This window comes from Monodon monoceros, unplaced genomic scaffold (assembly GCF_005190385.1).
Source record: "Monodon monoceros isolate NGI ecotype Baffin Bay Population unplaced genomic scaffold, NGI_Narwhal_1 Super_Scaffold_14, whole genome shotgun sequence".
Lineage (NCBI taxonomy): Eukaryota > Metazoa > Chordata > Mammalia > Artiodactyla > Monodontidae > Monodon > Monodon monoceros.
The window spans coordinates 59,976,337-60,048,425 of NW_021703770.1; the positions used below are offsets into that span (position 1 = coordinate 59,976,337).

Consider the following 72,089-nt stretch of genomic DNA (forward strand, 5'->3'; position numbering starts at 1 on the left):
TGGGCTCTGCTCTCTTCGTAGGGCATAAGAGCTCCCCCTTCTGCTCTCCTAACTCTATTTAATTGAGGTTTCTGTTATTAATTTTGCATATGAATACTTAAACAGTGTATTTATTTATAAAGCAACAGCCAAACACATCAAAAGAAAACAGAGTAACTACCAAGTAAGAAAGGTGACTAACATCACTTTTTGATTAACATAAAAAGACCACAAATTACTTGATTTTAAAAATGTGCAGAAGACCTGAATAGACATTTTTCTAAACAAGACATACAGATGGCCAACAGGCACATGAAAAGATGCTCAACATCACTAATCATCAGGAAAATGCAAATCAAAACCACAATGAGACACCACCTCACACGTGTCAGAATGGCTATTATCAAAAAGGCAAGAAATAAGTGTTAATGAGAGTGTGGAGAAAAGGGAACCCTCATGTACTATTGGTGGGAATGTAAATTGGTGCAGCCACTATGAAAAACAGTAAGGAATTTCCTCAAAAAAATTAAAAATAGAACTACCATATGATCCAGCAATTCCACTTGTGGATAGCCATCTTGGAGGCAAGCTACCACACACCTGCATAAGGTTCACCTGCTATCAGTATTCCCTGGGTCAGGTCAGGAACTCTACATTTTGAACAAGTACCCCTAAAAATTCTTAAGTGCACTACCTTTTGAGACTCAATCTAGTTAATGTTTGGTAGTGGTTGGATCTCTCCTCTTAAATTTTTGACCATAAATTTAAAGAAAAGAAGAAGAGATTCCACTTATGTGTTTGGATCCAAAAGACTGGTTCAACAAGTCGTATAGATGAACATTACTGAAGAGAAAGCGTAACCACTCTCTATTAAAATGATTGACTTCTGGGGCCGTTTACCATAAACTCACACTGACTAGAGATCTGAAAGAGGCCTCAAATTCTCTGTTAGCAAAGTTTAGAAAGTATAAGAGAGAAAGGGGCATATTTTCAGGAAATAGCAGAGTCTCACAGGAGCTTGTTCTCAGATGTGGGGATAGAAGACATTGTGAGGTGGGGAGTCCATTTGTGGCTCCAAGGTTGGGACAGGCTGGTCTTGCACCTCCAGTCAGATTGCTTCCAGAAGAGGTCCTGAGTCCTCACGGACGACCAAACTTGCTCTTCTCCTACAGGGAGGGGCCAAAGCACACAGCTCGTGTAGAACTTAACAAACTATACTCTCTAAGGGGCAACCCATAAAAAAGCACAGGAATCTAGAGACAGCCTTTAAATTAAGCCAATAGGAAGTACAGAAGCTCAATCAAAGGAGTAACCAGGCATCAGGGTTCCAGAGATTTATTCCATGCCCATGATTGAACTAGGTTCTGCTCTGTTCTTCCTTAACCCTGCAAAGAGTATTACAGCCATCTCTCCTTGATGACTGGGAGAATGGAATGCCAGCTAGATTTACCATTCCTCAGTGTCCTGGGCCCCAGGTCCTTGAAAGAGAAATCTGACAATAATACATTTGTATAAATTAGCCAATAAAATAAGTTAACACATAAAATTAATCTCAGAGTTTCAATACAATAAAGCAACTGTGTTCAGCCAACCAGGGCACAGAATGGAGGAGCAGAGAAGAAACCACTCATATAACGAAATAACAAAATAACTTGGCTTATAGCTTCCATTATCTGGGCAGGATCTTGATAGCCCGATCTATATACTCTTGAACGTAAACAATTTAAAGACATTTAAATGAGAATGTCAAATGAATTGTAACGACCCACCCTCCTCTCCAAATGATTTAATATCCACAAAATTCAACCATAGGAGATACCTCGGCTACTATAAACATAGAGTCTGTCTATGACTTTAGGAGCTGTAATATATTATGACAAGATCATGATAAATTCTGGTGGTTCTTCCTCTAAGAAATACTGTGGAAGTAAGTAGTGTGAATATGCAACGCATGAAAGCAGGAACGTTGTTCTACCCTGCTATTATCGTTAATACAGTGACTGAAATGTGAATAACTTGAAATCAGCAAAAGATATATCAATCCTACCTTGCAAGGTGACTTTCTATTGCTCCAAATATAATGAGCAGTCTGGTTTCTTTTGTAAGAAGAATCCCTTGAGAATGGTGTGTGGCTGGAGAGTAAAGTAAATTAATCAAGACCTGAACTTTCCTCTCTGGTCAAGAAGGGTCATTCTTTTTTAACCTTTACATTTATCCTTATAATTCTCAACAGTTTTTCAGTGCAACCTTACTTAATCTTCAGGAAATCCCTGTAAGGTAAGTCAACATTATTAAACTGAGATACTGAAACATTAAATGATTTGCCCCACTTTTTGACACAGAAAACCACTGTCAAAGGGCAGAATTTAAAAAAACCACTGTCAAAGGGCAGAATTAAAATGTAAAAGGTTCATCTAATGGACTATTTTCTCTCTTTGGACACAGGTGTCTTTGTTTTTTGTAATAGACCACCAAGAATTTTGGAAGTTGATAATGACATTTTGAAAGTCTCCTTGCCATCTAAAAGGGTAAAGTAATGAAAGATTGATATAAGACTTCATGTGGAAGCCATTCTTTTTTCAAAGAAGGGAAATGACCAGAAAGGGTTGTGTTATGGCCTAGAATAAATGTAATGCAGTCAGAGACAAGGGCACACGATGGCATCCTCCTCCCTTGGTGATGATCTGAAGTGATCCAGGGAAGAACTGAGTAAACAGCAAGGGGATGAACTGCAGCATAGTCAGAAAGGTGTGTTGCTGTCATCTGAGCCCCGTGAGATCTGAAGATGAGGGGAAAATGGAATGCACAACGAAGTGATTTCTAAGGCTGTGTTAGTTTCCTAGGGCTGCTGTAACAAAGTACCATAAACCAGGTGGCTTAAAAACAACAGAAATTCATTATTTCACAGTTCTACAGGCTAGAAATCCCAAATCAAGGTGTCAGCAGGGTCGGTTCCTTCCAAGTACCCTGAGGGAGAATCTGTTCCACACCTCCTCATGGCTTCTGGTGGTTGCCTGCAATCTCTGGTGTTCCTTGGCTTGCAGATGCATCACTCCAATCTCTGACTCCATCTTCACATAGCATCTTCCCTCTCTGTATCTTTTCACATAGCCCTCTTTTTATAAGAACACCAGTTATATTGGATTAAGCCCCACCCTAATGACCTCATCTTAATTAACTATGCAAAGGCAGTATTTCAAAATAATGTCACATTCACAGGTACTATGGTTTTAGGACTTCAACATACCTTCTTGAGGGACACAATACAATTGAAAACAAAAATAAAGGGAGTGGAAAAGAGTCCCTGGTGAACCTTTCATTGAAAGCCTACAATTTAAACTGGTCTCATCATAACTGTCGATTTTAGATGTAATAAGATAAAGAAAACAAAGTCATGGGCTATAGGTTAGTCCTTTTTTAAAATAAATTTATTTACTTATTTTTGGCTGCATTGGGTCTTCGTTGCTACGCTCGGGCTTCCTCTAGTTGTGGCGAGCGGGGGCTACTCTTCCATGTGGTGCGTTGGCTTCTCATTGCGGTGGCTTCTCTTGTTGTGGAGCACGGGCTCTAGGCGCGTGGGCTTCAGTAGTTGTAGCACGTGGGCTTCAGTGGTTGTAGCACACGGGCTTCAGTAGTTGTGGCTCACAGGCTCTAGAGCGCAGGCTCAGTAGTTGTGGTGCAGGGGCTTAGTTGTTCTGCAGCATGTGGGATCTTCCTGGACCAGGGCTCGAACCCGTGTCCCCTGCCTTGGCAGGTGGATTCTTAACCACTGTGCCACCAGGGAAGGCCCCATATATACTTTTTAATGAGCCAAAAAAATGTGAGGACAACTTATTTCCAAAGGCTGGAAACCCCTATCTGTGAAAAAGCATTGTTTTTACACAAATTATGCAGCATTTCTCATGCAAATCCCATTATTAGCTTCATACTGCTCTTTCCATTTAGGCAATGAATTCCTGATAGAAAAATTGTAATTGTGATCATAGACTTTCCAGGGTTTTTGACTTTTCAAGAATAGGGGATCATTGATTTAACATATAAGTTTATTTTAAAATATAAACATCAACTCTTTCTTTTTTCAGTCCACTGTGAAAAATATTCTATGCCTTCCCTAGGCACTTGCATGCTTCTGACTGTCAATGGAAGAGGTACCTTTTAAGGAAGTACAGAAAAAGAAAAAAGATTAGTATTTCAAGGTATTATCTTGCAATGTTTATAAACAAATGGGAATACATTGCGATATATTTTATAGTTCACATTTTAAGAAGGACATCACTTTTATTTCCTATCTTTTCTTTTGCATTAGCTACGCAATATATGCCAGATTCATATATGTTGCACTAAAACCATTGAAATAATCTCATGCTACCCATGGTCTACCTTGCTTGTCGATATTTTGATCATTTAATCGTCACTTTCAGATACCTAGACATATAAAAGCAAATGGAAAACAAAAGACTTTCTGGGGTTGCTCGTTTTCTATCCCATGGCTTTGCACAATAAAGTCAAAATAATCGTCTATGTATGTTTTTCTTCATTATCCAGAAGGATAACACCACAACTTTAATACCGAAAAACATTAGTATAGACCAGTAAACAGTTAACTTACTTCTAGGAAGTATACCTTTTAAAATGAACATAAATTTTTGTGTCTTATGAAGATGATTATTGGTTAGAGGAAAATCCTTATCATTGGGTCTAGTTTGGGTATAAATAAAGAGGAGAAAGATGGTTGGAATTATTGGATGTAGAAAGGATTTAAGAAGAAGAACTGAGTAGGTTTGCAATAGTGTTTTTCTCTTTAATCTTGATATATAACATGACTTACAATAGAAGTGAAAATTATATTATTCTTGAATTAAGAGAATTGCTTACTTCAGATATATGCTCTGCTTTTTGCCTGGATGTGTCAGGGTTATAGCAAAAAGGATTCACATCATTAAAAGCTTTTTTTGGGGGGGGGTGGATAGGAGTGAGGGTAGGAACAGGACTAACTACCCAGATGAAGAAATAATAACATTAATGTCAAGGAAAATCATTACTTGGGATTTCTTTGGCTGGTCTCTTGCTGGGAACTTATTCTATTGCTGAAAAAAGATTAGACATGTTTAATTTGCTGTAGGTCAAAATCTTCATTAAAATGAGAATTTATTGTTTACTTGCCTTGAGAATTGTGAAATTTTCTATTCAATAAGAAATAGTGATGGTGATGATCTTACTTAAAATACACTGTGATCCGTCCTAGAAAGCATAAATAAGATTTTTAAAAGAGTAAACAAGCAATTTGGGAAAAGAACAAAATGTAACAGAACCAGGAACAGTACTAATGGTGCTATTCTCACAGTTTTACAGTCTTTCATTTAAGCATCTAACAAATCAGTTACAAGACACAACTTGTTCTGGGGAATCAGCACTATGTAGTGGAGATATTACAGAGCTGCATTTAGCATCCGGCAACTTTTGGCTTAAGCTTTGGCCACCTCATTTGTCTCCCTCCCTATTGTCATCATGTCATTACCATCTCCACCATCATCCTTATCATCACCTCTGTAGAGAACTCTTCTCTGAACTAACTCTCTTTCTTTGTCATTAGAGTTTATCTTCCCATATTTTTTTAACGCCTTTACCCTATCTTAAGTTTTTTCAGGATATATTTAAAGATCAAAAATTATATTTTCTGTTCATTTGTTCAGTCTAGCTACATGAGAAGAGGATGGGTGAAACTGGATGTTCATAGAGCAAACTAGATGTCTGAAAAAGAAATGTATTGTAATTCAAATATATGAAGACTAGAAGCCCATAATCAGTAGGACATATGGATTGACTAGATTTTCTAGGGGCATCTATGCCAATGTATGGAGTCAGCCATATTTTTTGTCTCCTCCTAAAAGTCGTCTCTTGGCTGGGATAGGAGAATAGGAGTTGGCTTTCCTCTATGAGCCTATATACCTTCTATTTGGAACACTTATGACAGGACATTGCAGTTGCCTGTTTCATTCTCTGACTGATCTGTGAGGTTTTTAAGGTCAGCAACTATTTCTTGTTTAATACTGTGTCTATTAAAACAAAGGTCAATGCCTGACACCAAGATGTGGAGCTCAATTTTGTTCTCTCATTGAATTAATGAGTGAGTATTACCTTAAACATGTATGTACCATAGTCAAGGTGTTTGTATGTGGGGTGTGTGTGTGTGTGTGTGTGTGTGTGTGTGTGTGTGTGATCTTGAGTTCGGTGTTGGTCTTTGTAGTTCCATGTTATATCGGATGGCTCTAATTCATCCAAATAAATTAATTGTGAGAATTATATTACAGCAAATGTTGCTTCCTGAGAAAAGTAGAATCAAGCTGTCAAAACTGATTGGAAATTTCAAATAATCACTCCAGCCTTTAATTCTGTATATGTACCATTAAAGTAGTTTGAATGAGGCTTATGATATAAAATGTAAATTTGGCTTGTGGTATAAAAATAGCACATGTATCCATAACATATTTCATGATTATCAGTGATGGTTTAATTTCAAAAGAGCAGATATTAAATTAAAATACACTTCACTGCCCAATTTCAGTTAAATTGAATTGCAAAGTTCAAGTTTTATGTGAACAGAAAAGACCACAGGAAAGGCCAATATAATTAAAATTCAATTAATATCGTACATTTTTTTTGCGCCTACAACAAACCATCCATTGTATTTTGGCAATGAGTAATTCCCATTTGTCATGAAATTAGCCGTTTAGTCTCTTCTCCAATTTCAAAATCGACTGGCAGTCTGATTACATTCATTTCTTTCTTGAACTCATACACATGTTTTTCATTCATAGTTCTTGTGAGATTCTCTGATTAATATTTATTTACTAAGCCTTTTGAAATATGAACATTTATAGGTCAATTCCATTAGAGAATTAATTCGGTTCTTTGCCAACATCAGAATGTAATAAGTGATGGTAAATCAGCCTTTTGAACAAGTAGAAAATTAAGATAAAGTGTCTATTATGGAAAAGGGGGTTGCATTTGTTTTCATTTTTCCCTCCCAGCAAGAAAAAAATTTCCAAGATTTGCTTTCAGTTCCTTTTGGGTCTTGAAATGGCCTTGGGCATCGATTTGGTTTTACAATGATTTAGGTTAGCATGACAACATTTGGATTAATAATTCTTTTCTGAGTAAATTGAGCAATAAAACACATTTATAATAAGTAAATGCAATATATATATTGTTTACTCTGTTCTAATTACATATGTGGTCTCATTTAGTACTTATAATTCATCCGTGAGAGATATATTATTGTTCCAGTTTTTCAGATAAAGAAACTAAGGCTCAGAAAAGTTAAGTAACTTGTCTAAGTTCAGAAGAGTATTCTGCTGCCCAGCAATATACATAAGAGCTATTGAATGCTATTTTCATTCAATAGCTTTGTTCTATGCACAGTTGTTCAAGTTGTGCAAGACTGGAGAATCCTAACAAAACTTTGAAATCTAATAACGCAGTTGCTAACTCAATGTTGTCAGCTCAATTGTTTTAACACTAAAAATTTATCCAATTATGCCTTGCGTTTCTTAGTAGTAATTTCAAATTTTAATTGTACTATGATATTGACTAAAATTTTGGTTATTTTCCCCTAAAATAAACAGTGTAAATCTGTGGACTTTGGGTGGAATATCTCCTTGGGGCCATGGCTGTCCATCAGATGGTCTTGCAAAGAATGGCCTGTTTGCTATAACTGAATTAATCAAAGCCTCTCAGATCATTCAGAAATCTATAAATGCCATCTTGTATCTATGCTACATAAATTAGACTGAGATTTTTGAAAACTGGAAGCATAAGTGAAATTCCTAACCTCCAACTTCAAGGCATCATCAGGAACTGTCCAGCAATCCTTCTGCGCTTCCCTAGTCTGTGGGCTTCATTGTTCTCCACTGTGACTATTTGAAAATTTCCCCTCTCTTCCTAAACTTCTGGTCATAGCGACTCCTGCTTACTCTCAGCCTCCTACTTTGCAGAGAAAATAAGAACATTAGATGGTGTGGCTGGCAGACCATGGTATGATAGGCCCCAATGATCACCACCTCCTGCTGTTCACACACCATTGTGACTTGCATCTTTCTGGCAGTTTGTATTGCTTTCTTGGCTCCCACACTTTAATGAATCAAACTGCCTGTGGTGGCAGAGTTTCTAAACTGGGCCCCCAAATATGTTGAGTTCTAATCCCCAGAACCTATGAATATAATATGATATGACTCTCATGATTATGTTATGTTACATGGCACACTTGACCTCAAGATATGGTGATGATCTGGGTGGGTCTAATCACATCAGTCCTTAAAAACAACGAGCTTTCTCTGGCTAATGGTAAAAGAGGAAGTAAGAGAGACCTGAAACATGAGAAGGATTCACCATGCCATTGCTGGCTCTGTAGATGGAGGGGACCACATGATGAAGAATCCAGGCAGCTTCTAGGAATGAAGACCAGCCTCCAAGTGATGGCCAGCAAGGGAACACAGACCTCAGTCCTGCAACCACGAAGTCCTTCCAACAACCTGAAAAATCTTGGAAGTGAATTTTCCCCCAGATCTGCCCCTGTGGCAAGAAGCTGATGGCATCCTCTTGTCAACAGCCAACTAGGAACTGGGCCCTTTTGTCCAACAGTTCTGGGGGAACTAAATCCTACCAATGACTACATGTACCTGGGAAGAGTTTCTTCCCAGTCAAGCATTCAGATGAGATTCCACTCTTGGCTGACACCTTGATTACTGCCTTCTAAGACCCCCTAAAGCAGAGGACCAATCCCTGACTATGGATACTGTCAAATAATTAATGTGCACCGTTTTAAGTGGCTAAGTTTTGGCGTAATTTGCTATGTAGCAATAAATAAAATAAATAACACATACAGATTTAAAATGTCCTCCCTTGCTCTCCATCAGACCTATAATTGATCACCATGAAAATGCAACCTGCTATAGCCTGGCTTGTTCCCTCACCAGCAAAGGTGCCAATGAGCTTTATACTAAATCCAACGGGGCTTCCCTGGCGGTGCAGTGGTTAAGAATACACTTGCCAATGTAGGGGACAGGGGTTTGAGCCCCGGTCTGGGAAGATCCCACATACCGCGGAGCAACTGAGCCCATGCGCCACAACTACTGAGCCTGCACTCTAAAGCTACTGAGCCCGCGTGCCACAGTTACTGAAGCCTGTGCGCCTAGAGCCCGTGCTCTGCAACAAGAGAAGCCACAGCAATGAGAAGCCCATGCACCACAACAAAGAGTAGCCTCCGCTCGCCGCAACTAGAGAAAGCCCGTGCGCAGCAACGAAGACCCAATGCAGCCAAAAATAAATAAATAAAATTTAAAAAATAAATAAATCCAATGGTCACTCAATATCTTAGAAATGTTTGCTGTTGCTGCCCACTCTCTTCCTTTGGCTTCCACCACATCCCACTCGCCTTGTTTCTTCATAGCTCTATGGTTTAAGACTACCCAATCACCTTTGAGAGGTCTCAAGCCTGCCATCCTCCTGTGAGTTTTGATCATTGTGGGAAACGCACATCTCATCCTTGCTCTTAGTGGAGAAGTCGCTCCCTCTTATTGTTTTAATCTCCCCTTGCTCTGCCTTCAGAATGGTTGGCCAGTAGCTTCCTCTTAAACCTTTTCAGGTGTCCATCTTGGCACCAGTCTCCATCTCCTCCAAATACTGATAAGCATATGCCAAGCTCCCTGAGTCGTACTCCTGCAGCTCCTCTCACATAGCATAAGCTCCCCTCTCCACTCACTCATAGCAAGGGAAGGGAACACACACGCACTGATAAACCTCATCAAAGATATCTACTGTTGCCTTCAATTTCTTTCTTAATGTTATGGAGGTGGATGATCTACTAATGCTGGTAAAATCAGTATCACAATCTCTTAGCATGTCTGCAGAACCAGACTGATCCCTGTGAATTTTTTTCAGCCCCTGGACCTCCGCTACAACTAGGCAACAGTAAAAAGCATCACTTATCCTCCTACATTTTTAAGGCTGCATGTTTGTCCTAAAAGGATGAAGTAGATAATACAATTCATTCACATTTTAGTCTTGGATACATTTCTTGGCATTATATGAGAGAGCTCCAGCATGTGGTAGGACCTATAAATACAACAGGAACATTGCATTAAACATATTTTACAGTTTTGCAACCAATAGTAACATTAGACTATATAAAATATTTCTCTGTTTTCAATAGACTCTAGTGTCAAGACACTAAGCCCACAACCAAATAGTACAGTAACATCACCATTATCTATAATGTTTGGAAAAAATTCTCTACACACGAATATTGTAGTTGATTCTCCAACATTCATTCTACCCATGTAACTGGCCTAAGCCAATCATGGCAGGTCCATACCTCTTGCCAGTGAGTGGATCCAGAATGGGCAAACGACCAATGAGACATGAGGAGAGGTCTGCAGGGGCTTCCAGGGAATATTTTCCTGGCTCCAAAGAGAGAGCTTCAAGGAAAGGATAGTCTCCTCTTTTCTAGATATTGTACCAGAATGAGAAAACTAGAATCGCTGTAGCTATATTGCTACCAGCCTAAAGATGGAACCAAACCAGAGAATGGCAGAGAAGAGATGGATAGCGCTTGGATCCTTGATGATATCACCATTGGAATCCAGGTGTTTATTACTTGCAGCAAAAACTATTTTACTGATAGCATATTTTGAGCACCAATGACATATAGAGGTCAAAAGGGACTTTTGTAGTTAAATTTATGCAGGCTTCCCTAGGAAGAAAATCAGAGGAGTTTAACACAAATATAAGAGCAAATTTAAAATGAAGAACAGTGCCTGCTTTTAGGCTGGGTCTTATGAAAGGACTAATCTGGTACCAAAATTAAGATATCAGACGAGCCATGACAGGAGCAGAGAGTTGAGAAATACAAATGGAGTCAGAACTTGGAGGTGAGGGTTACTTTCTTGCATCCCAAAGAGTCACCTTAAGCCACAACAACGTCCTCACCAAGTGAGACAGAGATGCTAAAGCCCCAAGACCAACTCAGAGAAGTTGTTGAGCCAGGAAAGGCCTGGAATGTCCTGCCCTCCTATATGAAAAACAAAGGCCATTGTCCATCTTCTTGATTGGCAGGTAACTTAAAAGATAAGAGAAGGCAATAATATCAACCTATAGGGTCTTGGGAAGGAGCTCTAATCTCCTGACCAAGAATATAGTTGGAACACCAGGAAGACCCAAACACACACCAAAAACCAAGGACATTCTATTACTTCACTGTTAAGCCATTTTACATTAAAGTGGTTTTGTTTCAATATATTCAAAGAGAGTAAAGAAGATATGGTGTACAGGCTAGATATTATAATCTAAATACCAAGTCATTCTCTTTGTTGCTATTGAATTGTGAGTCTCACCTGCACCCAAACATAACCACATGTACGATTAAACCATATTTAATTATTAATGTGATGTTGGATGTACATGATCTTGTACGTTGTAGAAAATTATCTCATTACTCCAATCCTTTCCTCCAAAACCAGGGCTAGAGGAAGAGAGTCTACTCTTCCATACATGTGTCAAGAACAGATTAAATCTCACAAATCTGGAAGTAGTCATTTAAAATAAGATCAACCATGGCTCAAATCCCAGCATTGACACTTTTCTGGCTAAGTGATCTTTGAAATGTTATTTAATCCCTTGAATCTATTTTCTCCTAGGGGAAATAGAGATAATAATGTCTCACTAAGAGGACCGTTAATTGGGCCTGAAGGAGGGAATGTGTAGCAATTGCTTATCAGACAACCATAACCTAACAGAGACCAAACTAGGTCAGTTCTCTTCTTACTTTTCCTAATAAGGACTTACATTGGAGAGGGGAAAATCACTGAGGGGCTGAGAGATTTTATTGGATCAATCTCCCTAAGGGATGTTTATCATCCCATGTTTATGGAGCCCCAAGGAGTCAGAATATTTTTGCTTGGATGAGAATTCTAACTTACAGATATTAAAACACAGCATTATTTTTAGCTGAAGTGTACTTAAGTATGTGAAAAATAATTGCCTGGGCCTTATTTTTGGATTCTTAGAATAAAGGAAGACAGATTCTGTGTCAATGTCAGTATTTGTTGAAATGCCTCTGAGTCCCTCTTACTTTTAGCTCCTAGTAGCGGACAGTTCTAGTTCTGGGGGATGACTATGAGAGTGTTTCCTGTATTTACTAAATAGAACTAAACAAACAAAATAAATGTCTGACAGGAAATTGTATTCACAAAAGTCAAGCCACTGAAATCTGCTGTGTGAGAGAATGGAAATGAATTTGAGGAGAAGTAAAGACCACAGAACTCTCCCTACCATTCAATTCTACGTAAACCACGTCAAAGGGAGTTTAGAGGCATCTCCTGGCTGCTGGCGCAAGTCATGAGGGGATGCTGATCTGCTAGGGCTCTTCAGTAGAAGCCTGGATGCAGGAGGGGAACGGAGGAGGGCTTAGAAGCAGAGGGACCCCAAGAAGGAGCACCTTCCACAAGAGTTCTGTGGGGCTCTTCCTAATGACCCGTTGCGGATGGGGAGCCCCCTATTCCTGCAGCTTTTGACCAAGATTCAGAGGGACATGGAGAGGCAAAATCACATTCTGCATCTGGCCCAAACCTGTCCTATTTTCTAAATAAGTTGATAGATAATGTCTTTCATACACTTAGAATCTCTGCTTTGTTTTTCTTTTGTCTTTTAATTGAAGTAGAGTTGTTTTACAATGCTGTGTTAATTTCTGCTTTACAGCAAAGTGACTCAGTTATATATATATATATATATATATATATATATATATATATAATATATATATATTCTTTTCCATTATGGTTTATCTTAGGACACTGAGTACAGTTTCCTGTGCTATACAGTAGGACCTTGTGGCTTATCCATTCTATATATAATAGTTTGCATCTGCTAACCTCAACCTGCTACTCCATCCCCCCCCACCCCCTCTCCCTTGGCAACCACAAGTCTGCTCTCCAGGTCTGTGAGACTGTGTTTTACAGATAGGTTGATTGGTGTCATATTTTAGATTCCACATATAAGTGATATCATATGGTATTTGTTTTTCTCTTTCTGACTTACCTTCACTTAGTATGCTCATCTCTAGTTGCATCCATGTTGCTGCAAATGGCATTATTTCATTCTTTTTTATGGCTGAGTAGTATTTCATTGCATATATATATATACATGTACCACATTTTCTTTATCTATAGAATCTCTGCTTTGAATCTCCCTTATATTAGCCTGAATTTTAACAGGAGCTACAAGACTTACAATTCTACATTTTCTCTGGAAGGTACCATGGTTCTGATATTTCACGCTGCTGACCTGTGACAGATTTATATATTTTGATGGTTAGGTGAACAGCTTGCAAAAAACCTCAATGTTTCTTCTTTTTGAAGACTTTTAAGACCCATCTGTTATTAGAAATTATTGCTCCTTTCTCTCTTCTCTCACAGCAGTTTGTATATGTGTGTATCTATAAGTGTTTCCAGAGGCTTCTAAAATTATTTGTTTACAAGTATCTACTCCATAAGAGTATTAATTTCCTGAGGGCAAGAACCTGGTGTTATTTATATTTAAATGCTCAGCACATACGATATATGGTAAGTCCTCAATACTTCTGTAGAGTGAATAAATAAACGCTGACATTCCTTTACAACATTTGCAAAGATGGAAAGCCAGGGATGGTTGGAAGGGAATTTTACATCATTTGCATATCCATATAAAATTGGATATATCTTCAGTTTGTTTCTGTTCAATAAATTTTTTTTGAATCTCTATTGGTACCAGCCGATGTTTTGGGTGTAGGGGACACTGAGATAGTTATGACATTATTCCTACTTGAAAATAGTTCAAAATAAATTATTAATTTTAAAATTTGTTCTGGATAAGAGAAGTGCCTTGACATTTCTTTGGAGCTTACTTGTGTGTCTGATGGAAGTTAATCTATTTGTAAGTATGATGCCATTTGAACTGGTTTTTTTATTCTAACGTAAGAAACCATAATCAGTATTGCCAATAAAACGTTAGACAAAAGCCCATACCGTTTTTTAAAAATTGCTCATTTCTCTGCACTATAGTTTCATGAAATTATATTCTTTGTGTCATGAGTAACTTAACTAGATTATTGCAGTTTAGTAGTTATCTGTTCTTATGTTTGGTTTGTACTTATCCTTTAAGTGGGACTTTCAACACTGCAAGGTGCTCGTCTCAAAACTTCTCTGGTTTTTGAGCCATTGCTGCCATCCAGTGGGAGAATATCATATTTCATTAAATAAAAGGAAGACCATTCCCCCAAATAACTAATATTATAATCATAATCAAATTTTTATAATCCAACACCAAAAATTAAATCCTCTATGATACTGAATTATAATAAAAACTACTAAGTCCTTTAGAACATTAACCATTCCAACAAATCTTGATCAATATATACAGATATTGTAATCGTTTGGCATGTTTTATCCTTGCATTGCTGTGCTCATGGTTATACAAGATATCTCTTTTCTATCCTTCCACATTTATTACAGTTAGATGATTACTCTTACCTGGCAATTCTAGATGATTAGTTTCACTCTTCCTATTTCCAATTTTTCTTGTTTTTCAGGGTTCTCTAGGGAAGATGCAGAGAAGTTCATGCAGGTTCATTTTGGTCTTGCTGCTCATTGGATAGCTCTTTTAATACATCATTAGTCTTTCTTCTATGTTTTCCCATAATTCTAACCCGAGGTTCAACCATTTTTATGGTTCTTAAAACTGTTTAGATATATAAATGCTTGGATGCATATGCAATTCTTGCTAATATCTTTATTTATTTATTTATCTTTTCTGCACTGCTTTAGTTTGAACTAGTGGATGTACTATAGAAATACGAGCTTGATTTTTAAAAGATTAGGTCAATAAGCACTCATAAATGCATATGATTTCTATACACAGTCTCCAACTACCTGGCACCTGACAGGGTCAAGAATTATAAATGAGCAAAAATAATGTTTATCTAATCATTGCATGCTTGAGAGTGTGTTGACCGGCATAATTAGGAACATACCTTTGAGTTTTACAGAGAGAGTCTTTGCTCTAATCTCTTGTCAGAGGGATGGTGTCAGCATCCCTTCTATCTTCAAAGTCCTTTTCACTTTAGATGGTTCTTGCCAGCAGATCACACATCCAACTCTACTTCCAAATCTCTGCCTTCCTTGTGGATGAGATGGGAGAGAGAACCCTTCACATGACTGGACCAGAGGAAGTAAAATTTTCTAAACGGTCTGTATCGCCACTCCTTTCGGGGTGAGTTTATTTTTCTTGTGATATGCTTGACTTGTTTTGAAAGAACATCTTTAACTGCCTTTTGGGGGAAATTTTGAAATGCCATTAAAACCTGTCTCATAGAAAGCACTTTGTGGTTTCAGGAATTCTTTTTGTATTGCATACCATCTGATCACTTTCCTGTCCATATTAAAATTGTTAGCAATGAAATTTCTGGTGCTGTCCTTGGGAGACTAGAGCCTGAAATTTAAAATACTAAAGTGAATATTTCGTCTGAATGATTTAACATCTGACTCGTCTAAGTTAGCCAGGTGACTTTTAAATATTTTGGCATTGTCCTCAGCATGACTTTCCTGCAACTGGTAACAATTGTGTTAGTATCTTCTTTACATTGGCTCTCTCTGTGATTTTTTTTTTCTGTGAGTTTCATATCTTTCTTTAATCAATAGCTTCCTGGTCTCAAATATTTTTGTTCCTTGATCTTTAATTGGTTACAGTACCTAGCAAAAGACACGCTTGACATTAATCAGAAATTTTACAATGATAAATGTTATCTTTCACATTTAATTATTCAAGCTAATAGATCTTTCTATTCCTTTATAATATGTTTCCTCTCTAAATTGTAAAAGCAGAAGACACCCACCTGCTTGAACTGATGGTTCCACTGAATCAACTTTAGGGAGGAGCCCTGCCTGCCACTGGTGCCCACACTCACGTAATGAAGCTTAGACAGAAACAGGACACGTGACAGGCCTGTCTTTGAGAGCCTGGAGATTGTATGTTATATGGAATACCAACTCAAGCCTAATGGAAGTAGTTAAGAAAATTTTAAAAAGAGGAGATAAAGATAAGTTTGTCTCAAAAACCTTTAGAAAACAATCTACCATATCTTTTTCTGCAGGGGAGTCACATGGATGAGCCCACACACTGACAAATAAACTCCCAATGAGATAAAAATATTAGTGTAAAAATACAAGTATCTAAGAGAGGGAGGACAGTGTGCCTTTTTGGCAAACACACAAACAAAAGCCACCAAAATCTCCAGGCACAAAGCGAGGAGAATTACTCAAAAGAGTATAAATTTTGGCAGGTAAGTCAAACCCATACCAGTGTTTGATTGATTACCTTTGTATAAGGCATTGACAGGTAATTCTACTATCACTTAAGTAAAAAGTAATTGCGATCATCAAAAATCATTATTTAGCACTTATTTTGTGCCAGCAGACACTGACGATATAAAAAGGGCTGAGATTAGTCTCTGTTATCCAAAGAAAATAGGTACAGAGTGATGCCAAAGAAGAGTGGCAAAGGCAGAACAAAAAGAACTTTTAATTGACGTACAACTTTGTTGGGTTTCTCTCTTTCTGTCTCTGAAATTCTGACTTACAATCAATAAAACTGTATAAATAAAATACAGTGCAGCTGGAGGAGACTGAGTTATAATTTATTCTCTTATATTCTAATAAACATCTAATTAGCACAGAGAAAAAGATACATATTTTAGACTCCTCTTAGGTATAAGAAAACAAAACAAAACAAAATCCCACAAAATTGATTCCTGTATTTCAAGTGTCACTTTCTCAATATCCTACAAATGAAATTCCTTTAAATATCATCAAAAATGTTTTGGAATTTAAAATGTACGCACTGCCTGGAAATCTCTGAGTGGGAAAAAAAAAAAACTTGATTTAAGTAATTTCAAACGTTAGAGACATTTATTCATTATTGAAACCAACTCATCAAAGCAAATGAACGCATTTTTAGAAAACACAGTTCAAAGATGGGGTGACACACACACTGTAACCGCAACAGGAAGGTGTGTGAGAAAAGGGACCCTTAGTGTTGACAGGCTTTGCACTGAGACAGTCTCTATCAAATGGGGATGCAGGTCAGAAGGTACTTGGTTTGCAAAGTACTACTGAAATGCTATTCCATTTAACTTGAGGGTGTTGATCTCTGTTTGTACCTTTGAATGAACTTAGTGAGCCAAGATCTGTAGGATCCTTGAGGTCTGTCTGTGTCTAACAGCAGTGGTAACTAGAATGAAACCATCTGCAATCATCCTCCTGAGGAAACTGACCAATGGAATTTGCTTGTGAGATAGTCTGACACGCATAATGTTTATCTCTGCGTCATTTACAGGAAAAACTGACAACCTCTGTGTATTAGTCAGGGTTTTCCAGAGAAACAGAATCAGTAGAATATGTCTGGGGTTTTGTTTGCTTATATATATGTGTATATATACATATAATACATGCATATATGTATTGTAAGAATTGCCTCACACGATGATCATGGGTCTGCAGTTAGCAAGCTGGGGACCCAGGTGAGCCAAAATTGAAGTTCCAGTCAAAGGCTGGCAGGCTTAGGACCCAAGAAGAGCTGATGTTTAAGTGCAAGTCCGAAGGCAGGAAGAAAAATGTCTCCAGCTGAAAGGCGGTCAGGCAGGAAGAACTCTCTTGTTTGGGAGAGGGTCAGCCGTTTTGTTCTATGTTAAACCTAAAAACTGCAGAGATTAAAATATGGAAGACATAAAAAGGAAAAGATATGAACCAGTGCATTGATTTAAGAAATGTTTTCTGAGACTCACTAAGTGTTGAGCACTCACTGTTCTTGGCATAAGATAGAAGGCAGTAAACAAAGACAGATACCTTGGCCTCGTGGACTTTACACTCAGTGACACAAAGATGGTAAAAAAAATAAGAGTATATAGACAGAATATGATTTCAGGGAGAGATAAGGGCTAGGAGGAAAAGTAAAGCAGGCCCAGTGGCTGAAGAGCGATGAGGTGGGTAGATAACCTGAGACAGAGTGGATGAGCAAAGTCTGAAAAGTTACATTTATAACTTCAGTTTACATTTATAATTTCCTTTTCCCATTATCTTTGCATCCAGTTAGCACTTTAGCTGGTTAGGATATTTTACCTAAATACCCCAAACTTTCATTCCTAAAGGATCTAAGTTCTCAGCAATGCTACCTTAATTGAGTTGCCACTGTCTTCTTTAATTGACATGGAAATATCAGGGGGTATCCCATAGAATCCTCTAGGCTCCAGGCACACCCCTCCCCTTCTGTCCCTACATAGTGGCAACCAAATTTCATCTTGCTATTTGGGATCAACAACATTAGCTAGCACTGTGATCTCCTTCTTTGTCTATTTGTTCTATAAAATGATGACACTCAAATGACCAAGTGGCCATCCTAGTTTCCAGTTGGGAAATAATTGTTACTTCCTGTGGGAATGTACCAGAGTTCAAAGGTATGATGATGGGAAGTAAAAATTTTGTGAATAAGCTATTAGGTATAATAGATAAGCCCTTCCTATTTTCGTGCTTGATCCTGGACTCACATATTCTGACTGTGGGAGAAACAGAATCAAATGGTTGTTGCTGATTTTATGCACACACCACATCCTGTTGGACATTGCAGAGAAACTTTACAGAGAATTAGCTCTATAGCTGAGGTTTCAATAGGCCAATTCTATCTAGGTAGATGGTAAGAACAATAAACTACTTGGCTGTGGTATGATCGCTTCTCTTCTCTTTCCATAAAATGAGTTTCTTTGTTCGAAGCCACGCTATATGGGAGAACGGGAAGGTAAATAAGGTACCACACGTGAAGGTGTTAGGACAAGTATAGTAGGCAAAAAGGCAAACCTATATCCGGAATAAGCATCTACTCTAGTGAGGGCATGTAATTTTTCCCTGTAAGGTAGAAGGGGTCTATGGTAATCAGCCTTCAGGTGACATTGGTATTGGTCTCTGCTACTAGCAAGCTGGGCAGTCAACAGTGGTGGGGGAACCAGCTCTGGTGCGGGGGACCCCTGTTCTCGAGCCTCTGCATATCCTCCATCTCTGCCCCATAAGTGTTTGTAAGTGGGACCATTAAGCAAACACCGGGGTGGCTTGGGAAGAGTTTAGCTGACATCCAAAGAATGAATAAGTTTGCTCAGTTGCTTATTGATAGCCTTTCTTAAAGCTAGTGCCTTTGCTGACTGTTCCTATGGGACCTTAATATCCTCATACAGTGGTCTCAGTTCAAGAGACTATTTGCCCGTCCTATTGTTTTTATTCATCTCTAGGTTCTGTTACCTAAAAGGATATAATTTTGTTCCAATTTTATCCTACATCTACACATACATATCCTTCCTACCATGATGTATAAAAAGAACTCAATTTTAGGTTTGAAGGTTTGATCATTAAAAGTATGTATGTGAAATCTTAGTTTCTACTCAAGTAGGGTTAAAAATGTAAACTGACCTTTTCGATGGCTTCCCTGGTGGCGCAGTGGTTGAGAGCCCGCCTGCCGATGCAGGGGACACAGGTTTGTGCCGCGGAGCGGCTGGGCCCGTGAGCCATGGCCACTGAGCCTGTGCGTCCGGAGCCTATGCTCCGCAACGGGAGAGGCCACAACAGTGAGGGGCCCGCGTACCGGGAAAAAAAAAAAAACAAAAAAACCTCACCCTCCACTTCCTACACACTTCCTATGATGAGAGAACCAGTTCTTACAATGGGATCATGAGTTTCATTTAAAAGTTGGATAAAAATTTTGACCATCTACTGGGTACAATCATTGGATAAGATAAAATCCTTGCTTTCAAGTAGCTGAGTGAGAAAACCAACCACTATAATTGCAAAAATAAGACATGCAAAAAGCCTGAGTAGGGTGATGTTGTCTAGCCTGGGGATTGAAAGAAGGCTTCTTAGAGGAAAGGCTGTCTGAGTTGCGCCTGAATAGGGAGAAAATAGCCAGGAAATGGGGCATGTGTCTTGGGATGGGGACGGCAGACAAAAGTTCCAAGGGTGGGAGCCGAATGAATAAACCCTTAGAGGTTCGAAAAGAAAGAAAAGAAATGCACTGAGGTTTCCAGGGAGTTACAAGCAGTTGCAATCATGGCAGGACAAAGCATGAGGCCAGACGGCTAAGGGTCAGGGCTGGTTAGTTGGTGGAGCAGGTCATGGAAACACTGCAAGACACAGTGCAAGAGGCTTGGACTTGATCCTTAGGCGACTCAGGAGCCATCGGAGGGTGTTAAATGGAGAAGCTGTCTTTAAAAAGACATGGCTGTGTGGAGAAAGGATTTGAGGCAGACAAAGTAAGGAAACCATTGAGAAGGCTGCTGCCCTGGGAGAGAGATGATGAAAGATTGAACAGGGCAGTAATCACAAAGATGGAGAAAAAGGAGATGGATTTGAGAATTATCAGGAGCTAAAATTAATAGAATGTGGTGATGGATTACATGGGAGACAGTGAAGGAGCTCCGTACCTGCCGTGGAAACTAATTGGCTGTAATATTGCCTATTCAAAGAGCCCACCTAGAAGAACACAAATTCAGTTTTGAGTATTTTGTTGGAGGCCCCCAAGTGGAGATATCCACTAGGCAGCTGGATATGTGCTGAGGGCCATAGACAGGTCAGGGCTGCTGCTACAGATTAAAAAATCAACAGCAGAGAAATGGGAATTAAAGCCATGAGGTGAATGGGATAATTCGGGGAGAATGTGTAGAACACAGAGGTCAATGGGCAAAAGCAGCAAATGGATGGGATGACCAAAGAGCAACAAAAGCAACAAAGAATCATCAGTATAAAGAGGTAGGAAGGCATGGGTTGGGGGTGCCGGTGGTGAGCTTTAGAAAGACCCAGAGGGATTCCTGGGCATATATCTGGAGACAACTCTAATTTGAAAAGGTACATGCACCCCAGTGTTCGTTGCAGCACTATTTACAATAGCCAGGACGTGGAAGCAACCTAAATGCCCACAGGTGAATGGATAAAGAAGATGTGGTGTATTTATACAATGAAATATTACTCAGACATAAAAAAGAATGAAATAATGCCATTTGCAGTAACACGGATGGACCTAGAGATGATCATACTAAGTGAAGTGAGTCAGACAGAGAAAGACAAATACCATATGATAACGCTTATATGTGGAGTCTAAAAAAATGTTACAAAGGAATTATTTACAAAACAGAAATAGACTCGCAGACATAGAAAACAAACTTATGGTTACCAAAGGGGAAGCAGGGGGGAGGGATAAATTAGGAATTTGGGATTAATATATATACACTGCTATGTATAGAATAGATAACTAACAAGGACCTACTGTATAGCACAGGGAACTATACTCAATATTTTGTAATAACCTATAGAATTTGTAATAACCTAAAGAATCTGAAAAAGAATATCTCTGTATAACTGAATCACTGTGCTGTACCCCTGAAACTAACACAACATTGTAAATCAACTATACTTGGATTAAAAAAAAATATGGCAACAAAAAAGGTTTAATTCTGAGACAACATTTTCTGAGTAAATGCACTTAAAATAGCTGAGCAAGCTTTAACCTACAAAGTAACATTGATCAGTTGGATGTCAGGAGAAAAATTTTGACCCATTGACCAAGTTATTTGTATCATCTAGAACTAGAACTGTATTCTCCAGTATGGTAACTACTACCACAACTGGCTCTCTATGTTTAAATTAATTCAAAGTCAATCAAATTAAAAATGGAGTCCCTGGGCTTCCCTGGTGGCGCAGTGGTTGAGAGTCCGCCTGCCGATGCAGGGGACACGGGTTCGTGCCCCGGTCCGGGAAGATCCCACATGCTGCGGAGCGGCTGGGCCCGTGAGCCATGGCCGCTGAGCCTGCGCGTCCGGAGCCTGTGCTCCGCAACGGGAGAGGCCACAACAGTGAGAGGCCTGCGTACCGCAAAAAAAAAAAAAAAAGAAAAGGAATCCCTCAGCAGCACTACCACACTTAGTAGTAGTGCTACATGCTAGTAGCTCTAATTGCACTAGGACATTGAGGTGCTCATTAACCACATGTGGCTAGTGGCTACTGTTTTGGACAGCATAGGTATAACATTACCGCCATGGTAGAAAGTTCTACTGGATGGTACTGATCTAGAAATGACTACTTGGTCTCTTAACGCCCAAGGAAGGAGCCATGTGCTAATCAAAATGCCATTTACTAGTAGGAAAATTGCAGATGTGGTTACGGTGATTATGTAGTCCTTTGTTCACAATATAAAACATTTTAGTATTAGGATTACAAACCTTTCAAGACTGAAATTACATGGAGCTAAGTTTAGGAAAGTAGTATTTAGCAGTACTGAATAAGTGGAGGTGAATTCTTTTCCCTTTTGTGTTCCAATTCAATAAAATTTGGATATGCTGCCATCATTTGGGTGATTAGGAAAACTGAACCAAGTCTAAGCAGTTGAAGTTGGCATTTCCATTCTCAAAATCTGCCAACTGACATAAAACAGTAGATGCCTTTTGTGTATCAAGGCTACTTTGCTTTTAGAAAAAAAAAAATCTTTCACTATCTCTAATTCAAACCAATGACCTAAACTGTTTAAATTGTTCAAAATTATAAAGTGAGAGGTCAGAGAGCCCCCAGATACTATTCCACTGGGGGTGGGGGAAGTAGGTTAAAAATTAAAAATATCTTCTTCAATTTGTGTTTGTTTATAAATTACCCTCTGTATTGGAGAGTAGTAATGCTAGCTTCTGAGAAGCAAACATTAGTAATAACAGTTCAAATGAAATTAATATCTATTATGGTAATGGCTTAGAGGATGAAGTTAGGAATTCACTAAATAGCTTTTGCTATGGCATTGATATTTCTTTTAATAATCAAACCATTACCCAGGTGATGCTGCCCGAGTTGAGGATGCTGGCTGGTCTGGATGACCCAAGCATGCGGCTGTGTGGTGCACTGCCCATAGATAGTTACTGCCTGATTAACAAACAGGGAACTATAAATGTCTAATTGTATTTTTGTGAGTGTGCCCGTGTGACTTTAAATAATGGGTCTTGCTGCTCAAGAAGTACAGAAGGAAAACAAGCGGAAGAGCGCTGAAAAGCTGTTGTTCTGAAGGCGTCCAGCAGGTGACAGCAGTGCTGCAGCTAAAGCGAGCATGCTCTTTAGGACTCCAATTGAAACAGACTCATTTGTGATCAGCCTTAACTAACCATTTCTCTTTATGACACCAAGCCAGAAGCACACTCTAAATATCTATAGCTTCAGAAGAAATCTGCTTTCATCCTGGGAGTGACTGATTTTAAACATAACATACAGAAAGCTTACATACAGCACCAGCTTCAAAGGCTTGAGCACAGGGTAGGGGCACGGATGAATAAGCACCGTAGAAACAGGAGATAAGTGGATGGACCACTTTCCACTCCAGGAGAGGCCATCTGGGAAGAACAACTCTTTCTTTTCTAACTCCCCTTTTCCATCAGTTCCTTCTCCTCACCATGTAAGAAGAGAAATATATTTCCATTCCTAAAAAACAAAATCCTCCAAACCTTTTTTGACCTTTGCTCCCACCAGCCACCATCCAATTTGCTTCTCTCCTTATAATCCCAAAACTTCTTGAAGCCACGATCAATACTTTCTAATCTCTAGAACCTGCTGTGTAGCACAGGGAACTCTACTCAGTACTCTGTAATGGCCTATATGGGAAAAGAACCTAATAAAAATAAAAGAGTAGATATATGTATAACTGATTCACTTTGCTGTACACAACATTGTAAATCAACTATACCCCAATACAAATTTTTTAAAACTTTCTAATCTCTACTTTCTCGTCTCTCAATCACTCTTCCACTCTACCTCATCTGTTTCCCATTCTCTTGTCTGTCAAATACATCCTCCATACAGCCCGAAGGGAAATTTGCCCAACTTCAAATCTCCTTTGTGGTTAAACCTTTGTCACTTAGGATAGAGTTCAACTCCTGAGCAGGGCATCGGAGGGCTTCCTCTCTGCCTGACCTTATCTCTCACTAGCAGGCCCCAATGGCAGGCAATGGTTCCCAGCACACACAATGCCTTTTCTCATTTCTATGCTTTTGTTCCTTTTCTCTTCTCTCCCTCGAATGCCTTAACCCTTCCCCTTTCCCAGCTTTGCTTGAATTTCCTACGCATTCTTTAGCACCAAGCTCAAATATCACTTTCCTCCAAGAGTGTTTCCCTGACTCCCCCAGTCCTAGATGGATAACTGAACTCAGATCTGAGTTTCTGTAATCCCCTCTGTATCTCTCTGGAACATACTGATTAGCGAATATGCTAATTATCTGTTATCTGTGTCTGTGTTATAGTTTTTTGTTTGTATGTCTCTCTTCCCTTTCAGGCTGAGAATTGCTTTATAGTAAAGAGGAGGTTTGAGAGTTTAATGATTCATTAGAGACTCCAAACAGAAACAGTATTACATAAAATACTTTGTCTTACACACATTATAGAAAACTTTCTTTAAACACCTGCTACTTATATAAATACAGACATTTATAGTTATTTCAGAAGAAGTGCTGTAATGGAAAATTATGGGATTAATTAATCTAGGGGCCGAATATTTAGAAAATAGTGAAATATGGTTCTTTGGGAGAAAGAGTAAACAAACTTTGGAAAATCTAACTACAGGCGAAACAAATGGTAAAACAAAGAGAACATGATAAATACATAAAGAAAGTTACTACTATTACAAAGTACCAGGCCCAATGGTATGCAATACCAAACTGCTTCAGTATGAAGCATTTAATATGAGTGGAGTAATCACCAAGGATCAAATTTAAACACTTATCAAATAGTCTACATACAATACGTTAGATTTTTACAAGTGAATTATTTAAATATTTCAAAGAAAATTTATGTACCATTAAATTGTTTCAGAACATAGCAAGTGGTATGATTCACAATTCAGCTTAACAAAGCAAACATAATACTTGAACCAAAAACCTATTCTTAGCCCCCACACTAAAACCAAAACGAAAGACATATTTCAATTAAGAACGTACATATGGAAATCCCACATAGAATATTGGCTAATAAATGCAACCATATATTTTAAGTAATATGCCTTGATCATAAATGACTTATTTGAGGAAAACAGGGAAGATTCAATATCTGAAAAGTCATTAATATGCAGTATCTCAAACTTGAAGGAAAAAATTATACACATTTTTCAATTTTATAATAATGACATTTGATTAAATGACCATTTGTAAGAAATTTTCTTTTAATAGAATAATGGCCCTTAAATATAATAAAAAGCTTCAAGTATGGACTTTGACAAATTTATCATTTTTTTCCATTTTTAGTGAAAGAGCCAATGGTTTCAACTTTGTATCCTGAAAAGAGAATGTGGTAAAATGTTTTGAAATCCAAGTTGTCTACAGTTATGTAGTAAAGACCCCGTATTGTGGCTTGCAGGATATTTATGCAAACAATTATTTTGCCAGGTTGTGGTTCTTCCACAATAGGGTCTAGATGAGTTCAAACTTTGTAATTCTTTTCCTGTAACCTATGTCTGTATGATTCTGGAACTAAGCAATATTTCTATAAAGGCATCCTTCTAAAATCTGGCAAATATTTTCCAGAACAGAAAAAAAAAGAAATTATATAAACACTGATGGAACAGAGTTTACTTAAAAATGAAGAAAGAATTTCAAATACGAATTTTCTTTTTGTCAGTTATCTCCCAGAAGTAATCCAAGAGCAGTTATGTTATCTTTGCTGCATGATATCATTCATAAAAGTTGAACTACTAAAATATCTTAGCAAAACCTGATGGGCAAGTCCTCATCCTCCTACTGACCTTTATTCTTGGGGTTTGAGGGAGATAAATAAGCATTCCTGTACATGTGCCAGCCCCCCGCCCCAAATCAAAGCCAACTAAGAAAAAAAACAAAATAGTGGAGATGAAAAACAGCAGTTTACATATTGATAAAGCTAGATGGGAGACACAAAGCTGTATTAGGCCACTGAATAATTTCCTCACAAGGTTGACTTTCCCTCAGTGACTATAATGTTCTGCTGCTATGGGCGGAGCCAACCACTGACCACTGGAGGAGCTGGGAGCAGCCTCTCCTGAAAAAGAGACCAGTGAATGCTGTGTTCTTTCCCTAAACTCACCAGTAAGATCAGCTGTTTTCTTACCAAGGGAAAGAGTGCGTGAGGTAGACCTCTCAATACTAGAGAAAAAAGGTATAAATTCCCAATTTGTAGAGTACAGTTGCTTTTACCAAATACGTACGTTCTTTTTTTTTTTTTTTTTTTTGCGGTACGCGGGCCTCTCACTGTTGTGGCCTCTCCCGTTGCGGAGCACAGGCTCCGGACGCACAGGCCCAGCGGCCATGGTTCACGGGTCCAGCCGCTCTGCGGCATGTGGGATCTTCCCGGACCGGGGCACGAACCCGTGTTCCCTGCATCGGCAGGCGGACTCTCAACCACTGCGCCACCAGGGAAGCCCTCAGTAAGTTCTTTTTTAAAAAATATTTTAATTTTACTGGATTACAGTTGAGTTACAATGTTGAGTTAGTTTCAAGTGTACAGCAAAGTGCTTCAGTTATACATATACATATATTCACTCTTTTTTAGATTCTTTTTTCATAGAGGTTATCACAGAATATTAGGTGGAGTTTCCTGTGCTATACAGTAGGTCCTTGTGGATTATCTATCTTATATATAGTAGTGTGTGTATGTTCATCCCAAGCTCCTGATTTATCCCTCCCCCCTACGATTCCCCTTTGGTGACCATAAGTTTGTTTCCTAAGTCTCTGAGTCTGTTTCTGTTTCGTAAATAAGTTCATTTGTATCATATTTTAAATTCCACATTTAAGTGATATAGTATGATATTTGTCTTTCTCTTTCTGACTTACTTTATTTAGCATGATAATCTCTAGGTCCATCCATGTGGCTGCAAATGGCATTATTTCATTTTTTTATGGCTGAGTAATATTCCATTGTATATATGTAGCACATCTTTTTTATCCATTCACATCTCAATGGACATTTAGGTGGCTTCCATGTCTTGGCTATTGTAAATAGTGCTGCAAGGAACATTGGGGTTCCCGTATCCTTTCAGATTATGGTTGGCTCTGGATATATGCCCAGGAGTGGGAGTGCTGGATCATATGGTAGTTCTATTTTTAGTTTTTTAAGGAACCTCCATACTGTTCTGTATAGTGGCTGCACCAGTTAACATTCCCACCAACAGTGCAGGAGGGTTCCCTTTTCTCCACACCCTCCCCAGCATTTATTGTTTCTAGACTCTTTGACAATGGCCATTCTGACCAGTGTGATGATACCTCATTGCAGTTTTGATTTGCATTTCTCTGATAATTAGTGATATTGAGCATCTTTTCATGTGCTTTTTGGCCATTGCTATATCTTCTTTGGAGAAATGTCTATTTAGATCTTCTGCCCATTTTATGATTGGCTTGTTTGGTTTTTTGACATAGAGCTGCATGGGCTGTTTGTATATTTTGGAGATTAATCCCTCGTCGGCCGCATTGTTTGCAAATATTTTCTCCCATTCTGAGGGTTGTCTTTTCATTTTGTTGATGGCTTCCTTTGCTGTACAGAGTAAGCTCTTAAAGATACCATTGATTATTAAATTATTGCATGATTTAGGATTACATTTAATCCATATGATTAAACAAACGAACAATGGCTTGAGCAAGAAGAAAGTTAATTTTCCTTTTATGAAAAAGAAATTCAGACATCTGTAGCACAGCTGCTTTAGCAGCTACATAACCATCCAAGGTCCAGCCTTGTTTCTGTTATTTGCTCTACCAATCCTCATCCTCATGGCACACGATGGATTCTCGAGCTCTGGCCATCATATAAAATCCACATTCAATACAGAAGGAAGGAAGAAGCGAAGTGAAGAAGAGTATGTCCTGTCTTATTAAAGAAATTTCCTCAAAATGGCACATGACAATTCTGTATTTGATTCCTTTGCCAAAACTTAGTAACATGGCCGTCCCTTGCTGCCAGGGAGGCATGGAATGTGTCATTTATCTGTGCCAAGTTAATACTGGGGTCTAATTACAAAGCAAGAGGGGGAGGATGTATTTGAGAGGCAACTAGCAGAATCTGTCACACTGATCAAGCAACGTGTGAAAGAATAATGGCAGCTAATCCCCTCCACTGAAAAGTTTTTAAACTATCAAATCCTTTTAAACTAAGTGCTTACTCTTACCTCTTTTCAATAGCATATAGTTATGTGATGGTTTCAAGTTGAAATCAAGCTCTTCGTAGGACCAAAAGTAATCATTGTATTCGCATGATATTTGTGTCAATTTCTCAAGTCCAAGAGAAAGGGAACATGAAAGAACAGTTTATATTTCAGTAATGAAAAAGCAACCAGAATTGCATAAGTGTGGTAGCGTTTTCTTTTATACTTAGAGAAAAGTGTCTCTTTTTAGGACTACTATGCATTTCAACTGTATATGTCAGGTCAAGATCAAACCCTTGAGCCTGTGCCAGTCCAGGCTCCCATAGGGTTAAAATTTAGATTCTGTCTAGCCCTAGGAACCCAGTTCTAGTTAACCACCCTATGGACTGAAAGAGAAGGATCTTGGAGGTTGATATGACAAAATCCCTGAGTTCCTCCTACTTCCAGGGTGACTTAGAGCTTCATATTCTTATTTAGATTGGACACACGCTGAGCTCGGCAGACATCTCATACAGTGTTGACGGGCATGTAAAATGGTGCAACCACTTTTGAAAACAGTTTGGAGGTTTCATACAAAGCTAAATACATGCTCATCATATGACTCAGCAACTAAGTATTTAACCAAGAGAAATGAAAATATGTGTCCACAAGAAGATGTGTATGAAAAAGTTCATAGCTGCATTATTTACGATAGGGAAAAACTAGAAATCTGGGATTGGTTGGATCCAGGGATGCTGAATGCGTGGATATGGAGGGCTGTGAATTCATACAACAGCAACAAAAAGGAAGAAACTATTAATACACACTCCAACATGGATTATTCTCAAAGTGTATTATGCTAAGCAAAGGAAGCCAGATACCAAAGACTATACAGTGTATGACTCCATGTATCTTAAATTTCTAGAAAAGGCCAAACAATAAAGACAGAAAACAGATCAAAGGTTGTTTAGGGCGGAGGGTGGGAGAGAAGACAGACTGCTTTTAGGGCACATGGAAATTTTTTGAATTGATGGAAGTAGTATAAAACTGGATTGTGGAAATAGTTGTAAAAGTGTATAAATGTACTAAAAATCATCAAGCTGTATGTACACTTAGCATGAGTGAATTTTATGAAAAGTTTTTAAAAAGATGCAAGACAACTTTTCTGTTCCTTAGTGGGTTTGTTGGACCCCTTTTCATTATATTATTGAGTTAAGGCACTTAAGGTAAGGTAACCAAACAGTTTTACCTTCAGTTATAGGTTCTACTAATAATATATTTGGATTAATGATGTTTTTTAAAAAATAAATATTTTTGTAATTAATTTGTGAACAAATAAACAGAAACAATTTTTAAATGTAAGAAAAAATGACTAAAGATAATTTTTGATAATCGAGATTGTTTTGTAAAAAGTTACTGAGATGATATATGTATACAACTATATTTTCCCTGAGAAGTTAAATAAAATCCTCTTTATTATCATTTTTCATTTTCTTAAAGGCCTGTGTAATATCAAAATGTAATTTGATAATAAAAATTACCTTCTGGAAATTTCTACAAAAGTTTATTTTTTCTAATGATCATCCCTATTTTGAAATTAAAATTGGTGTAAAAATATTGCATTTCATTACCAAACAGCAGTAATTAAACTTCAAAGGGAACGAGATCTTAATTGTAAATGGCTAGATACCATCTTGTTCCTGTCTACATTATGCATTTTAAAACCACGATTTGTAGAATCTTTAAAAAGGAAGCCCTGCCTGAGAAAACGATGCTATTGTTGGGTAGGAAATAATTTAACTACTATTAAGAAACACTGATGGGAATGAGAGGTCTTGAGAGGACACTGCCTAAAAAGTGTCTGAAATGGACAAGTCCGGCCAAAGATAAAAGGAAAAATTAAATAATATTACAATCTCTTTGTTTTCACAAGCAGAAGCCCAGGGGAAAAAAATCAGATCTCTACCACCAGCCATCTTTATTTTTCAGTGTTTAAACACTAGAGGACAAATTAAAAGAATTTGTCCTCTATGATGGGGGCCATGATTTGGGTGATAAAAATGGGGCACAGACGCAAGAATGCAGAGATGCTGAGCTGGCAGCTAAAGCCAGTGGCTTTTTTTTTTTTTAATACGGAGCTCAAATACCTCTGGAATCCCATTTTATTTTCCTGTATGGTTGGCTGGGGCGATTTCAGCGTCCCCTTCAACCCAAGGTCAGAATGGACCTGGATGTCACAGGTGAGGTGGAGGTTTTAACAGAAAAGGCGTTCCCTGGAGTTCAGAGGACTGGATCTCGCCCTGGCTCTGCCACCTCCAGCTGTGTGGCCCTGGACAAGTGCTGTCACCTTTCTGAGTTACTCTGTATGGGCTCTAAGCTCCCCGCTTGCTCTAGCTTCCTGCTTTCAGTCTAAAGCTACTGGTGGCCATTGGCTCAGCTCGGTGGCTGGGACGTGGATGAAGTCTTCTGACAATGCACGCTGAGCTGACTCCAGTCTCCCATGCAGCTCCGGGACCCCACCTCTGCTCCCACACCCCCAGGGTTTGAACCCCTGCTTTTTGCTCTGAATGCTGGCGTGGCTTCCTCTCCAGGTCTCAGTACTCCAGGCAGCTCTGTTCCTGAGAGGATCCAGCTCCTGTTCCCAGCTCCGTGGGAGCCAGAATCTACCCTGGGATGTCTCCAGATCCCTCTCACACTGCATTGCCACTCAAGTCCCCAGTGTCAAATATTTCGATGTGTTTCTCAGTAGAAGAGGGACTCCTCTTCTCCCGGGTCTCTCTCAAGAGCCAGGGTTCAGGACCAACATTAAGGCCATAATCCAGGAAGGTCTTCTGGGTGCTGGAGTAGGGAATCTGCAGGCACTGGGCTTCCAAACAGATAGCAAGAGCTGAGAGCTGGGCACAGGGTTAAGGATGGAGAGCTGGCAGGTGGAGTAAGGGCCAGGCTACTATAGTTTTTCCCCTGGCATCAGAGGGGTCTGTCCCAGAAGCTGGAAGACTTGCCTATGATGGGCAGCGCGGTGCAGGAGGGCGAGGGGAGCACGCCATGGGGGGAGGCGGCAGGGCGGGAAAGGGGGAGTGTTAGCCTCCTGTGACCCTCCTGCCAGCACCTCCACTGATGCTGGAGTTCCCTGGGCCCACATCCCTCTCTAAGGTCAGCTCAGCCGGCTGACGCTTACCACCACGACATGCCCTCTGCCCAGCTTCCAAAATGACCCCAAAACACCCTCCTCTAAATTCTCTTTTTGTCTTAGTGATCCCTTTCAGCTAAGAGTAAGGAGAAAAGCAATTGATCAACGTAAATGACTATATTATCACAAATAAAAAGTCTTAATATCCCTATAAGGCATTTTCTTTTAAAAATGAGGGTTTCATGTATGTAAAATGTCAGGCAGACATCAGTGACTCAAGGTTATTCTCTTTCCCCATTCCTCTGATTCTTTTCTTTATTGGTTTTCCCAAATACATTACCACCTTCAACTAAATGACACTAAGGTATGCAGCTGACCCCAGTTCTGTACTCCCTGAACACTGATGCTGATGGGAAAACTGTGCAGGTGGTGAAGTTGAATGCTCTATCCTTCGCCAGTCTTTCAAAAGTCCACATTCACGGGTCAATGACCAGTGATAACTTCTTCAGTATTACCCTTCCAAGGAATTCCATTCAAAGGGTGGAACTGATGGCAACCTGCCATCACTACTGGAAGATTTGGGGAGAACCTTTCCATCGTTCCACAATATCATCATGCTACTTCACCTGCCCTTAAGTTCAGCCCAGTGTAACCCATAGAGCAGGCAGTCCACAAACCTTTCTTTAGTGCCTGATCTCTGCCAGGTCGTGGATCCACAGGGTCTTGGGTCAGATGCTGGAGATTACAGGTTACTAGGACAATCTGGAGCCTTAAAAGAGCACACAGACTGTCAAAAGACTGTCACAGCTAAATTCCAGCCTATGCAGAGTAATCAGCTTCTGAATGAAGGTTTTTTTTTTATTTTTTAATTTAATTTTATTTATTTTTTTATACAGCAGGTTCTTATTAGTCATCCATTTTATACGCATCACAATGAAGTTTTTTAAGCTTTCTAACCTTGTGGCAGAAACATAGTGGCAACAGTCACAGAGGCTCTATTATCTGTAGGTAGATGTGGAACTAGCCACTCTCAGAGAGAAGACGCCTTCCACTCCACAATTACACTAATGCTGTTGATTAATAAACTCAGCACTGGCCCATGAAGACGAGCCTTTCAAACAGAGCTGAGGGTAAACAAGCAGACGCCAGTCACGACTCTTTGTTTAATCTAACAGTCCTTTTATTAGCCCTGCTGAAACACCAATCCCTGAGGGGATTAGTATTGTTATGCACAGGAAATGGGACCAGAGGTTCAAAGGGACTTCATCTAATCTCTCGACCCGCTGCTAAGATTTAATCACTCCCCTTTTCTTTTGGAAAGATAAGTTTTTCTAAAAACCTTATCTCCAAATCCAAGAGCCTTCTACAATGATGCGGACACGGGAAACTGAGGCCCAGTGGCTTTTAGCTGGAAAAAAAATTTTCTTTAATAAAAATCTTTCCAGCGTACCCAGTCATTCTCTCCCTCGTTCCCGTGGCCGGCGCCTTTCTTTCTCTCTGACTGCGCGACAGGACGGGGGCTCTTAGGGTTTTTATCATAAAAGATTCCATATTCGCGCGACCCACCCTGACCTGACCCCTAGACTCAGGGGACTCAAGGGTGCGCTCCGCAGCTGCAGCCTGGACGGGCAAGTCGCGCTGTCCGCCCAAAGCTGCGAGTCCCAGGACACAGGTGGCGCGGCCGCCCGGTGGCCGCGCGTGGACACGATGGCCGCGTCCCCACCCCTCCCTGCACCGCTCCTGCTTCCCGCCCTACAAGCAGCCTGAGCCGGACAACGCCTGCCAGAAGTTCTCTCGGCCTCACGCAAAGCAAACCTCTTTCCTCCCGGGGACCGCCGGGCACAGAAGAGCTCAGAGCTCGGGCGCTTACCCGGCTCGGGACCCGTACTCGGACCCCGGCGGCGCGCGCGCGCGCGCGACCCCACGGCCGCCTCCGCGCCCGGCGCCCGCTCACCGCTCCCGCGCTCTCTCGCCCCAGGTGCCCGCGCCCGTGGGGAGCAGCTGCCGCAGGGGGCGTCCGGGGTGTGGCCAGTGAGGCGCAGCCTGAGGAAGATACTGCGCCCAGGGGCGTCGTCTACCTGGGCGTGGAGGACCACATGGACGACTCCAAGGACTTTAAGGTACCCGGGCCGTCGGCGGTCGGGACGCGAAGTCCGGGCGGGGGTCGGCTCTTCCTAACTTTGCCCTCCTCGACTCGAAGTTTCCTAGCCCGCAGCCCCGGGATGGGAGGACCGGGCGAGGTAAGGGCTGCCTGCTTCGGGGTGTGTGTGCCTTTCAAGACAGGACCTTCTCAGGAAGGGGGCGGGGGGTGGGGTGATGGACCGAGTTATTAAAAGGCGCCCGCCCGGTGCCTGCTTTGTCCTTTCGGTTTGCTTGTTCACCCTGCTCTTAATCGTGATGGGCAGCTGCAGTCTGGGGAGACCTAGCCCCAAAGTATCCTTAGCATTCGGCAGAATCAGGCAATTGCCTAAAATCAGGACAATTTTCGAGCGTGTGCTGTTCCGCTTGCCCTTTTTATAGATTTTATTTAGAACCAAACAGCTAGATGGCTGTATTTGGCAGTCAGAGAGCTAGCTATTCACGAGGTGTTTGGGGGTTCACAAGCATATGCTTGTCTCGTGGAGTGAAACAGAGAAACCAGCACTTACCAGTGAAGTGCTGCAGGGAATGGCAGGGCCCGCGGGCTCCTCCAGGGGTGGGGCAGTCGGAAGGGGCTTTGGGGGAGGAGACCCTTCGAAACTGGGTAGGTGGTCTTTCGGAGGTCCCAAGGGCTAGGATGGGGCTTCTGTTTCTTTTGCGATTCCCGGGCGCTCTGCCCAAAAGGCGGCACCAGCGCCCCCTGCCGCCTGATGGCGCGATCCGAGGGCGGAGGCTGTGGACACTCAGAACGCTCGGCCCTGGATTTCCTCACGTTGTCAGCAGGAGGAAGAATCTCTTTTTAAACGTTAAAACAGAATTAAAAGTTCTCTCTAACCCCCAGCACAAATCTCTCTGCACGGTGGAACCATGTTAACATTTCCTTACGTACTTTCCAGGAGGGAAAAAAGGCTCATACAGATACACACGCGTTGATATATCTTTTTCATTTACTAAGTATGAAGCCACAGAAATTTGCACTTTGATTTACTCATGAAATATATTTTAGAATACTTTTAAAATCAGCACCTGGAGATGTACCTCACGCTTTTTAGCAGCTTTATAATATTCCCTTGTATGAATGTGTCATGCTTCATTTTACCAGTCCTGCACGTGTATACTTAGGTGGTGTTTGTTTTGTTTCGCTATTATACATGTGGTTGAGCATCAGTGAGTGTAGTTGTGGCTTCCTCTGTCTGTCGACAGTACCTTAGTGAGTGTTAAAGTCCTAGTAAGATCAAGAGTTATGTACAGCTTTAATTTTGGTAGAAATCGCCACATTGCCCTCTAAATAGGTTACATGAATTGACAGTGTTTTTAATCATGTGTGAGCAAGGCATGTGTAGTAAATCACATAAAGCAGCAAACACAGGTCTCCCAAGGTGAGTCTGTTTGCACGTCCAGATTAAACACTGACTTTTTTTCCGCCTCCTTAATGTTAGTCTGTTAACTATGGTCTTTTGGTTTAATAAAAAGAACTGAGGGGGCTTCCCTGGTGGCGCAGTGGTTGAGAGTCCGGGTCATGGGTTTGTGCCCCGGTCCGGGAGGATCCCACATGCTGCGGAGCGGCTGGGCCCGTGAGCCATGGCCGCTGATCCTGCTCATCTGGAGCCTGTGCTCCGCAACGGGAGAGGCCACAACAGTGAGAGGCCCGCGTACCACAAAAAAAAAAAAAAGAACTGAGGTTACAAGTGAATATCAAAAGCTAGGAGAGTGTCTTTGGAATTAATATTAAGGGACAGGAAGAAATTTTTAAGTTTTGAAAATCACACTGGAAATACTTTCTTTGCTTACCGATGTGGGTTTTGTTTTCTGGAGATATTAGTGAAGGAATTCTGCAACACAAAGTCTCCAACTTATTTTTCATCATGTTTTTATTTGTCTTTATTTAGTTTTCTTGTCTAAGTCCAGTCGAGACATTTATGTTATTTAAGACTTTTAGAAACCAAAGTTGAGCTTGTAGATTGAGGGATTTATATATATTATTTTATTACTTAACTCCAGATCATCCTGTAGAAATCTCAGCTGTGAGACTAGTTACAAATCAATACATATAACACTCTGAAGAGTTCTGAACTCTAAGGATTTCCTCATTAAGAAGAAATTAACATATTTTCCCCAGCACACACACTATCTCAGGAATACTGACAAAATCGAAGGATGGCAGAAACCTGACAGGATTAGAAATGTGGAAAATGAACCATCTGACTGATGCCTATAAGCTTTTCAAGGGAGTTAACACTTTAGCATTTGGTCTTTCATTTGTTATAATTTCTCATAGTTATAATCTCTCATTTGTCAAAATCTCTCATTGTAATATATAGTTTCCCTCCTTTTTGCCCTGTTACCCATTATACGTATTTCATTAAAGCAACCTAAAACAGATGTATTTGATATCTCCAATTTAAAGGACTCAGAATTAGCTTCTGTAAACGCGATCTAGTCTGTTATGTTCTGTATCTAGTCATATAGTTCAGAATCCGAAAGAATCTGAAGTGACCTCCTGACAGTAGAAAACTATATTGACTGCATAGATAACCTGTCTACATGACATCCTTGACTTACTTTCAGAGCTTTCTTTAAAGAAATCTCTTCAAAGCCTAGCTTAACATGTCATGAGGGCTTCCCTGTTGGCGTGGTCGTTAAGAGTCCGCCTGCCAATGCAAGGGACACAGGTTCGAGCCCTGGTCCAGGAAGATCCCACATGCCGCGGAGCAACTAAGCCCATGCGCCACAACTACTGAGCCCGCACGCCTAGAGCCCGTGCTCCTCAACAAGAGAAGCCACCGCAATGAGAAGCCCACGCACCGCAACGAAGAGTAGCCCCCGCTCACCGCAACTAGAGAAAGCCTGCACGCAGCAACAAAGACCCAGTGCAGCAAAAAATAAAATAAATAAAAATTTTTTAAAAGTCATGAACTGAATTCAGACTGCGTAGCACACCTGATGAGCTTGTATGAAATATTTAGATGCTCTGTCGTCATCATGAACTCAGCAGCGCCTTGTGAGCCTCTGAACCCAGTCTTTGCTGTCAAGAGCGTATAATTGGGTTTGTGTTGATGGCACATCACTGAGCAGACCCATAAATTGCTCTTTCTGGCACTGTCGGGTAGACGATAGAACCCCTTTATTGTCACTGGAAGAACATATCAAATTCAAGTGCTACAATACTTCCAAATGGATTTAGGTAAACACTTCCTTTGATAGGGTGAGACATTGAGAAAGAGCCTCTTTCTGTGAGAAGGTCATTTTAAATCTATTACTGACTATGCGTAAATTTGGAAATGGTTGGAAACACACTGTTATAACCTGTATTCGCTAAAGCTGTATGTAGGTTATACAGAATTTTGTGGTTGAAAAGTGACACATCTCTATTTAAGGGACTATCACTGAAGAGTGATTTCTTAGGTACTATTCTGGGGTAACAGAGCAAAATCCAATGTTCAAAATTGTAGGAGAGTTTGTTTTATTTCAACCTGATATTTACTGAATGAATTCTAATATGCTCAATTTTTTATTAGCTATTTGAAAATACATTAAGTACTTTAAGACTTCATTTTATTTCATGATAGCTTTTAATTTTAATAGAAACGTTCCGGTTATCTTTAAAATAACAAATTAGGGTTTTGGACACATATATTATCATGTATCAAATGTGACCAGTCCCAGTCAAAGGCAGAATTAAAGCAAGAACTTGGATCATTTGTTTGGGGGAGGTTTTCACATTTTCAGAAAGTAGTCATTTTCCAGTGGGTTCTATGAAAAGCTACTGTCTTGTAGAACATTTTGCTTTTGGTCCATGTGATGAGCTATTTGCTTAAGAAATAGCTTTGGAAAAAATTCAGACAAATGTATTATTTGGTCACATATTTGTAAAGCTGAAAGGAATATTGAGAAATAATTTTAGTGTGAATATTAATGAAATTCCCTTATTTTTTCCCATTGATTTTTAAATAAGTAGTTCAGGGAAGTTCTAGTGTGTAGTCCATATCGCCTCAACTGCTGCTCTGTGAATTTTTTTTTTTTTTTTTGTGGTACGCGGTCCTCTCACTGTTGTGGCCTCTTCCGTTGCGGAGCACAGGCTCCGGACACGCAGGCTCAGCGGCCATGGCTCACGGGCCCAGCCGCTCCGCGGCATGTGGGATCCTCCCGGACCGTGGCACGAACCCGTGTCCCCTGCATCGGCAGGCGGACTCTCAACCACTGCGCCACCAGTGAAGCCCAAGCACAGTGTTTTGAGGCCACTGCTGGTGAACATCATACCCACTCCCTGACTGTAGCCAGAGAGACCACAAGTGTATTTTGAGATGAGCCCTTAAACCAAGAGTGATTCACTGCCCTGTTGTTCTTCATATTGGTTTGGCAGTTGGTGACATTGCTGAGGTCCAGAAGCATGCATTGTTGAAGAGGATTGCCATGCAGGTAGGCGTTATATTTAATTATAACTTGCTGAAATTAGCACCACCCTCATTATTCAAATGTATAACTGCTGGTTTCTGAGAACACAGTTATTGAATACGGGTACTGTGTCAGTCCTGAGAAGCACCACACCGTGCAGGTCATGCACGTTCTGTGATGTCCCTGCTGTGGTCAGAGAATCAACCGTCATGAAGAAGATTTCCCACAGCAATCTCAGCAGAGAAATTGGGAAATTTCTCTGAGCCTCTTTTTATGTCAGCATGTGGCCAACCAGGTAGTTAGGGGCCAGACCAAGAGCATCACAGGTGTGAAGCATTCTGTCTCCTCACAGCCAAACTGTTCAAAGGAGCGCTTAATATTCTGGGCACAGAATTACACGGTCCTCCCAGCGTGTGCTATATTGAAGTGTTAACTGCACGCGTGAGATTTTGCTCCCTAGAAATCGTCTTTTTAGACAATTTGATGTAAAATTCCCTAGAGTCAAGGTTCCTGGATAGATCCATGGCTACTGAATCTTGTGAGGTCGTTTCCTGTTACAGGACAGAAAGCTATTTCTGTGCTCTTATTGCATTGCCTTTCAATTTCAAATCTGAATGGGAATATTTGATGTTTCAGAACTATCTGACGACCAGTTGAATATATATATTTAGGAACTTAGGCCAGTTCAAAAGGAAAAAGAAAATCATGCTACGATATAACTTTCTCCTCACTCTTCACTTTTCTTGGTCACGCTGCCCTCTTCTGTTACTTATTCAGCTATATGTTAGTAAATATTTATCTTAAAAAATTACTCCAGTACGTGGGATGTACAAAGCACAGTACAGCCTAGCATGAGAGCCCAGAGGAATTAAAGGGATGTGATCTTTGACTTTAATAAGCAAAACAATCTAATCATTCAGAGTGTAAAATTATCAAAGTCAACTTAGACCCATCCTTCAACTCTAAACTCTGTGACTAAGCTGTATATCATGCAGAGAGCTTGGAACATTAAAGAACATGAATTAAATGGTTAGAGTGTCAGGTACAGAACATCAGTGTAAAAATAACTAAGGAAATGCTGCGTGGAAGAATTGGGATGTGAGCTGGGCATTGAAAGATGGTGGGATTTAGAAGGCCTGCGAGGCTGGTCCAGAAAGGGGGCACCCAGCAGGAGCAAAGGGCCAAAGGCAAAACAGGGGAAATGGCTAAGGAGGTGTGATGGGGCCTCCTGGCTTGGAGGGATGGCTCCTTAGAGGGTGATAAGGCTGCTCCAGATGATAGAGGGCCTTACTCAAAAACAGCAAAGAAAAACCTTAGCTTGGAAAGAAAGGGCAGTAAATGATGAAGTGCTTCACGTTATTTTGTTAGTGACTAGAAAGTTATTATCAGCCCTTCCAAAGAATGGGAACAAAATGAAAGTGGCATTTAAGAGGATCTGTTACTCTCTTGGTTTAGTGGGGAAAGACTGGAGGAAGGAAGAGCTACTGACTGGTTATTACCATAACAAAGATGGAGTGTAGGACTCCAGGTAGGTGGACAGGAGAGGAGAAGGGATGTTTAAGCTCTCGGCTGGCATGTCAGCAGTATTTCATAACTGATGACTCCTGAAAATACCAGGGGAAATAAATAAAAAGAACAGTATGAACAAGGGCACTAGACAAACTGCCTGGAGGAAGCATGCTAAGGTACGGCGTCAGTGCCGTTGATTTGGAAAGCACCGTGCCATATGCGATTTGATATGCTCCCCGAAAGCAAACAGCGCAGAGACCGCCAAGGAAGGAAGCAAAGCAAGTACCCCCATGTTATCTGTTTCTGGTTTTGGGTCAATAATAGTATTGACTAGAAAACCAGGAAGCCGTTCTCCTTTCTTCCCTGAGTTGTTTTTTAAGCAACTCTCTATCCGTGTACGACTCTCTGCATCAGACTTAACAAGCGAAGTTTGAGCCACAGCAGAGCCGGTGGCAAAAGAGGATGGGCAGCAGTGCACTTCCTACAGGGATAATTAGTCTTCCCGCAAAATCATCTCAAACACAAGTGAGGCCAGAAAGGTCCCTGAGACAGTGCTGCTGGGAGACGCATTCACGAAGTGAAGTGTCAGTTCCTCAAGTACAGGAGTTGTGAGTATCTTGAGGGGCTTGGAGCTGTTTGGCTAGTTTTTAACACTAGTTTCCCCATTTCCCAGAGCAGGCTGGCAGCCGTAGACATCCACAAACATTTAAATACATGCTGCATATTACAAAAGGAAACCCACGGAGTGCTACTTACCCTTCAACATGGAAGACCCACCAGTTAGTAGAGGTGAAGATGCTCCCTTAGCCAGAGGAGCTACGCTGGGTGCATCCCACTGGACCCACCAAGATTAGACTTCGGGCTCTGCCTTCCAGCCTCGCTAGGACCGTATTTGAGAGAGGAAGTCTGGCAGCTCCTACGTAGAGAACGAACAAGGTTAAGACACACCATGTGCTTTATCTGTTGGCAAACACGAGGGTTGAATAAATCCTTCTCGGTCGAGCTGGAGTAAGTGCGTGTGACCTCTGAAAATGTGTATGGCAAGGGGAAGGAATATTGCCCTAAAGACCCAGGGGAAGAGGAATCCCTGAAAATTATATATTATATTACTCAAAACATCTAATTGGAATTGTTAATAAGATATAAGAAAATACAGCTTTTCTTGAAACTGGAGCTAACAAAATATGTTAAGTGGCGATAGTGCTATAAAAATACCAGGGAAGCAAGTTAGGGAGTGTGTTATGTGGGAGGGGGGCTGCAGTTTTATACAGTGTGGTCAGGACAGTTCTTACCACCACACCATTTAGGAATATCAACCACTTAGATGCCCATATATTAAAAAAGCATATGGTCTTAGAAAGAAAAATCTCACGTATACGGTCATTATATTAAACGTAGCTAAACAACGGACACAAAGGGCTCTAAGAAGAGAATCAAAGATAAATTTGGCAAATGCAAACAAAAAGAAAAGTGGAAAATATGAGAATTAAATTCAGTAATAAGTCAAGGTGAAAACATTAAACAAAACTTTGTATCTCTGAAACCAGACATTATCCTCAAGGTACGTCATGGATAAACCATTTGGCACCTGATAGCACAGCATGAAAGGTTTATCAGGTCCTCTTGGATGTGCTTAGATTCTCATTCTTTCCCTGCTGACCTTTGTATCCCTCCATTTCAGCAGTCCTCCCTCTGCCCTGTCGTAGGTGCACATCCGTACCACCCACACCTCACGGTTGTGCACGTTGTGGAGTGTGACGCCCCGAGAGTATGGCTTAAGTCTTCTTCTTTTTGATATGCCCAGTGCCGGTCACGGTCCCTGAACAGTAAACGTCTGCTGACTTAAATGGAATCCCTTCTTTAAACAGCTGCCCCGATGGCAGACGGCTGCCCCTGTCTTGTCGGTGAATGAAGTGAGAGGTAGGGGCAGGTGGCAGCGAGCTCGAACTCAGGGTGGAGGAAACTGGGCCAGCCCGGCTGCCTGTGCACAGGCCAGGACACGGGAGTCAGTCTCCAGTGCACTGTGCTAATGACTGCTTCCCTGCAGTGTACGGATTCCAGGTGCTTAGCAATGATTCCTTTCAATAAATCCCCAATGCACTTTAGGTGGAACTTCATACCAGCCTGGAAAAGAAGCTGCTGCTCTGGTTCCTACACAAAGTCGATCAGAAATCCACCGTCGTGTATCCCAACAGACCCAGATATGGTGAAGGACTGTTAGTAAGTACATGTGACAAAGATCGACATAAATAATGTGATAGAGCTTGACATTCATTCATCGTGTTATCCCCAAGGGTGTCTGGTAATGATCAATGGGGAGGAGACAGGTAGTCCTGTCTTCCAAGTGGCTCATCCACAGTCTCTGTGTTAAATATACCACACCACTGTGAGAGCAGATGGGGGGTGGGCCAGCCATACCTTTAAGGATCTTTTCTTACAGTGTAGGTATACTTCACTTGTGTTTCCTAGTCACATGTCACTGACATATGTGTGCAGATGTGTATGTGTACGTATCTAGAACGCACATGTACATATACACAGGTACATACATACACACACAAGGAGAGTGTACATTATAGAGAACACACAAACTGTCAAAGACTAAGCAAGGTCATTGCATTATAATGGAAAAGGGAGTATACTAAGAGTTGAAAGTACTGGATGCTAATTCTTTCTGAGTTCTTCATAGGTTAATTTTCCATTGTGTAGTCATAAAATGATAAAGTCGATCTCAGTATGAACCTAGGCTTGCTTCTACTCTAAACTGTTTCCCTATTTGATTTCACTCGTACCCACCGCTGCAGTCCCTACTGAAACACAGAAAACTCAGCAGTTGATTCTCCTGCCTAGAGCTCCTTGAGTTTCAGCCCCCTGTATCCAACTGTCTACTTGACATCTTCCCTGGTACGTCTTCAATGTACCTCAGATTCCACATGTTCAAAACACACTCATGCAAAACACACTCATGAGCTCCGCTCCTCCTGTTTCACTTCCTCCCGACATCCCCTATAGGGGGAGAGTGAAACAGCGCCATCCAGACTGTCTTATTTCATTGAAGTCAGCCCCATTCGTCTGCCTGTGCAAGACGTCCTCCTTGTCGTCTCCTTTCCCTTTTCTCACCCCTCACACCCAGTCAGTCCCACATTTGGTCCGTTTGGCTTACCAGGTGGCCTGTGCAAGTGGCCATCTTCTCTTGCCTGGATGGCTGGAACTTTCTTATTCCTGGTCATTTCATACCTGCCCTTGACCCTCTCCAGTCCACTCACTGATGGTTTAAAAGACACTAAATTTTAAAAAATATATTGAAACTGCATTTCAGAGATGTCCCCATGTGAAATTCAGTTGTGTCGGATAATGGTGCAGAGCAGTTTTAGAGAACTAACAACTAATCCTATGTGGAATACCACCACTCATGATGGCCGTTTTTCATGAGAAACTATAAAATGGTTCTGTTACACCTTTTCCTAAACAATCCCCCATTCCAGTTTACTCCCCTATATTATTTCTATGTCTTGCACTTTTCTCTATGATAACGTATATGACTTCATTTTATAGCTCTTTGCATTTGTCTATTTCTATGAAGAGACTGTGAGCTCCTTGAGGGCCATGGCTGTGCCTGAGTATTTGTGCTAGCATGCCGGCCTCAGTAGCTGAATCATGGCACATGTTCAAGAAATAGCTCCTGAACTGAGTTCTACCTGCGTAACTATTAATCTTTTATCCCACGGCGTGGTGTATTTCATTATTTCTTTTGCACCCAAGAAGTGAGACAAGAAATACCAAATGTTGATACATCTTTAGAAACAGAAATAATGAAGCAAAAGTACCGGTATGTATGCTTCCTTTCATCTGTATTTGAAAAATTTTAAACTCTTAACAATGATGCGTAGTATACGTTTATATTGTATATTTGTGTTTATTTATCTATATTGTCAGGCTTTAACTGACTGATGTGGCTAGTCTGTTGAGCATCTTGAGACTTTTTTTTAGACCCAGTAACTGATTTGCTGCTACTAACAAATCAGTTTGCCAATCAGTATCGTAAACTGCATTCTTCATCAGCCGTCTGAATTCTTACATCAAAACTCTGGAAGCTTTGAAGATCCCTGGAGAAGCTATGTAGTGTACAGTGGTCAAGCCTGAGGGCTTTAGGGTTAATTTACCTGCATTCAAAGACCTACTCAACTGTTTACTAACCGTATGGCCCTGGGCAAGCTGCTGAACCTTTCTGTGCAACAGTGTTTTCCTCTTTAAAACGGGAACAAAAATTAACTAGCCATGAATGAATAGTGTAAGCTTGGGGAAATCACTTAAACTTTAAAGATATGTATTTCTTAGGATTATGACTACCAGGGGGCTCCAACCTGGGCACAGTTAATCCGATATAGAACACCTGAGTACATAGGCCTTTCTGCACTCAAGGGCTGAAAGGGTAACAAAAGAAACTCATGAAATGTATGTCCTTTTAGGCTGAAGGATCTCATTTCTCTTCTGGAAAAACAGCATGAGCTTATTAAACTCATCATTCAGAAGATGGAAATCACCTCTGAGAGGATGAAGATTACCACAGTTCTTTTCAAGACAGGTTTAAGAAACAGCAGTTAGAACAAAGGAATAGCAAATGGAATTCTGTACTGAGAGCAGTAAAGGCAAAAACACACAGCCCTTAGCATTAGTTATCCCAGCCTGCAACAGGGTTTCCGACGGGGGATGGGGGGGTTACGTGACTTACTGAGTCTAAATTCCAATTTGGCAAGAGTGAGGAAAAAGCAGAAATACGATTCTGATTCCACTATACGTGAAATCATGGTTCCTGTATTCTATATGAAAGGTAGACTCTCTTTTTCTCTCTCTCTTCATATTTTTTACCAGTCACTATGTACAGGGAATATCCTTGCTAATAAGTTTAGGTTGGACTTTACCTCACATTATTTGAATGGGTAGAAAACTAATTTGCTAGAACACACATTTGTAATGATAAGGAGTAATACGTGTAACTATAAAGCTAGAATACAAATATCAATACTGGATTCCTGTTTAATAATTATACAGTAGGGAAATGCATTAGACAATGAAGTATCGTATTAGGTCCTACCACTTGGTGTATTTTATGTGTTGGAAGACTCTGTGGGTGGAACCCTGTGTGCTCTGTTCCCACAAGAATAAATCCCCCCACCTTCCTGCTGCTCCTAACACACCTGATGTCACTTTGAGATGAGGCCCAAATGAATAGACCTTCTGCATGAATTTTACTATATGTAGCATCTGTTTTTTCTGTTTTTTTGTTTGCCGAGGATGGTAATAAGTGTAAAATCGATATAGTCACCCCAGTGATTATCGTGTGAGCGTTTTATTACATTTATTTTTGAGATTTGCAAAAATGCTTCCATCATATATGCCCTTTTTCTTTTGATGTCCAGTACAACGTGTCAATCAATTAAACGCTTCATCATGGATCTTTCCAAGGTCCCTCTCCTGTTTTATTTTCCTCTTCACCCCAAGTCTCATGTTATTACCCCCAGGAAGCACCCTGTCTAATGAATGTCTTTGGCCATGGATGTATTTTTGTGTTTTGTTGAACACTGTTGTTTGGGTATGTTTTTATTTACATAGGTGTGTGTGTTGCTATGCTATGGCTCTTGTTCTCTTTCTTACGTCTTTCTACTGAACGTTATGTCTGCAGGGTACAACTGCGGTGTCCCCTGTCCAGTTAGTAAGAACTTCTGATGGCTTCTCACTGTCACTGTGTGCACCTGCACATTGGACTCATCCCTGCTCCAAAGATGGACACATCGGTGGCCTCCCCTCCCGCTGTCACACATTCTCAAACACACTCACTCAGGCAGAGTGCTGAGTGACAATATGTAATATGAAAAAAACAGACATTTTTACATCTGTGGTCCAACAGAACTGATGGCCTAGAAGCTATGTTGTATGTGCCTTAATCTTTGATATGAAAACGAAGAGCTTTGGCCTTTGTTTTCCTAAAAAAGAGAGACTGGAAGTTCACAGTACAGGAGCAATAACCAGGGATGTCCTGATCATGAAAACAAGTGGTCCTTTCACAGTCTTCACACTTCGCAAACTTTGTGTAGCTTGAGCAATACACATCTTCATTCAGCGTTTATTGAACACCAATGTGTGACACACTGTACCACACCCGTTGTGGGAAATATTGAAATAAACAGGTTATTGCACTTGCTCTTAAAAGGTTTACAATTTAATGAGTATCCTTTACTTTCCAAAATCCTCTCCTCTTCTGACCCCCAAACACTGCATTCTCCTGCCTCTTCCATTATCTTTCTGACCGCTTCTCCTCTGCTTCTCCTCTTACTGGCTTCTCTCTCCTGCCTGCTAACTAGATGTTTACACCTCCGAGGTCTGTCCTTGATTCTCTTCCCTCACACACTCCTTTGCAATCACCATAGCACAACTTCACTTAGGTCTGTATCTGACAAATTGATATATCTTCTGCCCCTTCTCCCAAAGTCCAGTTCTGTATTTCCATAGTTCTTTAAATTAAATACATATAAATATGAATGGAGGACGGTAAACCAGTTCCTCCTGATTTCAAATTTTCTGTCAATGGTACCACCACTCTCTCACGCTCCTAGACTTGAAACTAATATACTATGTTGGTTAATCTTCCTAAAGTACAGCTCTAAGCCTTTATATCCATGCTAAAAAGCTTTAGAGACTTTCCTTTTCCTTCATAAGCAACCTAATCTATTAACCTATCTCCTCAATCTAGTTTTCTCTTCCAGTATTCCACACTTGATCCAAATTGAAAGATCACTATTCCATCCAAACACTTCATGGTTTCCCATCTCCATACCTCTTACTTTCTCTCTCCCACCCACAATATCCTCTCTCCAACTCTTTTCATGCTCAGTTTAAATGGCACCTCCACCCTGGAGTCTTTCCTAATTTCCAAAGGTGACGCTCCCTGCCCCCTCTGAACTGCAGCCTCTACATTTCTCCTTTGCCACTTCTGCCTGCTATGCTGATAATAGTAGATGTTCAATGCAAATACATAAATCAAATAATTAAAAAATCAGGGAAAATAATGCATACTGTAAGCCTGAAAGATATTGCCAGAAAACTGGTCCAGACTACCTCAGAAAAGCAGTTGAGTGTCCCTATTCTGTTGACCCTTGTCTCAGAGAAGTTGAATGATTTTCCTCTAACTGGTGGAAGAGACACTGAAACACCACTTTTCTGCCTTTTTTCACTGCTTCAATATGTTTGTTTGTTTTATGGTTTTTAACTATGGTTAGCATGGGCAATAGAACGTGTGCTTAGCAATAAGACAACTTGAACGTTAATACTGATCCTAACTCTTCTTGGCTGAGTGACTGGATATTTCCACATCTCTTAAAATGGTGATAAGAACATATATCCCTTTGGTGTTCAAGGGATGGACGATATCATGCATACAGAGTACCTACTTCAATAAATGCTACTGCAGTGAGTGTAAGAGAACTGATTTACCTGAGGTAAAGGGGTCATAAAACACTGCAGTTTTCATACTGTACCAACTTCATATCATGGCATTTACTCAGAAGTTACTAATTGGCAACCTGATACAAGCTGAAGCTCCCAGGGACTTCTGAATCTCATTAGCCAAACAAATCCTGAAATGTATGAACTACGATAAAAACCTCACATTTAGAGAAAACTGATTAACTATTATAGCACTTTTTCTTTATTTTTGCCTCAGATTCAGATCACTAAACATCAAGAGAGCCCCAACTCTCTGCTAGTTAGAATAAATCACTGTTGGATGGACCTAGAGATTATCATGCCAAGTGAAGTAAGAAAGACAAAGACAGCTACATATGATATCACTTATATGTGGAATCTTAAAAAATGATACAGATGAACTTATTTTCAAGACAGAAGTAGACTCACAAGACATAGAAAACAAACTTACGGTTACCAAAGGGGAAAGGAGTGGGGGAGGGAGGAATTAGGAGTTTGGGATTAACAGGTACATACTACTATATATAAAATAGGTCAACAACAAGGACCTACTGCATGTCACAGGGAACTGTATTCAATATCTTGTAATAACCTATAATGGAAAAGAATCTGAAAAAGAATATATATGTGTGTGTGTATATATATACACACACATATAACTGAATCACTTTGCTGTACACCTGAAATTAACGCATTGTAAATCAACTAGACTTCAATTAAAAAATATCACTGTCATTGTGTATTTTTAAACCATTGTAGACATTTTGATAGGAATAGATAAAATAAAGAAAAAGGCTTATAAAGTATTTCTCTGTTTCAGGCACTGCTCCAAGTATTATCTTACTTGATTCTCAAAACAACCATATGTGGTAAGTACTGTTATCACCATCCTTGTTTTATGAAAGAACTCATGACACTTCTAGATGGAGTAACTTGTTTAAAGACACACTGCTGACATATGTACAATGGAATATTACTCAGCCATAAAAGGAAACGAAATTGAGCTATTTGTAATGAGATGGATGGACCTAGAGTCTGTCATACAGAGTGAAGTAAGTCAGAAAGAGAAAGACAAATACTGTATGCTAACACATATATATGGAATTTAAGGAAAAAAATGTCATGAAGAACCTAAGGGTAAGACAGGAATAAATACACAGACCTACTAGAGAATGGACTTGAGGATATGGGGAGGGGGGAAGGGTAAGCTGTGACAAAGTGAGAGAGAGGCATGGACATATATACACTACCAAACGTAAAACAGATAGCTAGTGGGAAGCAGCCGCATAGCACAGGGAGATCAGCTCCGTGCTTTGTGACCACCTAGAGGGGTGGGATAGGGAGGGTGGGAGGGAGGGAGACGCAGTGGGGAGGAGATGTGGGAACATATGTATATGTATAATTGATTCACTTTGTTATAAAGCAGAAACTAACACACCATTGTAAAAAAAAAAAAAGCTTTAGGAGCAAAAATTCTATCATGACATTAGAGGTTTATCTAAATAAAAATGTAAACCCTAAAAAAAAAAAAAAAGACACACTGCTGAGATGTGAACTCAGTGTCTGCTTTCTGATCCTGTATTTTTATCATGACGCTATATTGTCTCAAATAAAAATCAGAGAAAAGATAATTTTTTCCTCAGGGGCTTTATACCTGAAAGATTACTGAGTGGATATTTGCAATGTTAACAGTCACAGGCAAGTGCATTTAAAGGTTGGGAGACAGAGGACACCAGAGACACCATGAAAATAAAAGTGTGAAGGCTGAGCATTAAGGCTGCTTGAGGCATTTCCGAGTCAAACTATTGATACTTCCTAGCTGTGTGATCCTGAATAAGACACATACTTAAACTCGCTGTTAAAGGGGGATATTAAGAGCACATACCTCAGAGATTGTGCTGAGGATTAAATGAGTTAATGCAAGTAAAATGCTTGGAATGGAGAACTGGCAATATTCTCACTCAAGATACTAGCCATTATGGAAGAGTAAGTCATTTACAAAGATCTGGCAGAACAACCTTTTATTTAAAGCACTTTTTCCTTTCTATCCAAACTGAGCAATGTAAGAACTATATATGCACTGTCTTAAAAATTCAGCTATTATATCATATTTCAGATTTTTTTCCCAGTTTGTTTCCAAAGTTTCTCAAATGCAATTTAATTCATGTGCTTGATACGACTTCACTATCTTACCAGATCACAAGTGATATTCTATACGTTGTAAAAACCCAAATGCGCAAATTGATTCTTTTAATGTGACTAAACTAGACAATGGATACCTAAATAGTCCTTTCACTAGTCTGGAGTCTATTTCAAGGGATGGTGACTTATAAGAAGATGGTGAAAATAAAAATGTATCACTTGAAAACTAGATATAAAGATCAGTACATATTAGAATTTTCCAGGCTCTTTTTCTATCTGCTAAATATGTTTAGGCTGCAGATTTATTTTAAAGGCTGATTTTTGAAGGGTGCTGAGATTTAAAAGGCAGCCTGGAAATAAGTTGCATCCTTCCAAAACAAATATCATTGAATATAGTAGGAACAGACTTTTTTTTTAAACCTGTCAAAATATAGTTGACCCTTGAACAACGCAGGTTTGAACTGCAAGGGTCCATTTATATGTGGATCCTTTTCAATAGTAAATACTATAGTACTGCACCATCCGAGACTGATAGAATCCGAGAATGCAGAACCACAGATGTGGAGGAACCGCTGCACATAGAGGGCCAACTATGCATTATACCGGGATTTTGGACTGCAGGTCCCTAATCCCGCCCCCTGCCCATGTTGTACATCTAAGAGACGTTTAACTTTAAAAATCACTTAGCTTAGATGTGGAATCTAAAAAATAAAACAAACGAATGAATATAACTAAACGGAAAAAGACTCACAGGGATAGAGAACAAACTAGTGGTTACTAGTTGGGAGAGGGAAGGGGGAAGGGGCACGATAGGGGTAGGGGACTCAGAGATACAAACTATTAATATTTATAAAATAAATAAGCAACAGAGATATATTTACAGCACAGTGAAATATAGTCATATTTAAATGGAGTATAATCTATAAAAATGTTGAGTCACTATGTTGTATACTTGAAACTAATGTAATATTGTAAATTAGCTATATCTCAATTAAAAATAAATCCCTTAGCCAGTATATGCAGGACATGCGGGCCAGGTCTGAGAGGGGCCAGTAACCCAGGATCCCAGGTGTCAAGCCAGCTGCCTACTTGGCTGCAAGATGCAGAGTACCATTAAGGGGAAACTGCAGGAATCGGGAGCTGGGAAACCTCCTGATGACCTTATGGAAATAATGCCTAAAAAGCAATCAGAGCCAACTGACAGAGGATCTGCCTCTGATTCTAGGGATTGTCACAGTTCCTTTTACTGTGTGGCTTCCTGATGGGCTAAACTTAGTCTGAAGTCTCTGCCACCAGCATCTTTGGTACTAACATGCCTCCAAACAACAGCAGTTTCAGAGGGGAGACGAGGGAAGACAGGAAGCTGCGGTCTGCCCCTTGCAATTTCCAACTGTACACTCCCCCAAAAAAGGGGATTCGAGCATTTCCACAAGTTCTCAAGAGTGCAAAAGGAGACTTAAGCTGAACTGCAACTCCACGAAGTCAACAATGAAACTAGCGCCCTCTAGAGGTGAGATGGATGCTAAGCCAGAACAGAAGACTTCATTGGTGGAGACCCCCACTTCGTGCAGGAGGATGCTTTAGCTCAGGAGAATCTACGGTGTTTCTTCTCCTCATTCTTTATTGAGATTTACTGGTCACTTGCAAGGGCAAAGGTAGTTGGTGGTATTAGTGTAAAGAAGTCTCAGCTGCAATTGCAACTTTGCAGTAGTTAGGCTTCTGATAAATAGATACGCAGAGCAACCAGGTGTATAAAATGGTACTTTCAAGTGAATCAAAAGTACTTAGCAGCTTAAAGGACATATAATCCCCTCTGTAGAACCAAAATTGGAAAAAATGAGTAATGAGGAAGAAAACTCTCAGAAGAGAATGTTCAGTGGTAACTTCAGTTGTTGTTCAGTTGTTTTTAAAAATTGATGGAGAAGGGAAGGAGGAGGGGGGTGATTATGGCTCCTGGACAGGAAGGACAGTATGTCAGTACCAGCAAAACCTGAAGGGAGGGTCTCACTAGCACCTTCTAAACAAGCTGGCAAAAATCTCATTTTGAAGCAATACTGAAGCTCAGGAATCTGTGAGAATAACAACCAATTCTTCTATAGCCCCACAGACGCAGTTGTTCCCGGAACTCAAATTCCTCATCTTCCTGCTGCAGACGTGGTCCAGGTGCAAAACAGGATCCTCAGTTTAATCCCCACTTAAGGACTTAGAACAAAAAGTGGAAAATGTGGCGGGGGGGGGGCGGGGGCGGGGGCGGGAATCAAGTGGCTCAAAGGGAGTTGTTTTCCTGCCTACAAATCGACTCAGTAAAGGCAAAAAACCCTGAGGTTCAGTCAAGAACCACATTCTGTGCAGACAGGGTGTTGATTCTGAAGAGGCTGAAGTTGTCTGAGGAAACCGTAGTGGAAACAAACCCGGAGCTGGGGCTGAAGAGTGTAGACATCTTTACTTTCAGAGCAACTTGGGCAGACACGAAAGCTTTTACAACCAGATAGACCTGCAAATCCCAAATTTACTGTGATGCTGAGTGGTGTCCCCAACCACTGAGATACAGGTTAGGTCCAGTGAAGGAAGGAAACCAGTGAGCCAACGGCAGTCGTCAGCTAGGGACTCAAAGTCTCTTCCATCCCAGCAGAGACAGTTGGTCCTCAGCCTTTCAAAGGCTGAGGGTACCACAGAAACCAGGGAAGTCCCGAGAACTACAACACTGAACTGCCTGTAAAAATGTGTGCAATTCCCACCATGCAGTGTCACTTTGACAACTTTACGAAATATAAATTTGCTAAAAGGATGTGTATTCTTCCAAATTTAAATAAGATGGGAAATGTGTTAATCCAAATTGTCCCTCTCCTCACATGAGTAGAAGCCCAGTCCTGCTGCAGTTAGAGCACTGCCAGGCATCTAGTAGTCAACCCTGCCCTTCCTTCTCAGTTCTCGAGGAACGAAGGGCCCCTTTTCATCCAAATCACTGTAGTCTTACCACTCAGTACACATTCCCTGTTTGCACATTTTACCTTCCTGCGATTGCTGTGCTACCACAGCACGCTTTGAAATGGACTTGACCTAAGCTGGTAAGTGACACTGCCAAAAAAATGGCAGAAGAACAGGGGTTTTGAAAGTTTCCATAAACTGGTGAATGACAATCCACAGAACTTTGAAATGTGGAATATGTTAATTTCATAACATGATGTGTAGAAGTGTACTGCCTATGTGACAGGTCTAATTTTTCAAAACGCTAAGTTTTTTAAGCAGTTTCAATTTAAGTAGCTTTTAAGGCAGTATTTTTTTTTAATCTGAAGAAAAGCCAGTGAGAGAAAAAGCTACTTAATTCTGTGAAAGTATTTTGACGTATGTTTGATACTGCCATTTTAAGTCCTAGCACTTATAATAAGAAACATCAAAATGCGGCAACTTCCTTGTTATGAATATAATACCCAGGGCTTAGAAAAACAAATATTGTATATTAACGCATATGTGTGGAATCTAGAAAAATGTTACAGATGAACCGGTTTGCAAGGCAGAAATAGAGACACAGATGTAGAGAACAAACGTATGGACACCAAGGGGGGAAAGGGGGTGGGGTGGGTGGGATGAATTGGGGGATTGGGATTGACATGTATACACTAATATGTATAAAATAGATAACTAATGAGAACCTGCTCTATAGCACAGGGAACTCCACTTTGCTGTACAGTAGAAATTAACACAACATTGTAAAACAACTATACCCCAATAAAAATAAATAAATTAATTTAAAAAAATAATAATAATACCCAGGGCTTCATTGATGTTCTTTGCATATGGAGATTCAGCAAGAGAAATATCTGTGAAAAGCTGAATTGCTGCTTCTGGTTTTCCCCAAGATTGGTACACAGCTATCAAAACCCACTTTGAAACGGAATAAAATAAGGCCAAAAAAGCACTGAGTTGCATAAAAAGACATTCTGTTTTTAGTTTTTAAGGTTGTTTGTAATTTGAAAAGTATGTAGCTAGAGCAAAAGACATGGGGAAGGCCTTTCTGGTTGGGCACAGCTCTGCTGCTTGGGTAAAATGTTTCCCAAGATTCAGTTCCTTACCTGCTGGGAAAGGATGAGTAGGAAAAGGGGGGAAAAAGTCAGTGGGGGTGTTTTGATTAAACCATCTACTTAGAAGAGCAGTTGCAAAAATATGCACAATTTTAAATGTTTTTGTTTATTGTTGACATTTTCAATAAATATTTTAAGAAATTATTATCATAGAAAAATATTACATGTATATACACACAGAGTATCAGAAAAAGTGGCTGCAGAATTCAAGCTCACGTGGATATACACACATATCTTCATATTTTGAAAAATGACATTCTAATAAGAGCCATTCACAAGTGAACATATTGAGTTCCTACTGAAGATAATTTTTGAAATGTAAGATCAGATTTAAACAGTACATTTCAAATGATACAGATCAAATGGGCAAACAGCAAATTAGGACCCTACGTTGGGGCTCTTTTGTTAATATGTAAAATTTTGTGTGTGTAACAAAACTTTTTATTAAGAGGAGAAGTATCAGATGCTTTTGAATTAAACAAAGAATGTATCACTGATAACAAAATAGCTACTTAGTCATTTAGCAGCTAGCATAACCTTCAAAGAAGATTTAAGGCACCACAAAGGAAAATACACTTCCAGCTTAACCTTACCATGTAAATATTCTAGAGTCAGCCCCAGACAGGGGCTTCAACTCCGCACAGCTAATGACACTTGTGACCCACAGAATTCCCAGCTGGATTTAGCCTGTCTGCACTGCACTTTAAAAACAAGTCAGAAAGAGGCAAACTCTCTGTTCTTCTGATTCCGTCTGTATATATTTTGGCTATTTCAGGATATAAGGTAATGGAAAACAAGCACCTTTTGTTTCATTTTTCAAGGTAATGAGGACATTTGACATGTGTGACAATTTCACTAGATAAGACAGGAACAGTAAAACACAGGACTGAAACAAGAAAGAATGCTTCCTAAGCTCCTACTGGGCACTGGATAGTTATTTTATGACGTTTTAAAGCTTTTCTTTTTCTTTTTTTTTTGCGGTACGCGGGTCTCTCACTGCTGTGGCCTCTTCCGCTGCGGAGCACAGGCTCCGGACGCGCAGGCTCAGCGGCCATGGCTCACGGGCCCAGCCGCTCCGCGGCATGTGGGATCTTCCCGGACCGGGGCACGAACCCGTGTCCCCTGCATCGGCAGGCGGACTCTCAACAACTGCGCCACCAGGGAAGCCCTAAAGCTCATTTTAAACTGACCATGCCTGAGTCCAAACTCTGGAACAAGGGACACCTATGAACTCTCACTAATCAAATGTTCCACGAGATCAGGAACACCACAGCACGGATGTATATGACACGCGACACAGATGTTTACGGGAGGAAAATAAACAAAACAAACGATATAAGAAAAGCTTTATAAAAAAAGGAAAACATCAAGACCCACAAAAATACAAAATCATAAACAAGAGAAAAAAAATAAAACCTATCAATTCTGACAACAAATATAAACATCAGTAAAAGGCAAAAATACTCTCCGTTTGGGTTAAGAAATTTAATTACTAGAGAATTATCTAAACTAGCATTATAGAAAGAGGAGCAAAGGTAGGTGTAAAAATGTAAACAACAAGAGTGACAAAATGAACTTAGCACAAAGAACTCAAGGGAAAAACTGTAAAATTAGAAAAAAAATTATTGCTTTACACTGATAAAGGTTTTGATCTATTAGGAAGTCATGAGTTATAAACCTTTTTGTTTCAAGGAAGTTATCAAAATGTGTCAGACTGTAACTGGTAGTAATGAATCATTGGCAGAAATTTTGTGGGAGAATCTTATCACAAATCCATTAGGCTAATCCCAGCTCTACATTTATGAATTGTGTGACCCACAGAGGTTATTACAACATAGTTGCCAAGGAAGCAGTAGAAAAGAGTCTGCTAGACCACAGCAGAGAGTAGCAGCTCCTGCGGTACCACAGGTGCCAAAATTAGGTTCCCAGACTAGAACAGGACCTGCTCAGAAAGATGGGTCTTTGGAGACAGGAGGCTTTAGGAAGCCTTTAAGTATCTGATTATATTTTTAGTGCCACCTCCCTACCTGACCCAAGGTTAACAACCTCTTTTGATCCCAGCCTACTTTTTCCCCCTCCAATTGTTTGACATTAAAATCCCATTTTTAATAATAAAGAGTTTAAACAAATTCATAACCCACGGAACTTGAAGTTGAGAAAAATTATAGAGACAGAAAATAATAGCTAAATCTGAACCATTATTGGGTCTGGCTTTCTTCCCCTCTTACCTGATTTTTAATGACAAAAACGAAGCTGTTTTAGTCCATATGCCAATTGAGAGGGTATTAAACCCTCCCTGTGTCCCTTTCCCAATTAATTTACCACCTAAACTTTAGCCGAATGAGACCTGCCCTACTTATGCTACTTAAATTTAGTCTTGCCCTCTGCTCCCTCCAAAACTTGCTCTTCATATGGGTTTGTCCCATATTCCCTCATCCCCTCTAAATAGGACACTTGTTTGAACAGTTGGTTCTCATGGTGAATAGGATATGCTTCAGGGGTGTCATCTACCCTTTCACTGAGATGCCAAATGACTCTCTCTCTCTCTCTCTCTCTCTATATATATATATATATATATATATCTTTATTGGAGTATAATTGCTGTACAATGTTGTGTTAGTTTCTGCTGTACAACAAAGTGAATCTGCTATGTGTATACATATATCCCCATAGCCCCTCCCTCTTGAGCCTCGCTCCCACCCTTCCTATCCCACCCCTCTAGGTCGTTACAAAGTATCAAGCTGATCGCCCTGTGCTGTGCAGCTGCTTCCCACTAGCCATCCATTTTACATTTGGAAGTGTATATATGTCGATGCCACTCTCTCACTTCGTCCCAGCTTTCCCTTCACCCCCTGTGTCAAGTCCGTTCTCTATGTCTGCGTCTTCATTCCTGCTCTGACACTAGGTTCATCAGTACCGTTCTTTTAGATTCCATATATATGCGTTAGCATACAGTATCTGTTTTTCTCTTTCTGACTTAGTTCACTCTGTATGACAGACTCTAGGTCCATCCACCTCACTACAAATAACTCAATTTCGTTTCTTTTTATGGCTGAGTAATATTCCATTGTATATATGTGCCACATCTTCTTTATCCATTCATCTGTCGAGGGACACTTAGGTTGCTTCCATGTCCTGGCTATTGTAAATAGAGCTGCAATGAACATTGTGGTACATGACTCTTTTTGAATTATGGTTTTCTCAGGGTATATGCCCAGTAGTGGGATTGCTGGGTTGTATGGTAGCTCTATTTGTAGTTTTTTAAGGAACCTCCATACTGTTCTCCATAGTGGCTGTATCAGTTTATATTCCCACCAACAGCGCAGGAGGGTTCCCTTTTCTCCACACCCTCTCCACCATTTATTGTTTGTAGATTTTTTGATTTTGGCCATTCTGACCGGTGTGAGGTGATACTCATTGTGGTTTTGATTTGCATTTCTCTAATGATTAGTGACGTTGAGCATCTTCTCATGGGTTTGTTGGCCATCTGTATGTCTTCTTTGGAGAAATGTCTATTTAGGTCTTCCACCCATTTTTGGATTGGGTTGTTTGTTTTTTTGATATTGAGCTGCTTGTATATTTTGGAGATTAATCCTTTGTCAGTTGCTTCATTTGCAAATCCAAATGACTCTTGATTCTGGCATGTTCTAGTACCTTGCTGTTAAAAGTGTGGCCTGCGGACCAGCAGCATGGGCATCCCCTGGGAGCTTGTTAGAAATGCAGAATCTCAGATATCACCTTAGACCCTCTGAATCACAGTCTGCATTTTAACAAGGTCCCTGATGATTTAGATTACTGAGAAGCACTGCTCTAGTGATTGTTTCACAGTAATATCACTGGATACATGATTTAAAAAAACCTACAGTCAAATATGGGAAATGGTCGTATTTTAACCGACCCCCCGCCCCCCGCCCCAGGTTCACAATGCATACTGACTTAATAAAGGCTCTGATAAAACCTGTAGTGAATAAACCAATATATTTTGTTTTTACTCCATAATACGTTTGAAACTTACTACCCATGGGTCCCCTGTCACATGATAACTATTAAACATCCTTAAGAATTCACAATCTATAGGACATATTCTGGGAGATGCTAAGCTAATGGACATAATGTGATGAAAGAAAGCAAATCACCAATTAGGCACTTCTTTGGATTTCGGTTTTCTCACCTATGCAATGGAGATAAATCTTGACTTATTGATGGCCAAGAAAAAGATGAAATAGATGTGGCAGCCCTTTGAAATTTAATTAATTGATTCATTTAACAAATATTTACGAGTGCCTTCTCTGTTAGTAGGTGTGGAGGCTACAGCAATGAGAAAAGCAGACATAGTTCCTACTTTCATGGAGCCAAAAATCAGTTTCAGGTGAGTTGAGGATTAAGCTCTCTAGACCACAAATATATGCAGTGATTCCCCTGAGGTAATCAACTGCTAAAGGAATCCCATAAGTGTTAGTTTAACTCAAAATTATTTATTTAATTAGCAGAATGCCTTCTCAAACCCACAAGGGAGTAGAAGTACCTACTGGGTAATAATAAAGATATTAACATTTATAAAGAACCTTCAAATACGTACTTTTTAATCAGTGGCATGCTGGCAAGCCAGCCCCTGATGTATAGTATTTGCCAGTTTCCATGGTGTAAATACTCTCACCAAGGCCAGTTAATTGCAAGCTACTAATATGACATCACTGAATATGGGGATGGGAAGATTTGCAGATTCAGAAAAGTTGCACACTATCAGTCCTTGTGAGCCAGTACAAACCAGCTGCAGCACATCATGGCATGGACCGTTCTAAGTAGTTCACATAAAATAAATCATAACCACTCTGTAGGAAAATATTCTATTCCCCCATTTTACAGATGGGAAAACTGAGGCACAGAAAGATTACATAACTTTTCCAAGATCATGCAACTAGTAAACGGAAGAGTTGGGATTTGAATCCAGGGACATATGATTCCAGATGCCTTACCTTTAGACAGTATAGCCAGTGCTTAGTGGAAAGTTCTGATGTAACTCCTTCGGTTAGTGTCAGTCAACTCCATCTCAGTCATTCATGTATTCACTCTACCAGGAGTAGTCAGTGATGGGGAATATACTTTGGCTGAGATGCTGACAGTTGCTCCACTGGAATGAAAGTATTCTGTGTGAGGACTAAAATAAACCACCATTTGAGTGTGGCTAACACTCCTGGTGACAGAGTTGTACTTTCATGGGACAGCCACCAGCTTCCCTTGGTTTGGCATTCCAGATAAACTGAGATTTGGCCCAAACTGTTCTTCAGCCTGTGCTAAGAGAAAATGATAGAAGTTCAGGTGGGCACACAGATAGTGTAGTTCTTGTTATCTGAACGGTAAGACTATTGTCCTGGATTAAGCTAAGGTTATTCTATCCAGACTTTAATTGGTTAGGATAGTGTATTAGATTGCTAGGGCTGCCATAACAAAGTACCACATAGTGGGTGGCTTCAACAAGAGAAAGTTATTCTCTCAGAGTTCTGGAGGCTAGAAGTCCAAGATCAAGGTGTCGGCAGCGTTTGTTCTCTGAGGGCTGTGAGAGAGGATCTGTTACTTGCCTTTCGCCTAGCTTCTGGTGATTGGCATTCTTTGGCTTGTAAAAGCATCACCCTGATCTGTGTCTTCATTTTCACATGGCATTCTCCCTGTGTACATGTCTGTGTCCAAATTCCCCCCCCCTTTTTTTTTTAAAGAAGATGTTGGGGGTAGGAGTTTATTCATTTATTTTATCTATTTTTGCTGTGTTGGGTCTTCATTTCTGTGCGAGGGCTTTCTCTAGTTGTGGCAAGTGGGCGCCACTCTTCATTGCGGTGCGCGGGCCTCTCACTATCGTGGCCTCTCTTGTTGCAGAGCACAGGCTCCAGATGCGCAGGCTCAGTAGTTGTGGCTCACGGGCCTAGTTGCTCCGCGGCATGTGGGATCTTCCCAGACTAGGGCTCAAACCCGTGTTCCCTGCATTAGCAGGCAGATTCTCATCCACTGCGCCACCAGGGAAGCCCCCAAATTTCCCCTTTTTATAAGGACATCTGTCATATTGAATTAGAGCCCACCTTAATGACCTCATCTTCACTAATTACATCTGAATGACCCTATTTCCAAGTAAGGTCACATTTGGAGGTACTGGTGGTTAGTACTTCAACATATGAATTTCAGAGGGGATACAATTCAGCCCATAACAGACAGATCTGTTTACAAGAGCAAAACTCAAAATAACATGGCTATAAATGAAAAGTTTAAAGTTAAAATGATATAAACTAAAAGTTTATTTCTCTGTGACATCATAAAGGCTAGAGGTGAGGAGTACAGGATAATACGGCAACCCTGCTCCACGGAATCCTTTGCTCACCATCCAAGCATGCGCCCTTATCTTCAAGGTCCAAAATGTTGGCATCCAAGGTCCTAGGCTGTGGATTAAAGGAAGGGACAGGAGAAAGGACTGCACCAATTGCTTCTTGAAGAAGGTTCCTAGGATCTGTACATATTACTTTGCATATATGCTAATTATATCTGTATTTAGTAAAATGACTACATTTTGCTTTAAGAGAGGTTGAGAAATATAGTTCTTATTCCATGCAGCTGTGTGCTCAGTGAAACTTGCTATTATTTGAAAGAATGGACCAATAGATGTCAGCAGTCAACCAGCAATCTCTACCGCAGATTATAAGAGAAAATAACTAAAAGTCCACCACGTGTTGGGAGGGGACAGGCTCTTAAAGTGTTGAACCATTTCTAATGCCAGTTACCTCTCGTGGGGAAGACATGAATCTTAGAACACAAGCATTCTCTGGGAGGCTGAGTCTTAGCTAAAAGGCAGAGAGGACTTTGCTCAATCAGGCCTCTGAAGTGGCACAAGGGTGTGCAAAAGGTTAGGTGTTAAACAGAAAAGCAGTCTTAAGGATGTACATTAGAAACTAGTTAATATCACATTCCAGGAAAGGCCTTCTTTTTCTTTCTGGAAGTCTATGGGAGATGGGATAATAGCTGAAAGCCCCTGGTGAGCAGCACTTATTTTGCAAGCCAAATTTATTTAGTTTTATGACACTCTCTGTGTTTATTTCTCTTTTTTACTCAAGAATTTACTATAGTTTATTTTTGATCATTTCATTCCTGTTTCAGCTGTAAGCCAGTTTTATTGAATCAAGGGATTCTGCTCACACTTTAGGTCAGAATGTTGAAATGATGGAGTGGAGCCCACCTAGGGCCCTATGGTAGAGGTAGTAGCAATTTCTCTGATTGCAGATGTGATACCGGCGTGGTCCATCACCCCATCCTTTCCTTACTAGCAGAACTTTCTCTAGAGCAGACTTTGGAAGTTTGGAGTGTGTGTTTCATTAAAGAAGGCTTCTTTACCTCACTGCAAGTTAAGATCTTCCACAGTCTAGTGCATCCACTCCCAGGGCTCTCTCTCCTTTTCTCCCCTAAGCTAACATGGGGTTACTTAGACCACTGATTCTCTGCTCATTCCCTGAGTTCAGTACCTGCTGGTCCATGGCCACCAATATGCTGAACCAAAAGAGGACTAGTTAGTAACTTTCTTCCTGCTCTGATAACCTCAGGAATCAACAGCAAGGAAAATTTAAAAAAGAGATATTTGTAAAATTCCTGAAAATTTGACCCTGGGTTCTCACGCTGGTATGGAAAGGTCTGATAAATCACTGACTCTTGAACTAATGGATGACATTACAAAAAAGAGTTACTCCAGATTTGAGAAGTTGCATCAAAATCCATGTCAAGGGGCTACAACCAAAACAGCTTTATGAATATCAGAAGAATGAAGAATGGCTTAAGGGAGCCATAAAAGGCAGTTCTGATGAAAATCTCCATCTTCAGGAAAGCATAAATCTGCTTTACCGAAAGGAAACTTAAATAGGGAAGAAGAGAGTAAATAAACTAAGTGAACAGAACAAGGGGTTTTCCTGTTCCAACACATCTTCCGTTCACAATATAAAATGTTTCCACCAAACGCTGAGTTTGTTTTCCTATCCCTACAACCTCAGCACAGAAGTTAATTCAACCTTCAGATAAGCTTACTTCTGAAGATTCAGGAACAGAGCAATAATTTTTATCTCTTATAAAATGTGATTTTGAATTTTCTATACTTTAGTTTTATTACTATTTAGGGATTATGCAAATTACTCAAAAAGGAGCTTGATAGAATTATAATTCTTAAGATAGTGTTTTATAAATACAGATGATTTAAATTTGAATACTATGAGTGAATTATTTTCTTTTTACTCTATCTCTAAATAATCAAAGTATAGTATTTTGTCGATTTTGTTGTTTAAATGAGTTCACTAAAAAAACTATAATAGGAATTTTATTTGAACAATTGGAGATAATTTGAAATAAACTGGGGGCATTTGAACAAAGTAATTGAAGACAGTTGAAAAGAAGGCCATTTCTGTTTATGCCCAGAGATGTATTTACTATAGTTATAAGACAAACATGAGAGCAACTTGATGTTTACTTAAATAACTTTTAGTCCGTTTTTAGAAAATATTTCAGAGCCTTTGGAACTCAAATATTTAATAAAGTTAAGAGGCTTCTCTTGATTTGGAGTTTTATTAAAGTGAAAGTTTAAATTCACTTGCAAAAATGGAGAAGTACTTTTCTTAGTCACCTTCCCAATTTATTTGTGAGTTACAGACTTTGTCTTTCAGCTACAAATGTTCTGCCCAGCAATTAATGCATCTAGTCCAATGAAATTATGGCGTCCGAAGGAAAAGTCCATGGAAAGAGGCTGGAAACAATGATGGAGGTCCTGGGAAGATGAACAGAAAATAAGCTGAGCCTCTGAGCCACAGGGAATGCCTGGTAGGGGCAGGGGGGAAAAAGGGGTTTTTAGGACACAGACATCACAGCATAAGAAACAGGGGTTTTTAGGACACAGACATCACAGCATAAGACTAGATGTTCAGGAGAGATGGTTTGCACACTCCACTTGAATCTGAATACTTAGGGCTGGGAAAGGAATTTAGGGAAAAGAATATGGAAAAAATTCATTCATCTGGTTAACACTAGATGGCAGTGAATGATAGTACTTATTAAAAAATAGGAATCGGGTATCATTAATAATGGTATTATGAACATATTTGGACTGTCTTGAGTCTTGACATAGAACAACAATAACGACAACAAAAATCGCCTGATCACTCTTGCCTTGTTTCCTGTTCTAGCTATAATCCAAGTGATGTATAAAAGACATTATTTTTTTCCCCTCGTCCAAGGGCAACTATAGCTTTGTCTCAATCTTCTGTATCACACCTGGTTTCTCCAGTCTTCATTTTCGTGCTGCCTTGTGCTGTGATCTTTTACATTTATACACCTTAATGTAAATATCTTTTTTTTTTCTTTCAAAAAAGAGCTTCTATATAAAAAGAACTCTTTGGAAACGGGCACAGTTCATCCTTTGATTGTTATTGTCCTCCATTCCTAGTCAAATGCTTTAAATGCTTTGCACTTGGAGCACTCTTAATAAATACTGAATCTTTTAAATATACAATATATTTTATTAGTTTTTGTTTTGCCATATGTGAAACAAGCCTGTGGCATTTCTTTTCCACTTGTTAGTCTTGAACCCTGAAAGTGCATAATATTCCTAAAGGAAGAGATTGTGTTATATTTTCACATCCTCAGGAAGTAGAATATTAGCATCTTGGACCATCAGCGCTGAAAAGGACCTTAACAGTCACATGGTCCAACTCCATCTGTTTCCAGAAGAAGTAACTAAAGTTCAGAGCAGTTTAGTAACTTGTCTGGGGTCACTGAGCAGCCCTTTAGAGAGGCGTTAGAAACAGAACCAAGGTATCTTGGCCAGTAGAGTTTCTTCATTAGTACTTTTTAAGTTCCCAGGCCGAGGTGCTGAACGAAAGTAGGTTCTCTCCAGGCTGCGGTCCCGGGCTGGGGGAAACGTCCTGTCCACGGTCACTTCTCTCAGCCGGCTTCCGAGGCTTTGAAGTTCGGGGAGATGGCACAGGAGTCCCGCGCACGCTCTGCACGACGGGCAGACAGATGGGATACGAGGCCAGTTGTCCTTCAAGCCACTGAAGCAATCCCCCTCGGTCCCCAAAGGGTGACTGCAGGTGTCTGAAGCTCTCTGCCTCCAAGAGGAAAGAAGTGTCCCCAATCCTAAACTTAAAGGGGAAGAGAAATTTGGGACTCGGTCGGTGAAGCTTCGCACACCCCAGCCTGTCACCACCCACGTCCAGGGGCGACTATGGCAGCGCAGGTGGCCTCGCAGGTGGCCCGGGTGACAGCGCTGGGGGCCAAGCGTCCCGCGCCCACGCCCTCCGCCCGCCTGCGCTGCGCTGCGCCGCGCCCGGGCCGCGTGCCACCTCCGGGTCCCCGCCAGACGCCGGTCCAGCGCTCCCTCCGGAGCAGGATGCATGCCCAGCTGCCCCGACTCCGCGCTGGTAGCGCAGGCAGGAATGTTCCCAACTGTCAGCGGGGCAGGGCCGCCAATCCGGACTCCCCTGACGCTCGGAGACAACTTTTAAAAGCGGAGGGCTCACAGGACAATAAGCAGGAGGGTCGGCTGGGTGGCTTGGGGCTGCGCTTACTGGCGAGAGCGCTGGGCTGTGGAAGACCGGAGCCCTTGAACCAGGGGAGGCTTGACTTGGTTCACCCTGATCCTACGTCCTTCCAGCCCCAGCTAATCTCGGGCTTACAGGAATATACACTCGCTCTCTGAAACTGTGGAGCCACTCTTGTCTGTTGCCCAAAGAAAAAGAATTTTTTGAAAAGTTAAAAAACAAAAACAAAACTTTTCTGAGCTTAAGAAATCTGCCAAATTTTACCCAATTCGAGATCTCTTCAGGTGTTTTCCTGACAGATAGCCATCAATCACCGGCACAGGTGAAATCGTAGATGGTCCATATTTTACCTCACACTTGCTTCCTCTAACCCCTGCCCTAGCTAGCCTTCTTGGTTAGCATTTAACTTTTCCTTTTCAATTTTATAAATTGAAAGATGAGTAGTGTGGGTTCTATTTTTCCATTCTTTCCCCTTCTCTTTATATACAGCTCATTTCCCCCAGTATTTTTAAATGAAATATTCTATCTAGGCCAATCCACACCCTGGTTGTCCTCCTATGGCTATAGTCTCACTTATTACTGTGTCCTTTAAAAGGTTTGGATGCAGCAGGAGCTCTGTGGCCGCTCCCTCACTGCATCTAGAGAAGAGAGTGGCCAGTGATACATTTTATCACTGTAGGACGCAAGAGGAAGACATTCATGAAAATGTGAGAAGCAAGAACTTAATACCCAGGAAAGTCAACTGTTTACAGGAGAGGAGGCCAAGAGAGGCTGAACCTGACACAGCCTGCAGGTCTTCTATGAACAGGAGCCAGTATTTTTCTTCTTTGGGACATTTTACCTTCCTATTGAATGTCTGTTCCATTTCAAGATTGGAAACTTAAATGCAGAATGTGTGTTGCTTTCATTTAGTTTGAAGACATCAAAGATGGGAATGTGCCTGTTACAGTCTTCAGCACTTGGTAAATAATGGGCTGAAAAGCAATTTTAAGTCTGACCAACTCTTCACCTATTGGTGAAAAACTTCCAGTCACTTTTAGGTAATAAAAAGTTCAGTCTGAAAACAAAAGGTTATCACCGAATTTCACATGCTTCCTCTGTCCTAGCCTGGCTTGCCTTAGAAGCCTGCAGTGTGGAGAGGTTGTGTCATATTGGCCCCTCTTCTCTTTCCTCATTGGTCCCTCCTTCCACATTCAGTATGCTGCCTCTGTCTCTTACAGGAAGGGGAAAAGGAGGAGAAGTCTTCATTGATCAGTGCAGCTCTAATCTAACATTGAACCCCTTGGGTACGGCAGGCATCCAAAGTGAACTCATAAGATGCTACTGGGAGCTCTTAAGAGTCTTTTGCTGGGGACCTCTAACTGCAGCTCCCTGGTGTGGGTTCTGTCTCTCTGTTAGTCCCTTTTGCCTTCTCACTCTTTACCTTTTATATGTGATGTCATATATCCAGCTTTTTTTGGCTTAGGTTCTTCATCCCTGGCTGGAAGCCCTCTAGGGAAGGGTCCTTTACAAGATGGCGAGTGGCTGACTCCTTTCTATAGGGTCTGTATGTGGCCCATAGGAAGTACATACCTATACCCACTTCATGGAGATGCAGCTTGCTGTGACTTTAGAAGTACAGGATTACAGCAGTGGTACTCAAAGGGGGGCAGAGAATGGGAGACAGGGACATTTTGGTTGTCACAACTGGGGTGGGGGAATGCTACTTGCATCTAATAAGTATGTCACTGAATGTCCTACAATGTACAGGAAAGCTCCCACAACAAAGAATTAGACCTAAAATTCCATAGCTCAAGGTTGGCAAACACTGGATTAGAGGAGCAACTTCCGGACACTATAAAAGTCTATAATACCCTGTAAGAGTTAAAACTGAAACAGAACAGAGACAGAAACTGAGAAGAGTCATCGCTTAACTGTTCTTTAGAATTTCCAGAAGATTTGGCCTATTTATGCCCTGTCACTGTGCATGGGCTCATGTGTAGGTCTAGTTATAAGACAATAAAATACTCTCAAAATGTGTTCTAGCTACCCACGTGGAGGTCCCTCGATGCTGGATCAATTTCTCATTAAGAGACCTTTGCTAATTCTTGAACTACCTCCTTACTTTGCATTTCTGTAAATCCACTCAGCACCACATCTGAAAATAGTAAGATTAGTCAGCATTGCATCTGAAAATAGGAAGACTTGTCAGAAACCAAAAATGAGCATTTCTGAGGTACTTGCTTTGAAGGCTTAATCACTATCACAGTTGCATTCTGAAAGGCATTATAGCAAGAGGAAGGGCAGCATTGCAGGGGCCCCTAACCGGCAAATAATGATGAAAGCACTAAGGACAAGCAAAGCTCAGCCTCACTGGACAAGCTGCTCACCCTTCAGCTGGGGAGACCGACTTTTCTTTCCATTTAACTAAACTTAGGTACGATGGAATGAACAGCATTTCATAAAGCTGGGGCTACAGAGAACTGCCCTGTTTATTTTAGAAATCGAATCACTGTCAACTTCATGTTTATTTCAGATGTTACTAGGTAATCAACAGGCAACAAACAGCAGAATAGATCTGGCAGTGCCATAAGGTAGCAGTTGCCGCATGCGACATGGGAGGAAAAGGTGTTACATTATAGTGGAGAGAAATCACAATGTGTGCAGCTGCTATCACAGGGTTCTGGAAGAAATATGTAAATAGAGCAATGGAGCATAAACATAACGAGGAAATGGGCAGGTCTAAACCCTGTAGAACTTAAACACAGCTTGTTTAGAAAACAGAGATGGTCCTTGTAACTGCAGCTCTCGGAGGTGCAAACGGCTTATGTCTGATTCCAGTCTGTGGTAGCAAGACCCCTCTTTACCTTGAATAAACAGGAAATTACAACCAAAGAACGCACGGTAAGACAGAGTAATGCGATCTGTATCACTCTGCACACTAGATTGCCCTGCTCCTGGATTTATATATAAACACTTCAGAGCTTTCAATGGTAAAAGGCTAGATCTGTTTATCTCTGCATTGTGTACTTGGGAATTAAGAGAAAATTAAGGAAAAAACCTACTGCAACAGTAAAAGTCCCTAGTGTAATGTTTAGAGTATAAAATTCCTTTCCTTAGAAAATGTGGTGAACTATGTTGCAGGAACTTTTAAAATAGCTCATAGAACAGAATGTTCTTCCACAGATGAAAAATTAAGTGCACTCTGTCCTTCCCCATACCTATCTATGGCTTGGTAATGTGTCAAGCAAGCCAATTGAAAGTGAGGGGCAGAAGCATCTCTAAGGCTCTCCATGCCTGGATTTTATCAGAGATTCACTTTTTGTCCCTCATGAGGAATCTGCCTTGATTCAGAAGTGGGCTCATCAAATGCCTGCCCTGCGCCGCACCTCTGTGCCGAGCCTTTGTTCTGGAAGCTGTAGACCTCCTCATTAGAGAACGCCTGGGGCACTGTCCTTCAGAGGCAAAAGCTAGAAGTGATGTCAAAGAGATCCTGAGATTGGCTCAGGGCTGAGCAGACAGGAAGTGACCAGGGCAGCACAAGCACCCTGGGCTTCTGATTCTAGGTCAATGTTGTGTCTGTTCCTCCTGAAAATGCTCGTGGTCCCAGATGTCTGTACAGCCGGGCTCACAGACCCTCATCAGTCTGCTGGGTTCTCTCCAGTCAATTGAAACCTATTTGCATGTGGAAACCAAGCCTAAGGATAGTTGACCTAAAGGAAAGAATGAAACACACTCTACATGTACTCATTCTTCTGGAAGCCTCAGAGAGCTGGCCCAAGTTCTCCCAAATGTACCCTTCAAAGCAGCTGAATCTCACTTTAGCATATAGTCTTTGAATACCTTGTACAAAGAAAATATGTTGCTTGTTATAGAAGCACAAACAGCACTAAGACCAACTAAAGTATATTTTTAGAAAACCCAAAGTCGTCCTACGTTTGCATTTAGCTTTTCCATTGACTATCAGTGTAACTTCAGGCTGTTGTTTCACCTTTATGTGACTCAGTTACTTCTTCTGTGAGAGGGATAAAAATAGCCCCTTCCTTACTGGAATGCTGAGTCCCACCCTTTGGGGTTCCAGCAGTTGGGGATGTGGCCCAGGAACCTGCATTTTTAGAAAAGCTCCTTACATGACTCTGATGAATAGCTAGACATAGGAACCACTGGTTGCAATAATTCCAAGAAAATAAAACTGTCTCAGGAAAATAAAAGACATTTATTTATTTTTTGGCCGCACTGTGAGACATGTGGGATTATTAATTCCCCGACCAGGGATCGAACCCGTGCCCCCTGCAGCGGAAGCACGGAGTCTTAACCACTGGACTGCCAGGGAAGTCCAAAAGACATTTATATTTGATGTTAACCTAAACCAGGCATTAACCTGGGAGAATGCTATTCTAGTTCACGAAATATTTAAATTCAGCATGTATAATTTTATAGACAAATTAAGAGGGGAAAGAAGAGCAGCCAGCTCTTTGGTTGCTGGCAGGATTTTCTCAGCTAATTTGTACAGAGTACTTAGAACAGTTCTGGGTATATAGTAAATGCTCAAAAGATGTTAGCAATTATTTTCAGTATTGAGTAGAAATGTTATTGTTTAGTTTAGAAAAACTGTAAGTAATCTTTTTTTTTTTTTTTGAGGTATGCGGGCCTCTCACTGTTGTGGCCTCTCCCGTTGCAGAGCACAGGCTCTGGACGCGCAGGCTCAGCGGCCATGGCTCACGGGCCCAGCCGCTCCACGGCATGTGGGATCTTCCCGGACCGGGGCACGAACCCGTGTCCCCTGCATCGGCAGGCGGACTCTCAACCACTGCGCCACCAGGGAAGCCCGTAAGTAATCTTTAAAGAGATGAGTAACCAGCTCTTTAAGTGAGCAAAGTGTCTTTTAGAAATTACATATAAATATCCATGCACATTAAAACTTTATCTAACATGTTAGCTTCTTACATTTTCCCACCAAGCAGTTTTGGATAGCTCTCTTCTTACTCTTACTTCACGTTTTCCGTTTTAAAACTGATATTGATAATCTTTTTAGCCTTCTGAAAAACACGTACCAAAAATTACCTGGAAAAGGCATAATGTTCTCATTCAAAGAAACTGGAGCTGGAAACATTCTTTAGTCCATCACCGGGACAAATGTTAGAGTATTTTGAAATGCATACCAACTAAACATATACATCTATAATAAAATGCCAGAAACTTTTCCTGCCTTGTATGTGTTTATAGTACAAGATGTATCTGAAACAGACGTGATGGTTTGAAGGTGTAAGATGTTTGGGTTTGGTCGATTCATTTCCATGAGTTTCTGAAGTTCCTTATCCTTCCTTCACGAGCCTCTTGCACCTTGCAGACATCAGCCCACTTGTTCCTTGTTCTTGGGACAGGGTGACACTTCTTAGCAGATACAAAATGACTAAGTAACTTTTAGTAACGTCAATTGTGTGCTGGGTCATTAATGCAAGACCACTTTGTGACCCTGCTCAATTCTTTTAACCCTTTCTTCTCTCCAAGGTGTCCCTTAGCTAGAGCACCAGCCACTATTAAAACATGATCATAAATCATGGTTATTTGTCCACTGACCCTTCTTACGATACCAAAGGAAAAAAAAAAAAAAAAGAAAAGAAAAGAAAAAAAAGAAGCTCAGGCCTCACTTAGACAGCGTCTCTGCTCTTGATGAATCTTTATGGAACCTTATCTTATATTTTTAACAGCAAAGCTCGGGCTCTGTTTTACTGAAGCTGTTTATATATCTAATCAGAGTGGATCAGGAAATGTGGTTGACAGCACAGGGCTGCCTGAGAAACCTACTTGCTGACCAGCATTAAGGCCACTTTTCAGCTTGAAGGCGTGATCAATGGAGTGTGTCTGAGGCTCTGTTTAGATTAAGGGAAATAACGCACTGGTGGCCACATTCATCCCAAGCAAATCATTTTCCCTCACGCGGGCTGCAGTGAAAAGCTTTCCAATAAAGCGCTGGCAGGATTAAACACAACCAGCTCCTCACGCGCCCCTCCTGTGGTGGTTGGCTGCAGGCTGAGAGGAGCCCGGGCTCTAGCCTGACTGCGAGAGAGCAGTTGCAAGAGAGAGCGTTGCAAGAGAGAGCAGCTCACACTCTGCCCTACCGCTACCTGGCTGGGTGCCCTACGGCCAACGATTGGATCTGTCTGAGGCTTTGTTTCATCACCTGCGAAATGGAGATGTATGAGTCAGGGTTCCCCAGACAACTCTCTCGCTCTATCTAGATCTACAAATATATCATATACATATATATGTATGTATATACATACATACATGTATATATACCCCTGACTGGGGCAAGGGAGGAGGTACAGACTAGCTGAGGCACAGAACGACACCTCGTCTTCAGTCTTCCTTCGCCTTGAGTCCTGGGTCAAGGTAAAACTTGAAGAGGGCAGTGTTCTCCAGAGGATTGCCCACTGGCTCCAGCGGGAAACTGAGTCGGGGGCAAAAGCTTCTGACCCTGGGGCTACAGACGAGAAATGGAACTGAAGAAGAGCGAGGGAAAAAAACTACAATCCCCAAAAGACCATAAAGCGTCCACCTTACTCATGCGTAGACCCCGCCCAATTCAGTGGTTGCCCGGCAGCTCTTTTCGCGCATGCGCTCTCCGACCAGTCTTCTTCCAACCCCTTGTGTTCCCCGGCCGGGGTTGGTACCCGGACCTCCTGTGACCTTCATCTCGGGTTGTGATGTTGCCCTTCTCTTCGCTCTGGGCGACTCGGCCTCTGCAGAGATGTGGTCACCTGGTCAGGATGGCCATAAGGTGCCAGCACAGCGAGGCGGCCCAGACCCAGACTGAAGAAGCAACCAAGGGCTGGTCAGGCCAGGAGAGTCTATCAGACAGTGACCCTGAGATATGGGAGCTGCTACGGAGAGAGAAGGACAGGCAGTGTCGCGGCCTGGAAGCTCACTGCTCCAGAGAACTTCCGCAGCCAAGCTGCGCTGGAGGCCCTGGGGCCCTGTCTGAACAGCAAGTACTCGGAAGGTTATCCTGGCAAGAGGTACTATGGAGGAGCAGAGGCAGTGGATGAAATCGAGCTGCTGTGTCAGCGCCGGGCCTTGGAGGCCTTTGACCTGGATCCTGCTCAGTGGGGAGTCAATGTCCAGCCCTACTCGGGGTCCCCAGCCAACCTGGCTGCCTACACAGCCCTTCTGCAGCCTCATGACCAAATCATGGGGGGAATCCCGTGCCCGATGGGGTCCATCTCACCCATGGCTACATGTCTGATGTCAAGCGGATCTCAGCTACATCCATCTTCTTCAAGTCTATGTCCTATAAGCTGCATCCCAAAACCAGCCTCACTGACTATGACCAGCCGGCACTCGCTGCTCGGCTCTTCCGACCTTGACTCATCAGAGCTGGTACCGGTGCCTATGCCCGCCTCATCGACTATGCCCGCATGAGAGAGGTGTGTGATGAGGTCAAGGCGCACCTGCTGGCGGACGTGGCCCACATCAGTGGCCTGGTGGCTGCCAAGGTGATCCCCTCACCTTTCAAGCATGTGGATGTTGTCACCACTACCACTCACAAGACCCTTCGAGGGGCCAGGTCAGGACTCCTCTTCTGCCGGAAGGGGGTGCAGGCTGTGGACCCCAAGACTGGCCAGGATATCCTTCCACGTTTGAGGACCGAATCAACTTTGCTGTGTTCCCATCCCTGCAGGGGGGCCTCCAGAACCATGCCATTGCTGCAGTGTCTGTGGCCCTAAAGCAGGCCTGCACCCGTTCCGGGAGCGCTCCCTGCAGGTTCTGAAGAATGCTTGGGCCATGGCTGATGCCCTGCTAGAGCGAGGCTACTCGCTGGTGTCTGGTGGCACTGACAACCACCTAGTGCTGGTAGCCCTGCGGCCCAAGGGCCTGGATGGAGCTCGAGCTGAACGGGTGTTGTAACTCGTTTCCATCACGGCCAGCAAGAACACCTGTCCTGGAGATCGAAGTGCCACCACACCTGGGGGCCTGCGGCTGGGTGCCCCAGCCTTGACTTCTAGATAGTTCCGTGAAGAGGACTTCCGGAAAGCTGTGGGCTTTACAGATGAAGGTGTCAAATCGGCTTGGAGGTAAAGAGCAAGACCGCCAAACTCCAGGATTTCAAATCCTTCCCGCTCAAAGGCCCAGAAACAAGTCATTGGCTGGCTGACCTCAGGCAATGGGTGGAGCAGTTTGCCAGGGCCTTCCCCATGCCTGTGCACTGAAGGCACCTAAGAAATGAAGCCCACAGACTGACGTTTATTCCTCTTCCCCCTACCTGGACAAGTTGGGTGTTGGGGGTAACTGCCTATCTTCCAATTTTTTGCTGGGGGAGGGGAAGGCCGCCCACTTAGGGGCAAAGGCAGGTGTAGTTCCCCTTCCCAGCATTTGTAGCTGAGAAAGTTGCTTCTTGTCACAACACTTAGAAGGAAGAGGCTTGGGGCTTTCTGCCCTAATCTCTCTCATTGTCTCAGTGTTATAGACTCCCTG

At 41.2% G+C, this 72,089-nt stretch overlaps 2 long non-coding RNA genes and 1 pseudogene across 2 annotated transcripts; 1 reads left to right on the forward strand and 2 right to left on the reverse strand.

Moving 5' to 3' along the window:
• Nucleotides 1–5,190: 5,190 nt before the first annotated feature.
• On the reverse strand, nucleotides 5,191–10,206 carry LOC114895449. Its single transcript, XR_003793556.1, has 3 exons — nucleotides 8,368–10,206; nucleotides 7,811–7,962; nucleotides 5,191–5,220 (listed from the first exon to the last, which is right to left on the reverse strand). It is a non-coding gene; the product is annotated as an uncharacterized LOC114895449 (long non-coding RNA).
• Nucleotides 10,207–14,456: 4,250 nt separating this feature from the next.
• LOC114895448 lies at nucleotides 14,457–32,981 on the reverse strand. The gene is made up of 3 exons (XR_003793555.1): nucleotides 32,008–32,981; nucleotides 15,041–15,187; nucleotides 14,457–14,605 (listed from the first exon to the last, which is right to left on the reverse strand). It is a non-coding gene; the product is annotated as an uncharacterized LOC114895448 (long non-coding RNA).
• A 37,340-nt stretch (nucleotides 32,982–70,321) lies between these two features.
• On the forward strand, nucleotides 70,322–71,824 carry LOC114895353 (annotated as a pseudogene).
• Nucleotides 71,825–72,089: the final 265 nt, after the last annotated feature.